The sequence below is a fragment of the Eublepharis macularius genome, chromosome 17, assembly GCF_028583425.1.
Source record: "Eublepharis macularius isolate TG4126 chromosome 17, MPM_Emac_v1.0, whole genome shotgun sequence".
Taxonomy (NCBI): domain Eukaryota; kingdom Metazoa; phylum Chordata; class Lepidosauria; order Squamata; family Eublepharidae; genus Eublepharis; species Eublepharis macularius.
This window is the reverse complement of record NC_072806.1, coordinates 20,257,236-20,327,388: the sequence shown is the minus strand read 5'-3', so window position 1 is coordinate 20,327,388 and position 70,153 is coordinate 20,257,236. Positions and strand designations below refer to the sequence as shown.

Genomic DNA, 70,153 nt, shown 5'->3' with positions numbered 1-70,153 from the left:
CAGAGTTCTGGCCAGCAGAATCTGAACACTATCATGTATGAAGTGAGTAAAGCCGACTTGGAGGGCCTTCCCGTTGCCCGCTGCGTCCTTCTCTCGTCAGCCTGCGCATGCCTTCCTTGCACAAGAGTTTCCCGCTGCCAGTCTTCTCTGTCTGTCCAGATCCCATGTGATAGCTATGTGCCTGCTTCGCCACACCCAGAACACCAAGTGGCTTTTATGCACTTGCAAGTGGGGTGGCTGGACAGTGTCGCGATGGTTGACGGTTGGTCAACTCTTGATTCACAACAGCATGTGAGCAGAAATATTGGAAAGTATAGTTAAACTAGAGCATTTGAAAGCTCCACTGAAAGTTACTGAAGGTTTCAGGGGTTGTTTTGCCCCAGCTCCTTTTTAATTTAATTTGTCGCTACTTATTCTTAAAATGCTCCCATTCTCAAGTAAAATAGCTTGGTCTGAAACCCAGGGCCAGCTGTTTTCCTTTTGTGGTCCCAAAGGGCTAGCATACATTTTTCACTGCTGTCTTGATCTCATTGATCCTTTTAAACAGTTCCATCATGTTCTACTTTTTACTGCGCAGTCCTGAGCATGTTAATTCTTGAGGAAGCCCCACTGAGTCCAACAGAATATAGTAGTGCCTAAGGGTGCTTAGGATTGCATCCTTCTCAGCCCAAAAGCCAACACCCAAAACCCTTTGTATAAAAACTGGAGATTCTCTGCCCCTGTGATAATGTTGTAATCTAGCATGTCATTTTGAAATGCTTGGATTCTCCCCTGGAGGAAAACATCACTAATACAGCCCGTGCCCCCATGGTGTTTGATATTTACTTTTAACTGTGTTCTTCTCTGGCCTTACATCTTTATTTTTCTGTCCTTCTAGACACTAAAGTACATATCTAAAACTCCATGTAAATTCCAGAGTCCTGAGATTGTAACAGATTTTCTCATAGCACTGAAAAACCACAAGTTAACAAAGTAAGTATGAATAGTATTATTATTGTGCGTGCTAATACAATCAAAGATTTAAGTTGTTGGGCGGAAACTCTGGCTATTGGGACAGTAGAAGCATCAGAAAAAGGCTTTAGCACACGCTGCCGGCTAGTGTGGGAACATTAAAATGCATTAAGTTCAAAATGAGAATTCTAAGTCATTCTGCAATGATGGCTGAAACTGTAAGGTCATATGAACTCAAAGTAAGACTAGTTGATGCAAAGATACACATGGGTGTCAGATCGAAGTATATAGATGAATGTCCTGGACGGTTTTCCCATGTTCCCCTCCATCGCTACAACTCTTTCTGAGCCCAGGAAAGATCACTTCCAGAGTTGTAGGATCCATGTAGAGGAATCACTCTGAGCGCTGATGGTCTGGAGCGAAAAGAGACAGGTGTATGAAATATCTACTCCTTGTCTCTCTTCACTTGAGCCCTCCCAACCCACACGGTTGCTCCTTCGTGCAGGTCCTGCGACCTGGGACTGATCCCTGCAGGGGTCTGAAGGAGCCACAGCGATGGAGAGGTACACAGGAAAGCTGCACCTTCTGCACACAGAGTGGTAGGACGTTGCCTGCTAACTTCCAAGTGAGCCCAAACGCAAATTGATCATTTTGGTTGGCAGAAAAAGTAATCCTTCAGTGACAAAGAGGGCATTGTGGAAAGCACTTTTGTGAAGTAGTCTGAGTTAGGACCGTGATCTGTTAATAGGCGGTGCCAAAGGGCTGCAGTAAGGGACATTGTCCTTTTGTGTGACCCGTTATCATGAGTTACACACATGAAGCTGCCTTATACTAAATCAGACCCTTCATCCATCACGGTTAGGATTGTCTCTCCAGCTCTCTCAGGGTCTTTTACATCACCTCCCACCTGGTCCTTTTAACCGAAGATGCTGGGAATTGAACCTGGGACTTGTGCCTGCAAATCAGAGGCTCTACCACTAAGCCACAGCCCCTCCCCTCCAGGCATGCATGATAGGCCTAGGTCAAAGGGAGGGGGCAGGTTTGTTCTAGAGTGGAAACGATATCTGTGAAAGCCCATCCCTGGTGAGACGGAAAGCAACCGGAAGATGTAAAAGATTGGAAGGCAGTTGGAGTATAAGTCTTAGAAATAGGGGCACCTAGTTGCATTGTTCACATCAATTGGCTTCCTCCATGCAAAGGTCTTTCTTAGACCTGCTGCCTTAGATCATTTGAACTGGGGATCCTGGGTGGGGGTGCATTTTAACTCTTGGACCTCACATAGACAAAGCAGGTGCTCCATAACTGAGCCATAGCCCTTCTGCATCCTGTGAATTAGTATATGCAGATTTCCAGCTGCTGTTGGACGTGATGATCTGCACACAGGGTTCACCCCAGCAATCTGAATGCATTTGAAAGGAGTAGACCTATTCATGGAAGGTGATGCCTGCTGATGAATTTATATTGTACTTTTGAATGTTCTTTGTAAGGTTCTTTTTACCCTATTGTAAAACAACTCTTTAAAGTTTGACAAGTAATATTGTCCTCATAATGCATAAGGCAGAGTAGGTGGCTCGCCGGAGGCTACCTTGAATCCAAGGAGATAAGGTGGGATATAAATATTTTAAATAAACACAGATTTGGAATAATCCATGGTTCAGTATCCTGGCCTTTATACTTAACCATGATAGGAGGAATGGAACTTCCATGTTTGGAGGCGTAGGTACAAATAGGACAAGATTTTCATCATGCACTGCTTCCATGGTTGTCTTACTGGTCACCTTCAGAATATTGAACTAGGTGGGCTTTGGGTCTGCTCTGGCACAGCAATTTTTTCATAGCTATGCGAGTTACCTCTTTTCCTGCTGGCGTGGGGGCAGGAAGAGCCTCACCCTTAACAGGCACAAGATCTGGAGTCATCTCCCTCCTTTATTCAAAACAAACTTTTATAAAGACTGTTCAGTAACGCAAACTGCAGCTCCCCTCCCAACATTACAGAGCCTTAGATCACCACACTTCACCCTTATATTCCACAATTGGCAGGCAGTAATCCCATATTAACAACTATTCTCCTTCTCTTTGAGCTCAAGAGCATCTGAGAGTTGAAGTAAGCCATAAGTGGAAAACATGTATCTGGGATCTTGGATTGCTGTTTCTCTTTTGTAGGGCAATTTTTAGGGGGAAAAGGATCCTTAAATCACCGCTCATCTGATTCCCCACCCAACCTTGATCCAGCAAACATGGATGGAGGAATGGTGGAAGGAAAGCAGTATGAGTGGGGGCCAAAGTTCAGCGCGCACACCCTTATTGCTTCTCCTCTGCAAGCGCTCTGCTTGCTTTGCAGTGGCAGAGCGGCAACTGAAGCCGTTAGGTCTGTGTTTGCCTCTGAATGCTTAGCTCTAATTCTGTTTGTGTGATGGAAAGGAGAGTCTGAGATTCCAGACAGTAGAATGAGAAGACAACTTGAACTGGCATTCTAGGTGCTGAACCGGTCCACCAGTTGGTGATCTGTAATCAGTCCCCCAATGATCAATTGAAATGGAAGGGCAATAAGCTCAGAGCAGCATGTTTCACACAGACAAACCACCTTTTAGACTTTCCCCTTGAATGGGATTATGTGTTGTCTACTTCTCTACGCCACGTAGCAAAGTTCTCCTCTATCTGGGGATAGTTGGAAATGATTGCTGGGAAGCCATTTGCCCTTGTGAACTGATCTCTGGGGTTAGTATAAGCCATGGGGACTTTTTTTCTGGGCCTGCTGTGTCAAAATAACCAGAAGGTGATGTCTGGAAAGTTGACAGAATTCTGCTTGTAATCCGTTAACGGATTTTCCTTTGGGAACTTGCAGCAGAAGATTTGACTGGCTTCCCTCATTCTTCCACGAGGCGCCAAAGCTAAGTCTTTTCCCGTAAAGCACGGGAGTGCATTGTCCGATAATACAATCTGCAGGGGCCTTGTTTTCAGAGCAGCAATGAAACTTGTCAGAAGTGATCAGTCCCCAGATACGGATGAGTGAGTTTGCTTTGCAGTCACTTTTCCATCTTGTTATCTTTTATCAGATCTTCCTGTTTTAAATACTTTTCTCAATAGCTTTGCAGGCCCTAAAACTGTTCTATTTGCATTGGGAGGATCCAATAGAAAGAAACAATCAACAGAAGGCACTTCTAACAAATACAGAATATAAAAATTAAGAAATTGCAGTCTGTTGGCCTGAGCCTACATTCCTGTTTAGCAGGCCTTGCTGATAGCGCCCTCTGGTGGGCTAGTTAAAAAGGCAGCAGGAAGGGCTTGTGCCTTCTTGGTGGTAGCCCCCTCTTTGTGGAATGCCCTTCAGGAGGAGTTATGGAAACCTCCTTCTTCCTAGCTTTCTGTAGGATATGCAAGCTTATCTTATTTCTTTGGGCTTGCAAGTAATTAACTGATACCTGTGTTAGATCTTGTGATTGATCTAACTGATTTTAACAATTTTCATTACTGATTATAAGGGTGGGATATGATTTTTAAATAAATGAATGCTGCCTGCAAATGTGAAAATACTTTTTCTCAAATTGCAAAACCCAAGAAGCTTTATTAAAGGTATTGTACCTTCAGTAATAAATTGAAAAAAATTATGTAGCAATACGTAATATTTTCAGGCAATTTAGAAGGAATGGCAGACCCAGGAATTGCACCAGGGTTGGAGGACTCTTCCTTGAAGCAGGGATGCTGCAGAGGCCCCTTCTGTACAAACCTCCTTTTTAAAAGATTTTTTAAGATGTAGTTATAGAAAATGTCACGCCATAAAATTGCCAGGAATCTGTCATACAAAAAGATAAAAGAATCAAAGCGAAATACTAGCTGACATTTTAATAGCATTCACGTTGTTCCGGAACTGCAGAAGCTATAAGAAGCTATGAAACCAGCTCAGTACAACAACTTCTGCCTGTTAAGTTCTTTCCCAGTAAAAAAAATCAACCTTGTTTAATACTTAGGCACTTTTCCTTTGAGTAGGGAGGCTGTGGCTCAGTGGTACATCATCTGCTTGGTATGCAAAAGGGTCCCAGGTTCAATCCCCACCATCTCTAGTTAAAAGGATCAAGCAGCAGGTGATGTGAAAGACCTGAGACCCTGGAGAGCTGCTGGCAGTCTGAGTAGACAATACTGACCTTGATGGACCGATCGTCTAACTTGGCACAAAGCAACTTCATATGTTCTTTTCTAGCAGGTAATTTGAGTGAAGTAGTGGGAGGCCTCTTGTTTGCTTTACCATCTTCAGATCAATAACACTATTTCCCAAGTAATACAAAGCAATTAAGGTATCAATCAGTTAAACAGCCACTTGACTTCCCGTCTCCTTCCCTTCCTACTAATCTACTGGCAAGTAGATTAGGAAATGTTCCTCCCTTCTACTTCGTTCTCTGTCTAGTACAGTTTTATCCCACCCTTCCTCCAAGCTGCTCAGAGTAGCATTCATAGTTCACCTTTCTCAGTAAGATACATGTCTAAATTCTTGGGGATGGTAGGGATGGTTTCCCCCCCATGTAAAACGAGTTAAAGCCCTGAAATTCCTCAAAACAACAAAAAGACACAGAACTGCATGTGATGATACGCTGTGGACAGCAGAGGGAGCTGCTAGCACGCATCTTTTGCTGGTAGGTTTCCAGCAGGGACATCTCATTGCTCCCTGAGCAATAAGATAAAATGTGGACAGCCTACTGGCCTAATCTAGCCGGAAGTTCATTCCGATGGGGCTTATGCAAGAGAACTCCCTGATGGGCTGTGTGCTTGGTTGGTCATCGGTATGAAAGAAATAGGCCAAGTTACCACATAACAGTTGTTAACCTTTGCAGACTTGCCTCTGTTCTCTCTCGTGCCCATAATATCTTCAAAACCAGCACAGTTTGCCATAACAAGAATGATAACACAATTGCAAGGACAAGTAGCAGAAAGAAAAAAAAAAGAGCTGTTGAGGGTGGTTATAGAACACATTTTATGAGTGTTGCAACACATCCATGGCAGTCACACCGATCCAGTATTATCGGCCAGTGCTACAGCCTCAGTGTTAAATGGACTGGACCTTCCCTATGGCGCCACACTGTTTGCTGCATATACTCCCCCCCCCCCCCCAGATGAGCAAGATTTAAGTCCAGTAGCTCCTTAAAGACCAACCAGCTTTTCAGGGTATGAGCTTTTGCGAGTCCCTGGAAATCTTGTGGTTCTTTAAGGTGCTACTGGACTCAAATCTTCCTCTTTTACTGCAGACCAACACGGCTACCTACCTGAATCCCACCCCCTCCGAGATAATCATTTTGCTCCAGCTCTTGTCTCTTAGACAGCAACTTATTAGTGCATATGTGTGAAGGCCATTTGTTCCGTTCACTGCTACTTTGAATTGTTTGAAGTTTTAGGGAGTTGATTTTGAATGTTATGCCCATTTAACAAGCTGCCTTGCCATGGGGTTGCGTTGGCATTTTGATGTGGAACCAGAAGGGGAAGGGGAGCAATCTTTTAAAGAAGTACAGTAAAAACGAACAGATGATTGTACATACAACTGAGGTGCAAAATAGCCACGGTATTTTCTTGTTGGTCACACGCCCACCTCCCCCGTTGCTCCTATTTGAATCTTAATGTTTCACCCAAGCATGCGCTCCCTGCATCCCTGACTGAGTACTGCCACAAGAGCATGGAAGTGCCCTGGGGAACAGGAAGAGCATTTTCCCACTGTGGGAATACCTTGCAAGAAGCAGCTGTAGCCGATCAATTGAATCCCCTACAATGATGACACAGAGCCAAGCTACAAGTGACGCCTGACACAGGTTGGACACTTGTCAGCTTCCCTCAAGTTTTGATGGGAAATGTAGGCATCCTGGTCTTGCAGCTGTAATGGATACCCAAGCTGTAAAACCAGGACGCCTACATTTCCCATCAAAACTTGAGGGAAGCTGACAAGGGTCCAACCTGTGTCAGGCGTCAGTTGTAGCTTGGCTCTTATTTTTGTCTTTTGAAACCCAGTCAACCTTTTAAGGGTCTCTGCATTTTTTGTAAAATAGCAAGTTCGGACAACTCGGCAATAGATATCCTGTATCAAAATGTATGGAAGGAGGAATGTAGAGGCATTCGAGGCGTTTGGTCCTGACCGTCTGTGGCAAAGAGGCAGCAAATGTCTGCTAGAAAGGAATCTTAACCAATGTTCTGTAACGGAATCATTCCACTCTTCCCTCCCAATTGCTGTGAATGTGATTCCTGGACAGCTTTTTAACCTAATGATAATTAGCATTTAGATAGGGGTTTTGAGTGTTGAGAGTTTTGCATGCTTTATCTAAGCAGTCCTGATGATCGGGCGAGATAAGCTGGTGCTGCTGCTGCTGTGGTGTGGGCTGAGTCTAACTGTTGCGGTGTCAGATCCTCTGCCAGGAAAGGTGTGCAGGTTGGGTGCCGAAAATCCAAAAATGAATTTTTAAACGCTGGCTCCGAAGAACTTGAAATATGTTTTCAAGTTCTGCGAGGGCACTAGATTAAGCGAGTTGTGGAGGGCAGCCTGTGGACAAAGAATCCTCAATGAAGGAGGCATAGTTGTTGGTCAGTGTGCCCGAGCCAAGATTTGTAAGGGAAACTGGATAGTCTTAAAACTCGCAAGCCACAAAATGCATGCTGGGTTATGGCTGCGGTGCGATGTAATCTCTCTGAGTGCCTGAAAGTTCTTGTCTGTTACCGTCCCATGCCAAGCTGCTTGGGGTGACATGTAGCCGAGGCTTTGGCCTCTAGACAAGCAAGGAAGTGTTCAAACGTGGACCGCTTTTCTGACCAGAATCCCCAAATTATATGGTGTGCTTGTTCTTTTCTTTTGCACAGAGCAGAAAAGTTACAGCTTCTCAACCACAGGCCTGTGACTGCAGTTGAGATCCAGCTGGTAAGTTACAAAGTTCTCAAGCGTCCGAAGCCTTCTGTAAAATCACCTTGAACCTTCGGTAGCAGTTGGAATACTCTGTTTCTTCTCGTCTTCCTAACATTCACTTTAGATGCCGTTGGGTACCTTTTTGTTCCCCCTGGCTGAGGCAGTTTCCCTTCAGTGGCTTTTGCCCTTGGCCGGCTTTGCCCTCACTGCCATTTGATGTGACTGGCTGTAGCAAGCCCCGTGATTTTTGACAATGCTGCAGCAACAGCACCTATCTAACAACGGCGTCAGGCAGCAGATAACGCAACCCATTTGAATGAAATGGCAGCGAGGTCCAGTGCAGTGAAAAAGTAGTTCTCCAGGGAAGAAAAGGCTACCAGCACCAATAACAATGTGAGCTTGTTTATAGTTGTCTCCTATATTTCAACCAAAATTAGTTCCTGAAGTGACTCACGAGAATAGAAAAACAATACCAAGTAAAACCTGGTAGCAATTTGGATTGGGTTTTTGGATTGGCAGAGGATTCTTAGTTGGCTGGGCTAGGCGCAGTGCGGGGCGGCCTGGCTCTTTTTGATAGCCTCATTACTAGTTACTAGAAGCTGGAGAGAGGGTGGCTGTCAGTGGCGGCTGGATTCAGGCTGGAGGCTGGGATGTTTGGCTGCTTTTTGCCCTCCCTCTGATGGCCTCAGCAATGGCAGACGGAGTGTGGAGGTAGATATTTTCATAAAGAGTGTAAAAGCATTTCCCCCAAATGGATGGTGCTTTTGACCTGTGTAGAAATCTACCATTTTAATCTCCTGTTTTGGGGAGGGGCTGTGGCTCAGTGCTTTGTTTGTAGATGGTCCCACCAGCATCTCCAGTTAGCAATAATAATAACATTCAATTTATATACTGCCCTTCAGAACAACTTAACGCCCACTCAGAGTGGTTTACAAAGTATGTTATTATTAGCCCCACAACAATCACCCTGTGAGGTGGGTGGGGCTGAGAGAGCTCTGAGAGAGCTGTGACATACCCATGGTCACCCAGCTGGCTTCAAGTGGAAGAGTGGGGAATCAAACCTGGTTCTCCAGATTAGAGTCCCACCGCATGAGACCTTGAAGAGTGGCTGCCAGCCAGAGGAGGAAATGCTGATCTTAATGCATCGAAAGTCTGCTTGAGGCCCAGCATCCAGCCCTAACAGATGCTGCTGCCTCCGGGGTGGGGTGGGTGGGGTGGGGGGTGGGAGCTGCATAATAAAATGGGTATTGACCATTGTGCTGGTGAGAGTGCCTGCCTGAATGCCACGGTATCCCCTGAGCAAATAAAACCGTATTAGAGAGGGAAATGAATAGCCAAAGCAAACACTCCACCTGAGCATCTGCCGCTGCCGAAGCCATGGGAGTTGTCGGGTCATTGATTCCATGAGGAGGCAGTTTGACTCCGTCTGCCCTCCCCACCCGAGGAAGTCCATTAGACTGCTGCTGATAGTAGGCAAAGGGAAATATTGTAGGCGAGTTAATCCCAGCGGTCCCATCGTCTTGGCTTTGAAACCTCATTGTCCTCTTCCCATGCACAAAGCCAAGCCAACGGATTTGGAGCCAGAGCGGATGATTCAGCTTTGCAAAATGGAATTGGCTTCAGTTCACCCTCTCTAAAAACGGGAATGGCTTCAACTGCTGCCCTGCTTCTTTTCAAAGAGCCTGAGAGGTCAGAAATAAGAAATACACTATTGAGCCCGGATAATACTGTTTTTTAAAAATACTTATTTTCATTTTCAAATGGTTGCAATGCATCTTTGTGAAAGCAACCTGTGGGTTTGAAATTTGGTAACAGACATTTGTTCAGTGCTGCCCGTGTCCATGATGCCATTTAGTGATACAAAGGCAAAACCAAACAGGTCCCTGCCCCCACTGAGCTTACAGTCTATTCTTGACAATGGGAAAAACAGCGCCCTCTGTATAGGTGGTTTTTTATAGCCTGAATCGAACAGTGACCCACGTGTGCAAGGCTAATTCAGACCAAGATTCTCAACACATTTTGAGGAGTTCTTCTGGGTGGAAAAGCTGTTGAGAGTAAGAAAGATCTTGAAATTAATTGCTTCTGTAGCACCACATTTATCTTTTGAACAGAAGTATTGTGTTCGAAAGGCAGCAGTCTGAATTAGCTTTGCTTAGGCCCACTGAAATATATTGCTATTTTCTTTTTTACTACAATTTATTTCTTTAATCTGTTTCTCTTCTGCTGTCTCAGCTATTCTTGATTACTGAGGTGCCTCATTTTTAAGAAACAATTGAAAATGGAGTGATAAATCAGACTGGGACCCGTGAGACCCTAAAACCACCAGGAAAATCAGACGTGGTGCTTAAAACAGTGAATCAACAGAATGTGAAAAATTTTAAGGCGTTAACAGTGCTAAGCCGAATTACACCCTTCTAAAATCAATGGGCTTAGAGTGGTGTAACTCTTCTTAGGAGGGCCTGTGAAAAACTTTATTTGTTTGAAAAACACATAGCAAAAGCAAACTTATTGAAATGACTGGATAATACCAGACATGAAAATTCAAGGGACTTGGCACCAGGTGGCTAGATGAGAAGATGTTGTGCCATCGAGGTGCTACAGCTGAGAAGGACCTGTCCCTTGTAAGCACCCACCTTGCTTCAGAAGGAGCTGGAACCTTCAGCAGGGCCTCCAAGGTGGACCTCTGATGCTTAGGGGGCATGTATACTTCTGGTCTCTGCTCCAGGGAGCTTACAATCTGCCTGGGTGAGAGAACCGAAAAAGAGGCAGGTATTAGAAGGCACTAATTCTTTCTGTTCTGCAGATAGTAGAGGAAAGTGAAGAGAGGCTAACAGAAGAGCAAATCGAATCTCTGCTCCAGACCGTCACAAGCATCCTTCCGGGAGATCCGGAGCAAGAGGAACAGCGGCAGTCTGCCATGGCCGTGGAGGAAGAAGGAGATCGGGAATAGAGCGGCGTCTCCTTGACCAAAATGAGCATTCTTTCCCAAATCTAAGAACCAACTGCCTGTTTCACTTGCAGCAAGGATCTGGCAACCCCCCCCCCCCCTCCGCCGCCATGATAGACTTAAATACAAACCCCTGTTGAATTGTTCTTACGTCACCGCAGCAGGCGTTGTTTTCAACATACATTTTTAAAAATTTGCTCTCATGTCAGTATTTTGTGAGTGGTTTGGAAGGATGGATGTGCCTCAGGGGTCTGGGGAGTTTGCCGAAGGTGGTTCCGTGTTTCTCTTCCTTGTGTACTTCTCTGAGCAAGGCAAGTGCACAGCGAGTTCCTTGATTCATAACTGGTTTCTTGTTTTCTTCAGGAGCCCAAACTGTTGTGTGAAATACAACTTGAGGCGGTGTGCATCCAGTGGGCTGGTCCTCTTCCTGGTGAGCCAGTAATGGCCAGTTAGGTGAAATCAGTAAGACTTGATTTTTGCAAACAGGCCTTCTTCATCCTCATTCTCCAACTCTGTCTCCTCCTTTCACATGACTAGAGCTGGAGATCATTCACTGAAGTCGCCTTGGGAGTTCAGGAGGGCCAGGAGGATGTTCAGTTCACCAATAATAACATAACAACTGGAATTCTCCAGATCAAAACGTGGCAGTGGCCTGGCCGAGATAGCCTCAAAAGGTGATAATTCGTGGCAGAGAGGTCCATCCGTGGCTGTTGGCTGTGGTTGTTGAAGGGAAGGATCGGAAGTCTTTTTGAAGATCCTTCAGGCCATGCTTGTGAGATTCCCAGAGGCATCTGGTATACCTGCATCCTACTTTTCCAAGGCGCTAAGCTTAAGGTGGAATACAGATTCTCCCTTCCCCATTCACAATAGCCCAGTGAGTTAGGTTAGGCTGAGGGAAAGCGAGCAAGCCCAGGGCCGCCCAGAAAGCAGTTGTTTGAACCTATGTCTCCAACACTTCAATCACTGCTGGCTGTCGTCTGGCTGACAGCTCTGTGAATTCAGTGCTTGGACTTAGATGGTCCTCTTGTCTGATTTAGCAGGGGATTTAGCAGGGGTGGCTTGTTTAGTCCTAAATTTCCTTTACCGTGCAGCCTGTTCCCAGGCATGCTTACTCAGAAGAAAGACTTACTTTACTTGGTGGGGCTTATTTCCCAGAAAGTCTGCATAGGACTGCACCTTTCCTCCCTTTCGACCATCTGGTCTCTAGCACTCATGGTGTTGGGCCCAGGGTGAGGTCGTTGCCTTTTATCTCATTCTCCCGCGTCCCTCTTTCCCATAATTCTTGCCCCTCTTTCCCCCCAAGGGCACCAGGAGAGCTGGAGGTGGGAGATTATGGAGTGTAAGACACTGCTGGGGCATAATTGTCAGTTCAGCAGCCCCTTGATTAAGGCAAGAGGGGAGCCAGCCAAGCCTCTTTGTCTCTCAGCCTAGCCCAGTTTGCAGGTTTGTTGTGAGGCTAAAGTAGGAGGGTGAAAGTTCCCCATACTGATCTGAGCTTCTTGCAGAAAGGGTGCGACATTAATGTAAGGAATGCAAAGGGAGAGAAAGCTCTCGTATGTGCAGAGAGAACTGGTTTGATAACAGAAAACCGTGCAGTTTGTTCTTACGTGAGTTCTGGGTTGGGTCTGGGTGACATGAATGTGACCTGGAGAGAGTTCTTGTGCAGGGCCCTGTGGCCCAGCTCCTCCCTGCCTGGTCCCTGCTTTTGTTTCTTGGCAGACTTTTTGTTACAGGGTGGTTTGCCGTTGCCTTCCCCAGTCATCTACACTTTACCCCAGGAAACTGGGTACTCATTTTACCGACCTTGGAAGGATGGACGGCTGAGTCAACCTTGAGCCGGCTACCTGAACCCGGCTCTCGCCAGGATCGAACTCAGGTTGTGAGCAGAGCTTGGGCTGCAGCTTACCACTCTGCACCATGGGGCTCCTTTCCCTGCTTTCGTTGCTTGCTGTTTGCTCCTCTTTCCTTCCCAAGCCCCCTGCCTTCTTAGTTCCTTTAGCTGAGAGTTTTCTCAGTACCAGTTTGGATCTGCTCAACAAACATTGCAAGTCGAAACCAGAGCCCTGCCCCCCTCCTGCTTGCCTTACATCACTTTGGTCATCAAACTAGGAGCTCTCGGCTGCAGAAAGTGGGCAGTTCCTGTAAGAGGGCGTCCTGCCGTCTTTGCCAGGATGCCTCTGGCTGCTGGCAAACATCTACCCCCACCCCATGCCTGGGAACCCCACAGGTCCATACCAAAAGTTTGCTTTTCTTATTTGTAGAAGCCATACAAAGGAAAGGGGAGGCTTGGGAAAATAAGCAGAGCAGTGATGTAATGTGGGGGCGTGGTGTGTGTGTGTGTGTACATACTGCCCTGTTTGTGCAGGCCTCGGGGCTTTATTTTTGGAAGGCCCTTATCAGAGCTTCACAGATGATACGTGAGTCCTGAGGGTGACCGAGAGACCAATCCCAGAAGGGAAACAGCGCTCAGCTCCTTATCAGCAATTTGAAACTCAGCCTCTGCCAACCTCCTTGTCCCAGAATATTTTTCTGATGCTCTTTGTGGAGTGCAGGATTTGCACCAGGGAAACAGCAGCGTGCTGGACGGGCAAGAACCCCCGGTCTGCTGCGTGGAGCAGAAGATCGCCTGCCAGTGGGTTAGTGTAGTGAGACTATGATCAGGCCTGTGCAACATACCCGAAGGCTGGTTTTATGCAACCATTTTGGCTTCATCTGCCATTAGGAGAGAATAATCCTGGCCTGCATTACAGGACTGTTTTTAAAGGTTACAAGGCAGCATTGCACGCCTTGAATTCTGAAAGCATTCTAGAAATGTTTACTGTGGGAGGATGCCAGCCTTATACATTGAGCCCTTTACCTGGCAGCAAAGCAGCAACAACCTTCACAACCTTCACCAGGAGCGGTTGTGATGTTTTTTTGCGTTCAGATGTTACACCAATCATTTTTGGGAAAGGAGTCTCTCTTATTGAAGGATTCGCTTAATCTGCCGGTGGAATGCAAATGAATGACTCTGTGACAGCTCAAGGAAAAGGTTAAGAGGGCATGAACACACCTGTAGCACATTCTTATGGCTGGTAAGGCATGCTGATCTGAAATATGTTTGGAAGCGTGCCACTCTTAGCCCCTGGAGAGCTATTTTTACGAGATGTGCAAAGAGGAATGACCCATCCTCAGAGGGATTCTGCCCTGTGCTTCTGCATGAATTGCTGATCTGAGCATACTTCCCTGTTTGGAAGGGGGCAAGTCAACAGCAGTGACACATAGCGATGTAACAGGCAGCCTCCTCTTGGTGGTGGAGAGTGCCCTCAAGTCATAGCTGACTTCAGTGACCCCTGGCAGGGTTTTCATGGCAAGGGAATAACAGAAGTGGTTCGCCATTGCCTGCCACTGCAACCCTGATCTTTGTTGGAGGTCTCTCATCCAATTACTAACCAAGGCTGACCCTGCTTAGCTTCTGAGATCTGATGAGACCAGGCTGACCTGGGCTGTTGAGGTCAGGGCATACAGCACCCATTAGGCTTGATCAAATACTTCAGTCACACTCACTGAAGAGGTGAGTCTGTGTTTGGCCCTCCTTTGTTCTGGCAAAGTTGATTGCAGTGATGCATGACCAAAACGTAGGATCCAACGGACATGGAATGGACAGTCTCCTTCATAGATCAGGGCTTCGGGTTCATGGGAGACTCTCACTAATAATTGCTCTTAAGGAGCTGTTTTGGCAATTGCTGGCAGAATCCATAGGCTTTCCCCCTGCTCAAGTAGGCGTGTGTGTGCCCGTGCGCAGGTGCACACCCACTATGGAACACTCTCAGACCCTGGCTGTTTGTCTCCCTGCTGTTCCACTGGTGCAGCTGTGATAACATCAGGAGCCACATCTGTCACCAAGCCCTTCAAGAGCTGTCAATTAGAGCATTTCATTGGCTCAGCTGGGTTTCCTTTATTCTTGTTTTCCCAACTTTCTTGTTTATCTGCCCTTTGCTTTACAGATTTGTCTTTAGTGAGGAAGACCTCTGCAGTTTTGGGGGCCAGTCTTCATAACTGGGTGTTTGTAGGCCATGGGGAGGAGGGCGGGGGGCAATTTCACCATGTCCGAACGCCCACAGTGGTGCACCCTTTCATCTGTACCTGTTTTTTTGCTCTCTGACATGGATTGTAAAACTTGAATTTACCTAAAGAGCTTTGGGAGTTGTACTTTTATGTGGTCATCTAACTTGTTTCTAGAACTTAAACAAAAGCAAAGTTCTGGGGCACCTTACAGACCAACCTGTTTATGAGCCCACGGAAGCTGACACGACAATAAACAGGCTAGGTTTAAAGATGCCTCAAGATTTAATTTTTAAAATTTTTATTTTATTGATAAGATTAAAAGCCCAATAAAAAGGGCAGTGAAAAGAGAAAGGAAGGAAGAAGGAATAAAAAAGACAGAAAAGGAGAAAAAGAGAAGAACAAAAATTAAAGAAAAAAACCAGATAAATAATACATATTTCATTTTCCATTTTTCTCTACAATACATATCATATCTTTGCAAACATTATACTTCTAGTTCTGATACCTCCAAAATTTACCTTTTCAATACGTCCCCCTTCTATTTATTTTCCCCAAATTTATCTTCTTGAAAATTAAATCCACAAATCATTGGTTCATTTTTTCTTGTCTCATGCAGAAAGTCAATAAAGTGTTTCCACTTAACTAGAAAGGTAGACAGTGTTTTATCTCTGATCAGAGCTGTAAGTTTAGCCATCTCGGCTAAATCCATCATTTTGCTTTTTTGTGGGAACAGACTAACATGACTGTTCCATTGACATTTGTAGTGCTATAATGGGTCGTAGGCCTGACTTTCAGAAATGTTTGGAACTGGGTTGGAGTGTATTTATTTATTTAGATGATTTGTGTCTCTTTTCTAGATGTTCCCAAGCCAGTTTACAATGACAAAATGAAGGCTAACGATCCAATAAAAATCAAGTGAATGTTAAAACACACAAAGCTGCAAATAAACAGAATTCAGTAAAATACAGCAACGTCCAAGAAACGGAAAGTGCTCATAGTATAATTTAAAAGCAGTGAGTCAGAAAGCCATGTCAAAACAGCTCTCTAAGAAACTTCTGAAAGACCGTATTCTATCGTCAGTTGGTTTCAAAGGGAAAAAGCCAAATTTTCAATCGGCACTGGAAGGCCAGCAAGGAAAGGGGTGGAGAGCCAGTATGTCAAAGTATCTAAGAGCCAAGCTACAAGAGACAAATGACACTTGAACGGCAAGTGAACAGATTCACACGTATTCCTCCCTTGAGTGGAGCGCAAGTGGACAGGGAGAAATACACGTGAGACTGTTCACTCGCTGTTCAAGTGTCATTCGTCTCTTGTAGCTTGGCCCTCTATAGGCTTGGGGAGACCCGGGTTCGCTGTGGAGATTGCTGGTTAACCTCGAACCACTGAGTCCCTGCCTATCTCCTGATGAATTTCTGCCTGAACACATCCCCGAGCCCAAAGGGGAGCCCAAAGGTAAAGAGAATATATGGAACATAATTTCAAAGTGAGCATAATACATAAGATTGTATATCTTGTTTGAGGCTAATTCAGACATAATTTATATATATATATTTAAGTTTGGGTTAATTTGTAGGTTGCTAAAAGTTTGTTCAAACCCTAACTACCATGATTCTGCAGCTTCTAGGCACGTTTTCCTTTGGGAAACAAGATGATCTGCTGTTTTTGGTTGACCTTTTGCCAGAATGTGGCAGGTGCTTGCTCATGCAGCCTGCAACACACAAATATTATGGGTATATTCAGGGCTTTTTTCTGGGAAAAGAGGTGGTGGAACTCAGGGGGTTGCCCTAGGCGAAAATGGTCACATGGCTGGTGGCCCCGCCCCCTGATCTCCAGACAGAGGGGTACAGAGGGCAATCTAAACTCCCCTCTGTCTGGAGATCAGGGGGCGGGGCCACCAGCCATGTGACCATTTTCAAGAGGTTCCGGAACTCCGTTCCACCGCGTTCCAGCTGAAAAAAAGCCCTGGGTATATTACCATATACTTCTTAGACCAATCTAGTGTTTTGCTGCAAAACAGGAAATGACAAGCTTTAGAATATATCAACACGACGATAGCTTTAGAAAATGAGTAAATGTTCTCAAAAGTTCCAATGGTCAGCTCTTGGAAATGTAGACATTTGAGTCTTATTTAAATAGTCTTTGGGGAGCACCAGAAAATATTTTAAGAAGTAATTCACAAATTGATTGTCACCTTTTGTTTATTGATTGCTCTTTTTTATTTTGCAGTGATGCCGCAAGTTTTCTATTTTTTTTTTAACTTTATTTTTGTCTCAGGAAGCCAAATAAAATACCTCCATAGATCTCAGCCTTCTATTCTACTTCTCCTCTCAAATAAAGACTATAGAGATTTGGGGGGGGGGGGGGAAACCTAGCAATGGATTTCAGTGCATTGAGAATCAAGAGTAGGGAGGGGGGGCTACATGACCAGCTGTGCTGACAGTCCCAAGAAAAATACCCAGAGGGTTGTCTGTTTCTTCTTAAATGTCAAGGATTGTAAGGATTTACGTGGCTTGGCTTGTGGTTGACTGCATCCAAGTTGGCAATGCCTTAATCAGCCTGGAATTTGGGCAAGGAGTCAAATGCAGTCTCTGGTAAAGATCTGTCTTAATCCCTTTAAAAAGGAGATTACAGTTGCATCCTCTGCAGCCACCAGGAGAAACGGCAGGCAGGCAGAGATGGACAAATTGTCCCCCCCCCCACTTCTTAAATTGCTAAAGGCAGTTCAAAGACAGTTCACTGCTGGTGGGTGTTCGTGTTCATCCCGCTGTTGCCTCTGCCAAGCAGATTTGGAGTTTCTATTGGATTGTTTCAAAGCCTTTTTGGACCTGAGGTGACCATGGAACTAAAGAGAAAAAGGTGTGTGTGCATTGCACCACGGGAAGTGAAGTCATTTTCAGGTCCCCTTTCCTTACAAGCTCAGCCTCCCCAAATGCTCCGTCAATTTCACTTCCCCTTTGGGAGGTGAAATTAGCAAACCCTCTGAGGAGCAATCTCTGCCTGCTCTGTCTTTTAAACTATCTTCCTATAGAGAGGTGAAATTGACAGAGACTTTGGCTCTTTCTTTTTAAACTACGCTTCCTGGCTAATATTGTGTCTCCCTTCACTTGAGCGTCCTCAAGTAAGGTGTCTCGTGTAGAGAGACTTTCAAGGCTTCCCGATCAGCTTATCAGGCTGGTCCTTCACTCATTGTTTTCACCAGCATGCCTACTCATTTGTGATCCAGAAAGCCATCCTTTTTGCAGTTTCATCTTTTTTATTTTTGCATTACATTTGTTGAAAGATGAATAGGCACACTCACTCAAGCATTCTTTAAGGAATTTAAAATAAACCCATACATTTTTTGAGGGGGGGGACTAATAAAATAATCACCCCGTGGCTATTTTTGGGGGGAGACTCTTCTTAGAAATGCTTCTGTTGATCTTCATAAACTTTGCCTTTCAAGCTTCCCTAAAAATCGCTGGCTACAAAAAGCAGAGAGACTCACTTGGGTGTGCCTTTGCCAACTCCCACTTTCCAGTCAATGCTTGAACTGTGCCAGTGGAGTAGGGCGCCAGAAAAGGTGCCAGGGATTATGAGTACTCTCTGGGTTTCCTGTCTGCCCAGTGATCTGCGACATCGAAGAATCTTTTCTAGGTTTCTTCCTCTTAGAGTTTAATTTCGGAAAAGAAAGGTACAAGGACTGCAATCTGCCTGTACACCCAGAAGGGGCAGCTCAAATAGTCACAAAAAGGAGCCTTGCAGCCCTTTAAAGATGGCATGAGCTGAAACACAGTTCAATAGCCATTATTTCTTCCGTAGGAATCCTGGTAGCTTTACTCCTGGGATAGGGGACTAGGGGTGAAGAGAATTCTCAGCCCCCTTCCCGTTTTAATTTCCCAGGCTCCTGTGGGGGAAGCCGGGGTGATTACACTGGCCTAAAAGAAATATACATTTGCAATGGACAAAGCTCCTGAAGCGGGCAGACCGACAAAAGGCTTGTGCCCCACAGAAGGTTCCCTGTGAAATGAGTGCCAAGCTGAAGAAATTGCAAAGTTCAACAAGCAGCTCGCAGCTGCAGCCTTGAGCAGTTTTGCTGTGTGATCCAAGGAGGTCTCATTTGCAGAAACAGAGAAAAACTATCATTAGAGGGAAAGAATTCTGATCTAGCTACTGCCCCAAAAGCAGGGATGAGGGGGACACAGTCATATGTCAGCCGTGTCTTTAAGGGATCCTTGGGTGTACCTCTTGGGTCACAAACCTCATAGGAGCAGCTGTGGCTCAGCGCAGAGTCCCCGGCATATCCAATTAAAAGGATCCGGTAGGAAAGATCTTCGCTGAGAATACTGACCGTGACAGACCAAGGGTCTGAAGCAAAAGACCGCAGCTCCACGTGTTCATTTCCCTCCGTGGCCCCTGGTTAAATATTACTGCTCCAAGATTGGGTTACTGCCCCAGTTGGACCAGGCCCAGCTATGGCCTGCTTTTGTGGATAAAAGAAAAGCTCGGATACCCAAAAGCGTAGAAGGGATGGGAAAGTTCTAAAGGAGAGAGGAGAGTTGCAAGCTGCCTGCCAAGTGGAGGAGCGAGGGGGCGCAAAAATGGTATTCACAGCCTGCTCTTTCAAGTCCTATTATAAGAACAGCTGGTCTTAACCTGTTTGTGCTGATAGCAAAATGCTCTTGTGAGAACAATTACGGAACAAGGGCTTGTAATTGAGGACTGTCCAGAAAACAAACAAACAAAAAAGAGCAACTTGCTCTGCTCCTCTCCCTGTAACAGAGGTTTGATGTGTGGAAAGCAGCAGGTTTTATGGGGCATAAATTCCAGTGGGATCCCGGATTATTCTGTTATCCCAAAGTGAATCAGAGTCTTGCAATGCTTTAGAGACTCCTGAGAGCCAGCACGGCATAGTGGTTAAAGAGTTAGACTAGGATCCGGGATGCACAGATTCGAACCCCCACCCTGTCATGGAAGCTCGCTGGGTGACCTTGGCCCAGGTGCAATCGCCCTCAGCGTAACTTACCTCACCGGGTTACTGTGGCGAAGATAAAATTGGAGAAGAGTAGAACGTTGTTGCAAGCTGTTCTGGATTCCCTAATGGGGAAAAAATGAGATACATAAATAAATACCAGACTTATTGTAGCAGAAGGTTTGGGGGGACTGGAGCTCATTTCATCTCATATGCCTGAAGTATGTCCTCAGTTTTAGCATATATTCATGGGCTAGACATTCATATGCTGCAAACCTAGAGCTATACAGTTAAGTGTTTGGCCATATTGTGAATGTTTTAAATTAGGTTATCAAATCCAGAATAGTTGCATAATTATCATATTTTAATAATGTGGTGAATGTCCTGTATGTATAGGCATAGAAATGTCGCCAGCTGTACCTCTGGCAGGCCATATCCATTTGGCTCCCCTGCCTACAACTCCTCCTTCCACGTATTTGCCAACTGGGGGCACACTTCGTGCATCTGGCGAAATGGGCTGTGTGCCACATAAGCTGATGCTGTAATAAACCTTGGAGGCAACACAAGATTCTTTTTTAGCGCACGGGACTAATCGAAGACGCAGGCTGATTTTCTGTAGTTTAACCAGTTGTTACAGAAACAGCTGTGAGGGCTGGTTCGAAAGCTTCCAGTATCTTATTTATGTCTTGCTTTCCTCTCCATTGGGGACCTAATGTGACATACAACATTATTCTCCTCTCCTCCATTTTATCTTCATGACAAATCTGTGAGCTAGGCTAGGCAGAGAAAGGGTGACTGGCGCAAGGTCATCTAGCAGTCTTGCATGGCAGAGTGGGAATTTGAACCAAGCTTTCACCAATGCTAGTCCAACACGCTATCTATTCCACCCTACTGGCTCTGCCTGCAGCAGGCAGCTCCTTGTATGCTTATGCCCTCATTCAAAGGGATTTTTCCTGCAGCAGCTGAACTCACCTCCTCCCTCAGCAGTTCAAATGTTTGGACACATTCTGTGACTTCACAGCCGCTCAACCAGATGGGCAACCCTCTCCCCCTAAATGTCAGCCTATACATTTAATCGCTATTTCTGCACAAGACACCTAAAATTGCTTCCTTGTCTGATGTATAAGAAAGGGGGGAGGGGGGGCTGACCTCTGACCTTTCCATTTGGGCACTAAAGGATGGGCAACATCCTTGTTGAACTTGTGAAGCCAACATGCTCAGCTGTGCATTGCCTTCCTTTACTGGGATTTTTGTTGTATTTGTTCTCAGAAGAAATCAAAGAAAGGCTGTTAATAGGATGCATGTTGAATGCCATTAAAAAGCAATTAAGCACTAAAAATGATCTGAAAACAGATGGTTCAGTTGCTTGAAGCAAACAGTTGGGTAGAGCTGATACAGTACTTCCTTGCCGATTGTCAGTGAAGACAGCTGGCGTCAAATCCATTTTTTCCAGTCACTAAAACGGAAGCATCGTAGTTACTGCCCACTCTGTTTGCTCTCTTTGCAGCCCAAGTAGAATCCAAGTATTATGCATGTGTTTTGGAACATTTCTCTCTCTCCCTCTCTCTCATACACACACACACCCCACACACACACCGATTTTTCTTTACTTCTTTTGGGAGCCACAAGTTGAAAAGGTTTCACAAGTTCTGAAGATTCACGGAACTTGTCTTAGAATGCCATCCAGGCTTCATTTGAGACAGCTAAGTAGGATTCAGTCTTAAGAGACTGTTGGGAACATGGCCAAACATATTCACTGGTGTGCATCCCCCTGAGCAGTGGTTCTCAAACTGGGAGCCAGGACCGCAACCTGAGTTGTAGATCCAGAGGAGTTAGCCGTGTTAGTCTGTAGCTGCAAAATAGTAAAGAGTCCAGTAGCGCCTTTAAGACTAACCAACTTATTTGTAGCATAAGCTTTTGAGAAACACAACTCTCTTCGTCAGATGCAGCTAACGAAGAGAGCTGTGTTTCTCGAAAGCTCATGCTACAAATAAGTTGGTTAGTCTTAAAGGTGCTACTGGACTCTCCACTATTTAGCAACATGAATTGTGACTCTCTTGCAGATGGCAAGAGGAGGAAAAGGGCAAACGGGAAGTCAGGTAAGGTTGCTAAATCTGTCACAGGAAATTCCTGAAGATTTGGTGGCGGTGCTTGGGGAGCAGAGGGATTTTAGGGAGGATGTGATGTCTCCCTTCCTTTGCTCTGTGGACCCACCCATCACCCCAGAGAAAGAGCCTGCAAGTCCTTATGTGCAAAGGGAGTGATCCTCACACAAAGACTCGAATGAAGCTGATGAGCTGACTAAGCCAAGCGCTACCTCCATATGACATATGAAGCTGCTTTATTCTAACAACAACAATAATAACAACCAGGTCCTTATATACCACCCTTCTGGACAGATTAGTGCCCACTCAGAGTAGTAAACAAAGTCAGTGTTATTATTATCCCCACAATACAGCTGGGGAGCTGGGGCTGAGAGGAGTGGCTTACCCAAAGCTACCTGCTGAGCTCATGGCAGTGGCGGGATTCGAACTAGCAGAATGCTGATTCACAATCTAACCACTTGACCATTATGCTACTGTAACGCTCACATTGGTCTATCAAGAGAGGTTTCCACACTGCAACAATTTTCCATATTCCAAAGTAAGGAATGGACGGCAATGCAGTCCATTGCCTCTGTGACTGCAGAGGCAATGGAGTGTCCACATGGTAGTTCCCGCTGCTCCTTCTTCCCTGGCTGCCTGTGGCCAGCCGCCATACCTTTCTTACTACCAGTGAGATTCAGGGTCTTTTAACATATCACTACAGCCTTAAGTTACAGCAATTACAGATGTTATTTATTTACTTCAGTTATACTCTACCCTTTTCCCTGGTGGGGACTCAAAGTGGTATATATCATTCTCCTTTCCAACATTTTATCTACACAACAGCCCTGTGGGGTAGGTTAGGTTGAGAGTATGTGACTAGCCCAAGGTCATCCAGCAAGCACGGTGGGGATTTGAACCCGGCTCTCCCAGATTCTAGTCTGACACTCTACCCTTACAGCACACTGAATCTCCAGTTTAACTGACATATTGCTATAGGTGAAAATGGTTTCAGCGAGGTTGCTATGTTGGTCTGCAGTAGAACAGCAGGATTTGAGTCCAGTGGCACCTTAGAGACTAACAAGATTTTCAATATATTGAAAAAAGGGAGCTTTGACTCTCGAAAGCTCATATTCTGAAACTCAGCGTAAAATAGGTTATTCTCCTATCACTGCAGAGGATGCCTACAGAGCAGTCTTGCTTGTTCTTTAGTTTACATAGTTCTTAAGTTTGACCTGGACGGCCTTTGTTTTTGCTGCCTCTGCTCCCTTGTTTGGCATTCACCCTTGTGCCTCTTTTAATTTTGCCTGTTTGCATCTGCAGGAAAACAAACCTCTGTTTGCTTTTGGGAGCAGCCAAATGCCCTTTGCCTTCTGAGTTGTGTTTGTGTGCCATTTTGCACAACAAATGATTTCCAAGGAAGAGCTGAAATCCTAACCCACCAATCTTGCCGAGCCTGCAGACACTTCTGGGATTTTCAGAAAGGGTCGTGGGGGTCCTAAGCCTTCTTGTTAATATATTTTTTAAAAATAATGTTTCAGTTAAATGAAAAGGTAGGGGGAGCAGGCGTGGAAGAATTAATTGTTTCTAGTGGGCCCAGAAATTGTTCAGGTAATAGTGTAATGGCTTGAACATAATACTTTATTTATTTATTTACTTACTTACACCCCCGCCTTTCCCCCCAAAGCAGCTTCCACTTTTCTCCTATCTTCCATTTTTATCCTCACAACAACCAGGGCTCATTTCGAGGGGGAACACGCAGGAACGCAGTTCCAGCAGTTCCCCAAAGAGGTCACATGTCAGGTAGCCCTGCCCACCTGACTCTTGGCCATTTTGGGCCCGTTTTAGCCTGGATTGTGGCCGAAACGGCCTGGATTGGATCTCTGACGGGTGGTGGATCACTCTCCCACTCTGCAACGGCCCGATCCTGACCATTTTGGGCCCCTTTTCAGCCATTTTCAGCCCCTTTTTGCCATTTTGGGCCCAATTTCAACCCTGAATGGCCAGGATTGGGTCCAAAACAGCCAGGACAGGTGATGTCAGGGGGTGTGGCATATGCAAATCAGTTATGCTAATGGCACACGTCTGGTGATGTCAAGGGGTGTGGCATATGCTAATGAGTTATGCTATTGAGTTCCTCCAGCTCTTTTTCTATGAAATGATCCCTGACAACAACCCTGTGAGGTAGGTTAGGCTGAGAGTGTGTTACTGGCCCAAGGTCCTCCAGTGAGCGTTTGTGGCAGAGTGGGGATATGAACCTAGCTCTCCCAGATCCTTGTCTGACACACCTATACCACACAGGCTGAATTTCCAGTCGAAATAGATGTGCACCAGCAAGACTCTGTGGGATTCGGATAGAGGAATCCATCCGAGGCCAGTACTGGAGTGTCTACAACTCCGTACGTGTGGATTTACTTCCAGCCCATGTGTGTGTTCTGGATTTGGTAGGTGCTAAGAGGGAGAGTTGGGTTCCCTTGGTTAAGACTGGGGAAATCCTCCTCTTCTTCTTTCCTTGTCTCTTCCTGTTTTCCTCATATTTTCCCTTCTCTCAGGAAGAAGTCCTCTTCCCCCCTCTTTCCTCTCTCTTGGTGGCAGAGCTGTGGTTGCAGTGAAGGAGTTCCAAAAGTAGGCACCACCCCTCATGAAGACAAATAGAGCCAAGCCAAGAATTCAGTTGCCCACAGCTCTTTTTTCTGTGATCACTATAGGGTTGCCAGCCTCCAGATAGTGGCTGGAGATTTCCCAGAATCACAACTGGTCTCCAGGCCACAGAGATCAGTTCACCTGGAGAAAATGGCTACTTTGGGGGGTGGGCTCGATGGAATTATGCCATGCCAAGGTCCTTTCCCTCCCCAAACCCCACTTTCTCCAGGTTTCTCCAGGTTTCACCCTCCAAATCTCCAGGAATTTCCCAACTTGGAGCTGGCAACCCTAGGTCACTGCCCAAACTTTATGGCAGGTGACCGTAGCTTGGCCCTACTCCCTGCCAATCTCGTCACCGCCTGAGCAACCTGTCCATCTCCCCATTGCCTTGAGGACACTTTGAAGCCAGCTGAAGAGCTGGTGTGGGGTGAGGGTGAAGGCCCGAGAAACTCAGGAAAGAAAGAAGGGCAGAGAAAGAGATAGGAAAGAAAGTGAAGGAGGAGAAAAGGAGGGAGTATGAACAGTGAAAGGGAGGCCAAAGAGAAGAAGGGTATGGGAAATGGATAAGGGAGTGTGGAAGGAGACAAGAAACAGGGTAAAAAGGAGGCACTAAGAGAGACATTGGTGGATGCTATGATGCCCAAGCATGCCACATTGAGAACTGCTGCTCTTAGTGAATCTCAGTTTTTTAAAAAAAAAATTGTGGTGATTAGTCACACAATCACTGATGTAGTAGTTAGAATGTTTAATTAGGATTGGGAGAGACCTGGGTTCAAATCCACAGTGTGCCATGAAAGCGCCCTGGGTGACCTTGTAGGCAGTCACTCTCAGCCTACCTCGCTGAATTGTTGTGAGGATAAAATGAAGAAGAGCCACGTACCTCTCCCCTGAGATCCTTGGAACAATTAGAGAAGATAACTAAGATGAAGAACCTTTTCTTAGCTCAGTGCTGCGGCTGCTGGACCCAGCTGGGTTTATGGTGTGACTTTGGATCAAGAACTTGGTTGGGAATGGGATCAATATCTAGTGCTGGATTCCAGTGGGAGCAGGACCTCTTCTTTTCTGGTATTGCCTTAATGGCTGCATGATGGGCAGAAATCCCAGCAGGGAAAGCTTCCCTTTTTCATGCTTACGCCTAGAAATTTCTGTTAAGCTGGTGTTAAAGGCACAGGAATTATCAAAAGATTACAACTGTCTTGTTGTATATCTAAAACTATGGGATTCGTTTGGGATGGGAAAGTGCTGCACACATGTACATGCGCGCACACACACATATACACATACACTTTATCCCACAACCTACAGCAATCAATTTCCTTTCTCAACTGAGTCAGAGGTCATGGCTGAATGGAAGCGCCAGTTAAAAGGATTCAAGTTAAAAGGATCAATTTGAGCGTGATGCAAAAAGTCTCAGCCAGCAACCCTAGTGAATCCCTGTGCCTCTGAGCATATGTCCAGTCTGTTTTGTTTGCTGCTTTGCAAACATGCAGCGTGGTTCTGTTTGCTTTGAGTAAATGGTATTCTTTTGCTCTTGTGTTTAGGATGAATTGCCGGATCATGTACCTGGCTCATGCTGCTCCCACACCCAAATCTCATAATTGACTTTTAAAGATCTGGAATCACTTATCTGTAAACTTCTGATCTTGCTACCGGTCAAAGTAGACAACAGTGACCTGGGTAGACTAACGATTGACTAAGGATAAGGCAGCCTGCATGGGTTCAATTTGAATCCGTCTGTTAATGGATCCTTGTAATCTTCCAAATCCAGACATTTGGCCAGGTGGCTTACTGTGCAATTGCTGAGGGAGCCCGTTGCCCAAGGGCAAACATATTTATCTCAAGAACTGTGTGATCTGTTTGTAGGTATCTTTGGCATGTTCATGTTAAACTTGCTTTCATCGCGCACCCAGCTCTGTGCTGTGACATGTTCCAGAATTAATCCATTTCCTCTCTTTGTTAACTTTAACCAGCTGCTTGCTTGAGTTTTCTCTCAGGACCCAGTTGGGTTCTTCATCCTCCCCCCTCAAAAGCAGATGTCTCAGATGTGTGGGAAGGAGGGGAGGGGGTCTGACTCAAACCCCAGGGGTGGGAGTGGGAAAATGCATATGTTCAAAGGCATCCTCCTCTTTGGTCCACCAGCATATTTAGGAAAGATAATCTATCCATTTTAATCCCCCTGCTCCTCCCAAGAGCCTCTGTTTAATTGCCAGAACAACCTTGTGGGTTGGGACAGGTGGAGAGAGATTTAATAGTCTAAAAGTCACCCAATTATCCTCCTGGCAGAGCTGAGATTTGAACACAAATCTTCCAGGGTCCTAGTTTAATACAAGTTCCAGAAAATGTTTTACGTAGTATACACATGAAATTGCCTTACAATGAATGAGGCTCTTGGTCCATCCAGGTTGGTATTTTTTACTTTGATTGGCAGCTGTTCTGTCAGAAGTCTTTTGCATCACCTACTATCCGATAGTTTTTACTGGAGAGCCCAGGGATTGAACATGGTGGGACCTTCTACATGCCACACAGATGCTCTGTCACCACAGAATATGAATGCAGCCAGGGTTCAGCCAGAGTTCTGGCCTTGCATGCAGGAAATCTTTGGTTAAAAGGATCAGGTTAAGTGTGATACAAAAGTTGTCTTCCTGAAACCCCTGCCTCTGAGCATGATCAAAATGCAGTTTGCTCACTGCTATGCATGGCTTTACATTCAGCATTGTTTCTATTTGCTCTTGGTAAGTGATATTCTTCTGCTCATTTATTTATGATTTATATTCCGCCCTCCCCACATTTCCAGCAGGCTCAGGGCAAATTACAGATACATAGAGGTTAAAATATATAAAACAATTATTATAAATTAGCAACCATAAAACATCCAGATTTACACATTTTAAAATACATATAAACATCAATATAGCAGCACAAAGTCCAACTGACCAAACCCAAATCATCTCCAGAGCATCTTCGCAGTAAAAGATTTTTAAGCAGGGGTATTGGCGGTGGGGAGGGCCTAATCCACCATTAACTGTCCAGGGGGGCTCCGCCTAGCACTACCCATACGCCTGGCGGAACAGCTCTGTCTTGCAGGCCCAGCGAAAAGATAACAAATCTTGCCGGGCCTTGGTCTCATTAGACAGAATGTTCCACCAGGCTGGGGCCAGGACCGAGAAGGCCCTGGCCCTGGTCAATGCCAGGCAGGCCTCCCTGGGGCCAGGGACCTTTAGCATGTATTTAGGATGAATTGCCCATGTACCACGCAGGTGCTCCAACCAGAGAATCCAGACAATCTCCCAAATAATCTTTTAACCCCCCCCCCCCCAAATCTGGAATCATTTATCGCTAAATTTTGAAACTTAGGGGGGGGAGGAATCAGATTAAAATCCACATTGTAAAAGAATGATATGGAATAGGACAAATGAATGCAGCTATAATGATAAGGCTACCATCTGCGCATGCTCCAATCCCACTTTAGTCAGCAGAAACATTCCAATAAACTTGCAGCGTAGCGTACAAATGACAAAATTGGAATTACAAAGTAACTTGCTGGAATTTACAAAATAGTTTGCATTTATTTAAAAAAAACAAAACCTTTCCAGCCACAGAGTGTAGCTTTGAAAGCAAACTTGATGGTTCCTGTTTGTTTTGTTTCTAAAAGAAATGAAATAACGAGTACCCAGGCGTTGAAAACCGACTTTATGCCTGAATGCCTAATTTAAGCGACAACCTCCTGTAAATGCAGATGCATTCATTTTTTATTCTAGGCCCGTCTTCTCGGCTGCTCTGCTCCATCTAGTCATTCTTGACCTCTTGGGAGGGGTGGAGGGGCCCTTTGCCTGTCCTGGAAAGATCCCGCAGGGTTGCCAGCAAACTGAACCGAGCTGAAATAGCGCAGGCACCTCCAAAGAGGCCACTCGACTCAGCATGGACACGACTCAGAAATAAAGCTTCTTATTGGCACGTGGAGGGTCACAGGTTCCCAACCCTGGCATTGCCAGGCAAAAGGATCTGGTGGCAGGTGATGTAAAAGGCGGCCTGAGACCTTGGAGAGGCCGTCAGAACAGGCACTGTCTTTAAGGCAGTGCACATTTCCCAGCTTCTAGTCCAACAGTTTACCGCTGCGCCACACAGGCTTTTTGGTTATTACAGCTCGTGCTCTTAAATACGAAAATGCCCGTATACGGACTCCCAATATTTGTTTAAATAGCCTGCTCCTGGACTATTTTAATGATTTTTTAAAAAATTATTATTGATTTTATGTTTTTGTGATTTTAATGTATTTTTTAATGTTTAGCTGCCCTGAGCCCATCTGTGGGGAGGGCAGGGTATAAATCGAATAAAATAAATAAATAATAAATAATAAACATGTGATCATCATAACAGTGCTTAGATTAGAGGTGCTTTATCAGATCTCAGAAGCTAAGCAGGGTCGGCCTTGCTTAATAATTGGATGGGAGGCCTCCAGGGTTGCAGAGGCAGGCAATGGCAAACCACCTCGGTTAGTATCTTGCCATGAAAACCCTACCAGGGGTCGCCGTAAGTCAACTATGACTTGAGGGCAGGATTTCGTTTTTCATAAATAATATGGGCAAAATGGAAGGTTGAAAGAAAGCTCCCCCTAAAGTAAAAGCACAAACGAGGTCCATAAAGGCAGCCCCCGTGTTTCAGAGTTATAGCTTCACGTGCAAACATTTTCATTTTTTTGGCTGCAGTAATTTTTGTTCTTAGTTTCTGTGCAATGAAGTGGAAAAATGCACTGCAATTCTAGGCACCTTTACTCTGGAAAAAGCACCATTGAATGGAATGTGCGCAATTCCCAACAAAGGAGCGCAGGATTCTGCAGGCAGTCCTAATGACTATTTCTCCTGCTTAGACATAGGATTGCCACCTCCAGGTTGGGAGATTCCTGGAGATTTTGGGATGGAGCCTGGAGAGGGCAAGATTTGGTGGTATAAAGCAATAAAGTCCACCCTCCAAAGCAGTAAATGTCTCCAGTGGACTGATCTTTGTGGCCTGGAGATCATTTGTAAATCCAGAAGTGCTCCAGGCCCCACCTGGAGGTTGGCAACCCGGACGTTTTGACAAAAATGCTCGTAACCCATTTAACCAAGGCTGCAGTTCTCTGCACTTTGGGGGAGAACAAGCCCCAGCCGTAAGTTCCTTCTGCCTAAACACGCACAAGGGTTGCCCTGCACATCATCCGAATATTAATTATAATTTTAAATATCGAGCTTAATTCCCCATCAGGAATATGGAAGCGTCCTATGCTTGCAACTCCCCCCTCCTTCCCAGTGCAGCTGTTTCCCTGGGCGCGCACCCCATCCTTCCAGGTGTTCCCTTCCAGCTGGGCGGCCGGCTCCAGATGTGCGCCTCTGGAGAGGGAGAACCCGCCCCCCCTCTGCCAATCAGACCGGCTGGGCCAATGGGGCGCCGCGACACATCGGCCAATCAAAGCGTCTTTGTGATTTCCATGGCAGCGCCTGTGCGGACAGAGCGGACTAGGAGCCTGGCGAAGCTGAGCCGGGGATGGGGATGTGGCCGGTCGGCAATGGGGCCCGCGTGGAGGCCCCCAGCAGGTGAGCAGGGCCCGCTTGCAGCCCACAGCCCCCTTCCCCGCATTGGGATAGATCCCAGCAGCCCGCAGCAGCCAGATCCTTCATCTTTCTTCTCTTCCCAAATCGTCAAATCAGGAGGGGGAAAAAAGGCAACCCAATTGCAGTGCAGTCCTGTGCAATATTTGGGATCTGGCCCCAGTGATCAGGGAGGGTGCCAGTTTGTTGCCAGTCTGCCCTGGATTGCAATGCACGTGTGCGTGGATGAGTCTGTAACGCGCGTGCTGCTTTCCATAAACCGTGAGTTCTGCAAAACAAAAAGGGGGAGAGTGTTGGAGCTCAGCTCCCCAGAGCTTGCAAAGAATTCTTCCCGTTCTAGGGGGAACATGTCAAAGCAGGAAATGGTGGATGATGAAAGGCTCGTAATTAATTCCTAACAGTTTTTCCCCCCAAATTAAGTAAGGCTGGGATCCTCCCCTCGGTGTTTTTCATTAGCTACAAGGAATTGTGTTTGCACGGTTTTTTCAAAAATGCATGTCCTTGCTAGCCATAGAAGGGATAGAGATGCTTGGGGTGACTTCAGTGGGTTTAGACTGGAGTAACTCTGCGTAGGATAAAGTCCAGGAGCACCTTTAAGACTAACCAACTTTATTGAGGCATAAGATTTCGAGAACCAGATGCATCTGACGAAGAGAGCTGTGGTTCTCGAAAGCTTATGCCTCAATAAAGTTGGTTAGTTTTAAAGGTGCTCCTGGATTTTTTACTATTTTGCAACTGCAGACTAACATGGCCAACTCCTCTGGTTCTGCATAGGATTGCAGTGTTAGTTGATCTTTGGTTGTTGTGCTGACTGACCAGTTTGGGAAATTTGGTATCTTTTCGTAATTGTGAGGCTTCTTATTTGTCTTAATGCTTAGGCTGTATTTGCTTTTTTAAAATATTGTTAACTGCATTGAATGCTTTGGTGGAGAGGTGATCTACAAATATTTTAAATAAATGTATATTTAAGAAAAATCCAAAAAGGATCTAAGGATAAAAAGCTTCCAGTGCTGTGCTGAGTGCTTTTTTCATTTTTTAAAAAAGGCCGCAAGAACTCTACTGACAAGGAACCTCTGTCAGAGAGCTTTGCCTTGTGAACAGTGGACTTTGTGTTGGGGTGGGAGGATTGTGTGCACAGGTTTTGTGTGTCTGTCTCTGTAGAACAGATTTATGCTCCCTTGCTGGGGTGTAGCAGTGAAAACATTGAAGACTTGAATTATTGTCTAGGTGTACATCCTTTTTTTCCTGATCACCCAGCAAAGGAGGAGAATGAATTTTTGGTCACAGCCAGGAGAAATCTGGTCCAGTGGCAATTTTAACCCTTCCCATCCCTAGTATCCTTTGCTGTCTGCTTGGTGCCCCCCTATGGACTGCACATACTTCAAAGATCATAAGCAAAGACTTACTGGATCAGTCCAAAGAACCATCCAGTCCAGAGTCCTACTTCACAGTGTGACCAGCTAGATTGCCCCAGCCTACAAGCCACACATGGAGGTCAGTGTCTCTTCCCTCCCCAAAACTGGCATTCAGAGGCACAACTGCCACTGCTCATGGAAGTTCCATTAATGGTTGTAGATTGACCTTTTCTCGTCCCTGGATCTGTTTACTCCCTTTTTAAAACCATTGAAACTTCTGGCTATCATCACATCTTGGGATGGTGAATTCAATGATAATCATGTGTTGTGTGGTGAAGAAACAATCCTAAATGCCTTCAGTTGCCCTTGGTGACCATCACTGATTAACCGCCTCGTGTTCTCTGCCAAGCTTCTGGCTATCAATACATCTTGGTGTAGGGAGTTCAATGATAATCATGTATTGAATGAAGAAACAATCCTAAATGCCTTCGGTTGCCCTCGGTGACCATTACTGATTAACCCCCTCATGTTCTCTGCCAAGCCAAGTAAATACTAGTCGCTGAGATTATCACATCCGTGTCAAATTGTAGCATGGTTTCTTTCCAGAAATTCTTCAGTGCCTCCTGAATATTTGAGGATCCCCTTGCTTCTGTAGTTTTCTCCCCTTGATGTCGCTGAGAACTTCTACCGTATAGTATAGTGGTTAGAGTGTTGGTCTCATACCAGAGAGACCTGGATTTAAATTCCTCTCACTCACCCATGAAGTTGACTGGATGATTTTGGAAGCCTCAGCTTCACCTCCCTGCCTCCCAGGGTTGTTGTGAAAATTAAGTGGAGGAGGGGAGAAGCATGTCGGCCGCTCTGAGTTCTTTGGAAGAAGGGCAGGGTAAAAATCTAATAGGCATATCCTGTATGCCAGTGTCCTTAATCCACCCTTAGATTGCTGGATACGTCCATGGAATCCTTTGCTGCAGTTTATCCATCTTCCTTGGTCTCGGCAACTGGGAGTCTGGGAGTTTTGCAGAGACTTAAAGGGAATGTAAAATTAAACCAGAATCCTGTAGCTCCTTCGTTCGTTTTTAAGGTGCACCTGGATTCCTCTTTGTTTTTCCTACCACAGACCACCACGGCTACCCCTGTGGAATGAAAAGAAATGTACGTATTGGACTTATCTATTTGAACCTGGATAAACTGTCATGGCGTCTCCTAAAGAATTGTGGGAACTGTAGTTTGAGATGGCAGCTGAGGATTCCTCCCCCCCCCCCGCCCAAACAGTGGTGAACTACAATTCCCCGGAGAGGGCGGGAGGGGAAGAGGATGTCTGTTAAAACCCGTTTAAGCTTGTTATGGAAGGATGCCCAGAACAATTTGCGGCCTGTGGGAATCCTCAGGCAGTGCTTGATGAATCTCTCCCATTTAAAAAAAAATTGGCCCATGGTCTAAATTGTTTATTCAAATATAGGGTGGAAGGTGATGAAATGAACTTTTTTTTTTTGATGGTAGGAGTTAATTCTCAACATGTATTGTATGATGAGCAATGGATGGCTTTCGGTTCTGGTTCTGAATAGAGAAGTTCTTCTTAATCCATTGAAACTGTTCTCTGAGAGCTGTTGCTTGCTGCAGAATGAATTGAAACCCTCTAGTCTGTTATAATGAAATTCACCTGGATGGTAAAATAATACCATGTTTGAGAACTGGGCAGGTTGCAGTTGTGGGGGAAGACACATAACTTTCAGAAGGTTTCAGCAACACAGCGCAGTCCCGCACAGAGTTACTCTAGTCTAAACCTATTTATTTGTCTAGTTAAAACATTTGTATGCCATCTTTCTATCCAAACGGCTTCCCTAAGGTGGCGAACATTAAAACATGTAAAACACCATTGTGAACCATTTAAATGGAGAATGTTTAAAATAGTATAAAATAATTCAAACAAAAAACACACGTGACGTCAAGAACGAGGAAGCCCAACCATGCCTTGCTTTAGGTGTCCTCGCCAAATGAGACTAGACGAGTGGCGACGACCTGAAAAGGGCTTTCTCAGTCCTGGCGCTGAAACTTTGGAACTCTTCTAGGGAGATTCGGCTGCCTCCCTCTGTCCTCGTCTTTTGCCAATGGGTGAAATTTTTTTTGTCTCAATTGGCATACTCTAGTAAACTCTTATTGGCTTTGCTTGTTTGTTGTTTATTGTTATTATGGTCCTTAGACCATAAACACATATTTGAAACATTACATATTTTAGATTAAAAGTTTTAAAACAGTTTAAAATCAGATTTGCATGTAGATATCATAAGATTTTCTTATCCTAAATATCGCCATACAAAATCTGGCTACTTGATACGTGATCTTTGCATCTTTATCAGATAAAAGAAACTCCAGTTTAGCTTTTTTGGAGAGGTCCAGATTTCCCTGTAACAGTGGAATATCTTATTGGCCTACCTCTCTGGTTGTTTGTGTGAGCTTGTTTATGCCTGTACATTCTATTGCATTTATGTAAGCATTGATATATAAACGCAGTTGTTGTTGTTGTTGTTGTTGTTGTTATTAAAATGTGATTTTTATGTTTTATTTAACTGTCCTTCGCTGCCTTGGGGACCCTAGATGGAAAGGTGGCATATACATGTTTTTAAACAAATAAAAAAATGTTAATTATAAAAACAACAATTAAATCAACCGGTAGAAAAAATATTTTTTAAAAGGGCAAGATTCAACTGCTGTTGAACCCAGAGGGTTATTAATGGGCTGGGATATATTTTGGGGTTCTGCTCCCCCACTTGATGCCAGTCTATGCCAGAAATGAACTGTTGCCCAATTTTGTTGCACAGTTCTATACAACCCAAATCTTTTTGCCTTAATAACCGTCTAGCTATATTTTTACACTGTGAAGATACTTACTCTGCTGCTGTAGGGGGAAAAAATGGAAATCCAGGAGCCATACAGTGAAATGGTTTCTATTTTTTAAAATTAGTTTCTTGGCTAGGAATTTGTCTTTCCAGTGGGGGCGTGTACTTGAGGTTCTTCCTCCTGAGTTTGGTACAACTTTGTTGACACAGTTATTGAGTGGAATAGAGATTGTCAAGGGATGCTGGATAGAAAAATACTGGGTTAAAAAACCTGGGCTAGCTCCAGAATATTCAAGTTTCTCCTGTGGCAAAAAGAGTTTTATAACACAGAAATAAATAGTAAAATGTGGTCTTAACTTTGTAGCTTCCAGCAAAACAGCTGTGTGTTTCTTAGCTGTTGCTCAGGGCGTAGGTAAGGGTGCGTAGTCTCAGCAACAGGAATTAAAATGCCTTGAGGGTACTCCACGTTCTGCTGAAAGGAAAATTGGGTGTGTGTAAAAGGTATGCCAATCAAGACAAATCTGCATATTTTCAGCTCTGTACAACTAAGTTTGTTTCACTTAGTTGTAGAGAGAGGTGAGGTAACTAGCACATGGATGCCCTGCCAGTACAAATCTTTATTGCAGTTTCTGAGCTGTTATAGGGCTTGTTTTCATGGGCACCAGAACTAGAAACTTGTTTTAACATGAGGTAAATCTCAGTTCTAGAAAGGCAATGAATGGTTTAGTTTACAATAAAGAATTCCAGCGTGATTGTAGTTCTGTTATATTTTATAAACAGCCTATTGGTAACAAAAATTACCCTAGTCGTATATAATCTAGTGTCTTCATGATATGCCTAAGGTTTTGCTATTTTTCCCTGTTGCCTGAAAGAAGAACTAAAAAGCTTGCCCGTCAGCTTAACTGGATATTCATTTAAAATGTTTATGTGCTGTGCCTCCACAATATTTTCCTAAATAAAATACAGCGAGAGAATGTAAACACCAAAAACAAATAGCAGGCGGCAATAAAAAATTGTACTAAATATTAACTGCTGCATTGAACAACATCAAAAATAATTAAAATAGCAGGTGAAAATATGCCAAAAAGCAGTGGAATAGTAACCCCTAGAGACCCATAACAATGTTTAAACAAAACAGCCTGCAATCTGATAGTTCCCCATCAAACAAACAAGCCCAGCCTTTGTCCTGGAAGGGCATTAATTTTGATGCCCAGGGAAAGTGTTCCATAGATGGAGCACCAAAATAGAGGCGATCTCTCATTCCCATCTCAGCTCTGAAGAGGGGGTGCACAAAATAGGGCCTGAGTCCTGACTAGTGATTATTACTGGCATCAGATACGTAGTTGCATCAGTTTCACTTCATGGAGTTGGGCCCTCCCTGAGTGGACAGCTTCTCAAATAACCCTTGGCCTGTCCCTTATCCCAGAGGGAAAGCCATTTCATGCTTGTCAACAAAACTCCCCAAGAACCTTGTGCTTTAAAGACTAGTAAACTTACAGTGCCATGCTAAGTCAGGTCTACTCAGAATCCTAATTGGGTCTGTTCAATGGGACTTACTTCCAGGAAGGTGTTCTTAGGATGCCAAAATTGTCATTTAAAAAAAAAATCTCTGTGTTAGTTATATTTTGGTCCACTGGTGGCCTAAAAATTAAAGGGGAAGGGAGGGAGCTGAACATTTATAGGTTAGAAACATTACCGTGCTTAGTGCCCTTGAAAGGTTCGCCCTAGGTGACCAAGCAAAATTATCTTTCTGAGTAAGCCTTGGTCTTTAAGATTCAGGGAGATAAAAATGTCTCTCTTTTGCGACAGCTTGACTGTGTTTTCTCCTTCGTTCTTGTTCTGTTGCTTGTCCTCTTGCTCTGGTGCTCTGAGGAAGATTGCTTCTGACCATCCAACTGATAGCTTTTAATTGACTTCTACTCTGTCATGTGTCTAATACGGGGGTCCCAGACTTGGTTGGGACTGTGGGTACTTGTGGAATTTTGAAAACCTTGAGTGGGTGCCACCACCAAATGGCAGCTTTGTGGGCTGAATTCAATCAACAGATACTAGGAGGTTCTAAGCTAAGTGCCCAGTGATGGAAATAGCATTTCTGTATGGATACTCCCAGCAGAAAGAACTCGTGGAAGCACCTGCTGTTCCAAAAAGATGGAGGAAAGCCAGGATTAGCTCATTGCTTTGGGAAAGAAGGAAGTGTGCACCAGACAGCACATGTGGCGGGTACTACGTTGGGGACCACTGGTCCAGTCTATACAGCCATCACAGTGAGTGGCTATCACTGGATCTTCTGACAGCAAATAGCATGAGTTTAATTATGCACCTCTTTTCCTGAAAGTTTAGAATCTACCAAACTATTGTTCCAATTTTGTTGCTTTGGCTTAGCCTCAGATATTTAAAAATAAAACTGTGCAACTGCAGATATAAACGGCTTTTGTCACAGAGAGACTGTGTGTTAAAAAAAAATCATAGATGCCTCTCTAATGAATGAACAGCATTGCAGAGGCACAGTGCACAACAGGGTAAGAAACTGGCAACAGAGAAAATCTATTAAAGCAATTTCTGGGCGATTTGGAAACCAGTTAATGCATTTTGTGCATTGGGGCAAATTAGAGAACAAATCCAGCTGCACCGCTCGAGCAACAGAATAGTTAATGACACATACAAAATCAGAGTTGGCAGAGAATATGTTTTTAATTTCTCCCCACACCATTGCAAATGGAATAAATTATATTGGGAAGGGGCTGAGCCCCCCCCCCCCCGTATCTCTGCACCCCAGACAAGCACCTGGGGAGTACTACAGCTAAGGAGATCCCTATAATGGCTATAATCGTGCCTGCACAACAGATTTTATTGCTATGACATCATGTAAAGGATAAAATACGGATTAGCATTTATACAGAACTTGCAGTGTTTCAAGTGCCTTGCGTGCGTTACCTTGTGATCCTTACACCAGCTCTGCAGGGGAGGCCAGTATAATTAACTCTCATATTACCCCTGGGCTAGAAGTCAGGAGCAAGTGGCGTGCCTTGTGAGGTCATGCCAGAGGTGAGATTTGAACCAGCGACCTCCCAGATAGCGAAGTGGGAGTTGCGGCAACTAGACCCAGCCTTTAAATGGCAGCACAGACACAGAATGCCGGATGTACAGATCTGTCTAGCAGGAGATACTCTTTCAGATTTATAGGCGGTAGCAGTTACTACCCAGAGAGAAGCTGGAAGTACGGGAAAGGGGCGGCATCCCTGTGTGGAGACCATAATGTTCATGGGACTTTTCTGAGCTCCTGGAACCCAAGGGAACAGGGCTTACAATCCCACTCCTCCCAGATCACGAGTTCTGCTCTTCGCTCTTCTGTTCAGAAGATTAAAAAATAGAGGCTGTGGGTCTGTTAATGAGTGCTAGCTGAGTGGAACCTCCATGTATGGAGGCAACATACCTTCGCCTACCCAGGGACAAACATCAGGGCAAGTAAAAGGCTTGGTTATTTTTTCCCTTCCACCTGAGGAAGTGTTTTGGGAAGATCAAATGCTTGCACTGTGCTTAAAATCCAATAGCGACCGCATTGCTTTTGTGGGCTGCCTGTGGACATCCATAGGGATCCAGCTGTCTGATGCTGGAAGTGCAAATCAGGACTAGGCGGGCCTTTTGACCCAGCATTGTAACGTTTATGTTTGCTTTAAAATTCAGTTGAGATTCTTTCTCTAAACAGTATAAACAATTACAGCTCTGGGTTGAGACATCCATTCCCCTGAGGACAGATTGGCGGTGTTTTCCCTGTTGGAGTGTGTGTGTGTGAGAGAGAGAGAGATTTCATTTCATTGTTGACCTCCATTTTTGGAAATTGGTCTTTTGGCCTGATGCCTGCCAATTGACTCCACTTCGTGCAAAGTGTGTGGTCAGGCGGCGTGAGCACTGCGCTAACAGAATAGCAAAGATAATGAACTGTGAGTGGGGAGCCCTGCATTTTATAGCGAACAATGGCCAGTCTTGCCTTGAGCAGCGTCATTCTGCTGCAGTGTGCGTGTCTTTAGGAGTGTTATCTTGCGATTGTACCCTTGCTTTGCTGGATGATGGAGGCCTGAGAAACGATGATTCACTCTTAGGGAACAGCTCTCAAGTCACCTGTGTTGCTAAACAACCCCTGCCCACAAGCTTTGTGTCACACTCTATCCAGGCACGCACACCTTCTGATGCCCGATAGGAAAGGAAATGGAATTTGACCTACACCCATCAATACATTTCCAAGTATATCTGGCATCAGAGAAGCTGCAGTGAAGCTACTGTGTTAAAGTTGGGTCTCATCCCGACTTTTTAGGTAAGTTCATCTGAGGGCTGTCGGGACAGTTGTGAAGCAGCCCAGGAAATTAGATAATTCATTGTATTTTGATAGTGTAGGTAGATTCAGCCTTTACATTTTTAATTTGTGGTTGTTGCCAGTAAGTCGGAGACCTGGCTAGGGGTGCCGTGTCCTCTGGCAATACTCCAGATAAAGAACACTGCATTGGCATGCTCTATTTTGTCTTGGTTCTAGCCCTAAACCACAACAGAATATAATGTTTTAGCTGAAAATGAAGGGTTGGTTATTGGAATTTTGCTTTACTTTTTTTACTCTACTGATATGCATTGTCTTGCAGTTGTAGGTTTTGTTCTCACTTTGGTCTTTTGGTTAACATCATTTTGGGTTGTCGCTATCATTTTGAAAACGTCCATTTAGAGATGGCAGAATGTTTTGTAACTTGTTGCGGAGGGCTGTTTCTTTTCCCAGTCCTTACTCTTACGGCATTGCTCTGCTTGGCAGGCAGAACTGTTAGCGTGTCAGATTCTGTACCGATTCTTTGTTTGATCTCTCATGGATCGTGTGTGAAGAGGCTGGGATAACTGGGTGTTTTGAGATCTGTTAGGACCTTTAAACAGAAGAACTCGTGAGAGATCCGGAGCACCCACACGATGCCAGACAACTGCCTCAAGGAAAGCTGACTAACTGGGCACAGAGGTGGAAGCTCTAGCTTCTTGGATGTAGATTTGACAACCATTGTGTAAAATAAGCAAAAGAAATTGAATTAAAATAAGGAGGAAAGCTTTCTGATTGCTGAATTCTTAATACCTTTAGCACAGTATAAGAAGACATGCCTGGGTAAGACATCTGCTCCAGCTTCTAGTTTCTAGAAGCTGCCTACCAAGTGCATCCCAGGAAGCCCATAAGCAGGGCAGGAAGGCAACAGCCCACCCTTGCTGTTTGCCTCTAGCAGCTGGTGTCCAGAGGTGCACTGCCTCTGAATAAGGAGGCTCCATTTAGCTAACATGGCATCCTGATTGCCTGCCGCCTCCTTCCTATGCCCCCCATGACAAATGAGCATCTAAATGTGAGTCTGGATTTGGGTGGTGAGTCTCTTAATGGGTCATTATCTTTGCCTGGTTCAAATCAAAGCCATGTGATTAGTACAGCCACAGCTCATGTTGTCAGTGGTTTCCGAATGCTCGAACTTGGGGTAGTGGTTATGGTATGTCATGGATCTGGGAGGCCTGGTTCAATTCCCACTCTGCAATGAAGCTCTCTTGGTGACCTTGGGCCAGTCATGCAGATTTGAGCTAGCCTACCTCACAGGGTCATTGTGAAGATAACAAGGAAGAGGGGTGAATGATGTATACCACGCTGAACTCTTTAGAGGAAAGACAGAATAAGTACTAAATAAGTACATAAATTGTAATAATATGGTATTGATCAGCTTGTGGTGGAGACTGCCCTCAAGTCATAACTGACTTACGGTGACCCCTGGTGGAGTTTTCAAGTCAAGAGACTTACAGAGGTGGTTTGCGTTGCCTGCCTCTGCAACCCTGGTCTTCATTAGAGGTCTCCCATCCAATTAACTAACCAAGGCCAACCCTGCTTAGCTTCTGAGATCTGATGAGATCTGGTTCACCTGGGATATCCAGGTCAGGGTATTGACCAGCCTAAGAATCCTGTCATTTCAATGCCTGGCTGTTTTGTTACTTCGGGGCAGATAAGCTAATTTGTAATAGCTCAGATGTGACTTAATTTTCTTCCCTCTCCTCCAACAGGTCTGGATCTTCCTGGACCAGGAGATTTATGGCATGAAGCACCCAAGCCGATACGGACAGGGTGATTTGTTTTTTGGCTTGTGAGACAGTAACTTAACCAAAAAATGATTGGAAAACTCAAGCAAAATTTGTTGCTGGCATGTTTGGTCATCAGCTCAGTGACTGTCTTCTATTTGGGGCAACATGCGATGGAATGCCATCATCGTATCGAGGAACGAAGCCAGCCGGCTCAGCTGGAGCATTTGAGGGCCACGTCCCAATCTGGCCTTACTTCGAAAGAAAACGCTACCTTTGCTTATCACAAAGACATGCCTTTAATATTTATTGGTGGGGTGCCCCGAAGCGGCACCACCTTGATGCGGGCGATGCTGGACGCCCATCCGGACATCCGCTGTGGAGAAGAAACCAGGGTGATCCCTCGGATCCTGGCAGTCAAACAGATGTGGGCTCGGTCGAGCAAGGAGAAGATCCGGCTTGATGAAGCAGGTGTCACGGATGAGGTTTTAGACTCGGCCATGCAGGCCTTCTTGCTGGAAATTATTGTAAAGCACGGGGAGCCGGCTCCTTACCTGTGTAACAAAGATCCTTTTGCTCTCAAGTCCTTAACTTATCTCGCTCGAATTTTCCCCAATGCCAAATTCATTTTGATGATACGAGACGGCCGAGCTTCCGTCCACTCCATGATCTCTAGGAAGGTCACCATTGCTGGGTTTGACCTCAACAGTTACAGAGACTGCTTGACTAAGTGGAATCGGGCTATCGAGACCATGTACAACCAGTGTGTGGAGGCTGGATTGGACCGCTGCATGATGGTTTATTATGAACAGCTTGTCTTGCACCCAGAGCGGTGGATGAGAACTCTGTTGAAGTTCCTCCACATCCCATGGAATTCAGCTGTTTTGCATCATGAAGAGATGATCGGGAAAGCTGGTGGTGTGTCTCTTTCCAAGTGAGTAGACGTCTTGTGTGTGTGTGTGTGTCGTCTGCACCGAAAGGGAATTCGTAAGCTGTCCTCATGATAGTCAGTATGGTGCAATGGATTGACATCCCCAATTAGTCAGCTAGAGGAACTCCCAAACAGCAAGCAATTAAGAAATTTAAGCCTCCTCTAATGAATCCAAATTAATTGAGGAGGCTGCCTTCTGCATCTCTGTATGCACACAGCTCTGGCCTTTTCGTTCTTTCTAGTAGCCTCCATTACAGTTGGCTAATTCTACTGCATCTCCATATTGGTAGGGGTTAGGTTGCTCAGTCATGTCCAATGCTGAGGTAATGGAATTACCTGTCCTAAATTGTGGCCTGTTGTGTCTCTCCATGAGTTGGTGTTAGGTGAATCATGCAGAAACTCAAAAGATGGACTGTTTTGTGGGCTGTTCTTCCTCTTTTGGTGTAGGAGTGAAGAGTACCTTCAGTTTTAATCCAGAAAAAAGTGTGTGTGTGTGTAGTTTCAGAAATGCTGCTTTAGTGTTTAAAAATTGTATGTTATCACAAATTTTGGAATACGATTTATCATAATCACTTATAAAAGCCCCCCATTCTCATATCATGTTGCTTCGGCTAATTAATTTTTGATTAAAACTTGCATTGATAGATCTATTAGAGAGAGAGAGAGAGAGAGATCCAAATAACTGCTAGCTTTTGCTAGGTTAGAGACCAATCTGAATAGCTGCTGGCTGTGTGATGGAGAGATCTGTTCCTTTTTAAAAAGGTGGCGTATCTGTTGCTCTTTTGCCCCACCACATCATACGACTGGAGATTTTTTCCTTCCGCATCAAGCATGGTCTAATCTAACAGACGGTGCAATCTTAAATAGAGTTAAACTCTTCTTAGGATTGCATTATGAGTCTGCCCCTTCTGTTCCCTTTTTCTCTTCTTCCTGCTGTTTTTTTTTGGGGGGGGGTGGACACTTAATATCCAACCCGGAGAAGAGTTCAGTTAAACTCCAAAGCTGCTTTTTTTTGTTCCTACTTGGTAACTTGGTTCCAATCGTGGCGATTCTGGTTCAGTCACGGCTCTGCTCCAGACTTGCCTGTCTCCTGAAAGGGTTGATAGCCTTTCGCTGACTTCAGCGGTTCTGTATGCCAGCTGTGCTACGTGAGGCAATGGGACAAGATCCAAGCAGGAAGACGGGGCCTGCTCCTTTTCCTCCTCCTCATTCCATTGGGTTGATTGCTCGCTCTCTTACGACCCTGTTAAAAGCAAAACTTTTTAAAAACTCAGGATGCTTACAAGGAAATCTGCCAGTGTTTGGGTTTGAGAAATGGAGCCGATCTCAATGGCCTTGGCGAATGCATATCCTCGGTTATCGTTCTGTTGCATAACAACACTGTGGTCTGTGAAGTACTTTGGGTCAAGAGCTTTCTCTTTCTTCTTCCCTTCTCTATCTCCTTGCAACGGTTTGGTTATAACCTAACCTGACAGCATCCAAAGGGAGGTTGTTAGCAAGGCTTGGCAAGGGGTGCAGAGAAGCACGAGACTGTCTGTGGCTCAAAGTCACTGCCAGCGTGGCTGTCGGGAGGGAAGCGTTGGAGCATGGGGCCAAGCCATAACTAGAGTTTGAGGCACTGTAGTGTTTGCCCCCTCCTTAACTGGAAACAGCTGTCTGCCTGCCGCAGCCCACAAAAAATGTCGTTCCCCCAGTGAGGCTTTGGCCCAGGTTTCTTACTGTCAGCAGAGCCCACGGTTTTGAACAATATAGGGAAGAATGTTCCATGTGGGTTTTCTCTGCAGCTTTTTTTTCATGAAAAAGACCCCCTTTTTGCAGCAGAGAGGCAGAGAAGGCTTTTGAGAAGCTGAGCTTCTGCAATCTGGCTTGCCCTTTCTGCAGGAGATTCAAGGTGGAGTATGTGTGTACGGGATGTTAATCCACATTTCCTCTTGCAACAACCCTGCAAAGTAGGCCAGGCTTGACTGTGACTACATAGCTTGACTATGTGATGCAAGGAATTATGTAAACAACTCCTGGGATTTGTTTTTCTTGAGCAATCAGATTTATCACTAATTGGCCTACCAGGAGGTACGCATTTATTTATTTACAAATTTATATATCCTGCCTTTCTGCCGAATAAGAACTGCCAAGGTGGCTAACAGTTTGAACAAAAAAACACATTATAAAAACCAACATTAAAATAGAACAGCAGTCGAAATGTTAAGTGTGGTCTGCATGTTTTATTTCATTTATTTTTAGCTCTGCAGTATTTTGATAAACCCTACAGTATTTAGCTCAGCCATTATTTTGATGAACCCTACAGAATCAGATATGTTTCTTGTTTAAGCAGCACTCACTGGTTCCATACAGATAAATTCACTTGGGCGGGGGGGGGGGGAGTCCTTTACAAAGATTTTTTTCTATTATGGTTTGTATTCAGCTTTTTATTGTTTTCTTAACAGGTCAGTAATAGTACTATAGCTTTCCGCAGCAGCATAGCAGCTGTGAAGAATGGTTGTTAAAAAAATAAAAAGTCAGTTCAAATGGGCTTAGAACGCTCCCCTGGTGGGAAGAAGGGCTCCTTCCTCCCCCCTCCCTCTTCAATCCATTTTCCTACTCCGAAACAAGCCTGGGGGGTTATTTCCCTATTTTTCCTACTCCATGTATAGTATTCTTTCTCTCCCCGTGGCCATATTCCAAGTCCAACTGGGCTATCTTTTATTTTTAAAAAGACATTCCCCACAGCTGTTGTGTTGTGCAGGGAACCTAAGCTGTGTCCAAGGTACCCAACTCTTTAAAAATACGCACATCTAGTTCCCCAGTAACCCACTTAGATCTAGAAGTGAGCACACAGAAGAATTTTGAAGAAGGATAGCAGTAAAAATAGAAGGAATGAGACTCGGTGAAATCCTAGGCAGAGTTTCTCCAGATTTCAGTGGGCTTAGACTGGAGTAACTCTGCTTAGGATTTCATTGAGTGTGATGTAATTTTCTGCTGTTTCATTTTCATGTAGTCCCAGAAAAGTTCCCCATCTGCTCTTGAATGTCTTCTCAATTTCTTGATGACCAAATATCTCTTTCTTTTGCAGCAAGATCAAGGTGGTCTTCCATCTCTGTCTCTATACTAGGTAATAGGGTTTCAGCAGCAACTGCCGTTTTCTGTTAAGATTTTAATTCAGTTTTCTGTTTCTTTTTTTCCAGAGTTGAAAGATCCACAGACCAAGTCATCAAGCCGGTCAACGTGGAAGCCTTGTCGAAGTGGGTGGGGAAGATCCCATCTGATGTTCTTCAGGACATGCCTGTCATTGCACCAATGCTAGGAAAACTCGGCTACGATCCCTATGCCAACCCACCCAATTATGGGAAACCAGATCAGAAAGTTCTTGAAAACACCAGAAGGGTAAAAAAAAAAGAGAGCTCCTTAGTATAATAATAATAATATTAATAACCAGCGGTCATTTCGTAGAAAAAGAGCAGCAGGAACTCATTAGCATAAATCATTAGCATATGCCACACCTCTTGATCGGACCGAAATGGATGGGATTCGGCTGCTGCCAGACAGGGGAGTGTTCCCCCACCCGGCAGTGGCCTGATCAGGGCCGTTTTGGCCCCAAACCAGGCCGAAACGGGCCCCAAATGGTTCAAAATGGCCATTTTGGACACATTTTGGCCAGGACTGGACCCAAAATGGCCCAGATCGGGGTGGTGCCGGGCAGGGGAGGGATCCCCTGCCAGGCACTGACCCAATCCTGGTGGTTTTGGCCCTGACCCCAGCCGAAACGGGCCCCAAATTGCCAAAACAGCACAGACCAAGCCAAGGGTGGGGGAGGGTTCCCCCATCCGGCACCGACCCAGCCGTTCTGGCTCCGATCCCAGCGGAAATGGGCCCCAAATGGCCGTTTTGGACCCGTTTGGGCCTGTATCAGGGCCAAAACGGCCAGGACTGGGTCAGTACTGGTCGTTTCGGCCCACCCATTTGGCCCGCCCAGTACCGACTCGATCCGGGCTGTTTCAGCCCTGATCCGGGCTGTTTCAGCCCCAATCGAGGCCTAAATGGCCCAAAATGTCCAAAAGTCAGGTGGGCCACCTGACCGTTGGAACTGCCAGAACGGTGTTCTGGCGCGTTCCCCCTGGAAATCAGACGTTAATAACATTCAATTTATATACCGCCCCTCAGGATGACTTAACACCCACTCAGAGTGGTTTACAAAGTATGTCATTACGCCAAAGTATGTCGTTATTATCGACAACAATCACCCTATGAGGTGGGTGGGGCTGAGAGAACTCCTAGAAGCTGTGACTGACCCAAGGTCACCCAGCTGGCTTCAAGTGGAGGGGTGGGGAAATCAAACCCGGTTCTCCAGATTAGAGTCCCACCACTCTTAACCACTACACCAAACTGACTCTTGTTTGGACATTTAGATTAGTTTGGACATTTAGATGCTTTATTTATTTCAAGCTGTCTGGTGTATGTGGCACTCTCCAGAGCACCATAACCAAGATAGATCTCTGTTCTAGGGGCATACAGCCTGACTGTTGCCAGTGGGAAACACAAAACAGCAGGTGTGAGCTAAGAATTTGAAAAAGGGTTAAGATGATTGCAGAGCACCTCATTTGCCAGGAATGGTGCGGGGAGTGATTTCTCTTACAGAAACGTCCCAACAGGATCCCAGATACAATGGAATCTATGTGCCAGATCCCAGATAATACAAGCTGGCCTTGTTCCAGAGTGGATGAGAATCTTGCACTGTCTTCCCATAATTAAGTTACGCTGAGTCTGTGATCAGGCTTAAACTGTAAGAAGATATTCGCTGGATCAGACCAAAGTTTCCCCTAGTTCTTTATGGGAATCCTAGCAAGCTTTACGCATTCAACTTAAAAGGGGCCAGCAGACCACTTTAAGAGCCTTCCCCTCTGAGATGAGCACTGTCTGTTCAGAAAGACCCATTTCGCTCCACAGAACCATCAACTGTGGGGAGATGCCTCTGTCCCCCTTGCTGGAAAGTGGCTCTCGTCCAGATTCCAATTGCCTAAGACTGCAGGCATGACGAGAAGATCACTATATTGGTCTGAATCTGTTTTTCCACTGCCTTGGAGATCATTAGATTGAAAGTGTATATACCTCTTTGAAAAAACACCACTTGTGCACCCTTGTTTTACAACACACTGGGAATTATAGGTTGATAGGTTTAAATATTTATACCCTGCTTTTCCTAATGGAAAGCCAAAACAGCTTTACAACATCTCTCTCTCTCCTTTCCTCACAACAGCCCTGCAAGGTAGGATAGGGAGAGCTAGTGGGTTGGTCAGTCGGCAAGCCTCCATGGCAGAATGTGGGTCTGACTGCAGTTCTCTCAGATGCTAGTCTGACACTCCAACCACGCCATGCTGGCTGTCTTGGTATAGACTAGATTATTCATAAAAATGAACACACAATGTTGGCAGATTTCTAGCCAAGACATGTCCTATGATGCAGGCAGCTGTTTCTGAAAAGTTGCTGCCTGCAGATGCAAAGGTGATACCTCTGGAGATCTTCGGAAGAGCCTCAGCTCCAGTTTGGTGGAGGAAAGCCAGAATTGACTCTTCACTTTGGGGAAGACATACTTTGGGGGGGAAATGAAGTGGGTGCCATGGAGCCCGTAGGTGCCACATTGGAGATCATTGCCCTACACAGGCTGGGTAGAATATAGATAAAAACATCACGCTTCAGCTTCAGTAGAAACAGGCTCTTGATGCGGCGCTCACATTGTACAACTTCTGTCCTCATTGAAGTGTTCTGTCGTCCTCATTGTTTAAATTCAGTTGGAGAGCAAAGACGTAAAAATAAATTCTGAAAGTTTTTTTCCAGTTTTGAATGATTGTGACAGGGTTTTATGTTCCCATACCCCCCAAGATGGTCCTTGTCTTGGTGGCGAAGCCTCCCAAAGTGGTCTCAGGGACCAGCTTGATGTGTGACCATTTTGCTGTTGATACTTCTTTTCTCTCCCCCTACCCTAAATCTGTTCAAAATTTGTAAGTTACCTTGAGTGTTTTATATTGAAAAGCATCTGAAAAATAGAGGGAATAAATATGTCAACCTCACTTCTGTCTACAGTCTTGCTTTTCTTCCTCTCTCCCACCTTCAGGTTTATAAAGGAGAATTCCAACTTCCTGACTTCCTTAAAGAAATGCCACAGGTAAGAGTGGAATGCTTATACTCTGGCTGTGTTACAGTCATTTTGGTAATTGCCAGTCACTTCTGTGATGCAACTGACACATTCCTAGGGAGGATGCTAATGTTGTCAGGTGCACCTAAATTCCTGCCAATCCAGGTATGTGATCTGGATTTGAAGCTCCCAACAGTTTTTGAAACTTGATTCTCAGAGGCATCAAAGCCTAATTTGGATGATGGTGTGCAGAGAGGGAGGGGTTAAGCCCAGGGCTTTTTTTCTGAGAAAAGAGGTGGTGGAACTCAGTGGGTTGGCAGAAAGTAGTGCCCCTGATACCACATACACGTGCGCAAAGTGTGTGCACACTCCCAGGATTGTACAGTGATGTCACTTTGGGTCAGCTGGAACAAGGGGGGAGTTTTTTAAAGTTTAAATTGCCCTTGGCGAAAATGGTTACATGGCTTGTGGCCCCACCCCCTGATCTCCACATAGAGGGGAGTTTAGATTGCCCTCTGTGCCAGTGGCGTGGAGGGCAATCTAAACTCCCCTCTGTCTGGAGATCAGGGGGCGGGGCCACCAGCCATGTGACCATTTTCAAGAGGTGCCGGAACTCCGTTCCACCGCGTTCCAGCTGAAAAAAAGCCCTGGTTAAGCCTCCCTTTCCCAGCACCATTTTCCATGGGGCAAATAGCAGCTCCATGGACTTGGTTGAGGTTGGAAAAATAGCATTGTGGGGAGGCTGAAAACCCTCTTCCTGCCTCAGCCTTGAACTAAATTAGTCCCTGATGCACCTGAGAATCAGTTTTCAAAAATTGCTCTGTAACATCAACATGGTGGGGCCAAAGATTTGTTAAAGAAGGACACTTCCAGTGTTGGGGGAAATCCATGTTGTAAGCGCTCCCACTTTATGGCTCCACAGATGTTTGTGTGAGAAGAGACTTATTGTGGGGGAGAGCATCTCCCATGCCACTGCAAACATGGAAGTATTTGACCTTGAAGGATATTACTTCAAGAAAAAAAAAACTCCACATGATCCCATTGAAGAGTTGCTTTTGTGCACACTGAGAAATGGTTTTTTTTGTTGCAGCCCAAGAGGAGAGTAGAAAGGAGGTCCCGTGTCAAGATAAAATGGAGGAGCTCCTCAAGTAGAGTAGCTTGTCTGGTGTCTGTCACACTTTTCCCACACAAACCCCTTTTGGCTGCAGGCACCTGAGCTCCTTCTTACAACCTCTTTTGTGTGTGTGTCCGTCCATGCACTCTCTTAACATGTGGAGGGTCAGCGTCTTTTCCTGTTCTTTTTCTTTTAAAAATGCTTTGGGAAGCCTGGGTTTGTGGCTTGGCTGGTTGCGCTGAGCTAACCTGAGCCTGCAACAGTCCTGTATCTGTTCAGCTTGGTGCACTGCTGCCCGTGTCGTATTGCTTGGCTCCAAAGTTTGTGCACACACAGTTCATGCGGATCAAGACGTGCTTTCGACGCCTTGTGTTTCCGGGAGAGTTGTCAGCCAGTTGAATTGGATGTAGTTGATTGGCTGTCTGGTTGATAAAAATGCAAAGTGAGATGGATTTTTAAAATCTGATCCAGTGTGAAAATTCTTACCATTTTTTAAAAAACAGATGGGGCAATGGGCTTCTCCCTTGCCATTTTTTGAGGTCCTCTATCCCCCAGAAGCCTCATTTCATGGTGATCAGAGGGAGGGTGGAGGCAGGAATGTTCTATTCAGCTGATGGAAATTTAGTTTGGATCCAACCCATCAGATAGCCAATTTCTCTGAAGAGAGGGGGACAGAACCTCCATGGTCAGAGGCAGTGTACTTATGATGACGAGAGGAAAATAGAGGAAAGTCATGTAAACTTTACACCTTGCTTGATGGCTACCCAGAGCTATCTGGCTGACCTTAGATAGAAACAGAATAGTGGTTTAGGTAGACCACAGATGAGACTCAGCAAGACAATTCTTAATTCTAGTAAATGAGCTTGCATTATTATCAAAACCTCAACATCGTTTTAGAGATGTTCAAGGGAGTTTGAGAAAACTTGCAGTTAAGCAATCCAAGTTTGGGAAGCCAAGGCCGTTTTCTTTTTAAAAACATTCACCCTTATAGGAGCTGTACCTGAACCATTCTCTCTAGCTAAATTGGGGGGCGGGGGGGGGGGCGGGAATGAATTCTTTATTGAAATTAATTAAAACTCATACCCACTGATCAATCAGTGAAAATTTTGTTTGGTAGATTTATTGATCAAACCTTACAGCCCCAATTTATGTCACCTGCCCTGATTCAAGAACTTGGATATTTTAAAAAGATGGCCTTTGGGGGCAAATATTGGGAGAAAGGATGGACATGGGTAGGTGTGTGCAAAGATAGAGGCCGGGGAGTAATGGTCTTGGGGGTGGTGACAAGTGCTGCCCACCAACCAGCAGAAGTTCTACGTAGCACTTGGTTGGGGTCTGTTGCTTTTCCAGGTGCTGCCCACGCATTTATCTACAGCTAAGAGTACTAGAAACCCTCTTTTGATTGAAAATGTGAGAACTGAAATGTGAGGGCTGAAATGTTGAATTTTAGCTCAGTGTGTCTCATACTAAGCCTCTGTTCGCAACTTCCCCTTCTGTTTCGAAATGGAAAGGAACTTATTTTATGGACAGTGAGTTTTATGTTTTGAAAAAAGCATTTTTTTTGTTCCCTATTGTAGAGTGATGCTGTGAAATAGAAGAGATGGTGAGAATTTACATACACATATGGTAAGAACATGAAACGTCCCATCTTTCATCGTGTGTGCTTTGTTACTATGCTATATTAATGGTAGCTTCGAGGGGTGTGCACTTGCTTGTACTCCTTTCGATTGAACATTTCTTCTGAACATTTCTGCAAACTATTATCTGGCTGAATCCGCAAAAGATAATCCTTCTCTCTTGCCAGTAGGAATGTGGTCAAAAGGTACCTTTTGTTTTGGCCAGAGTCCAGTTGGACTTTGTTCAACCTCATGAGCACCAGACCAAGATATATTTTAATCTGCAAATTACTGAAATTGCGACATTTCAGCAAAGTGCTGAAATTGCTTTGACACCATCAAATTTCACGACTGAAATAAACTGGAATTGTGCGATCTGCTTGGAAGTTCAAGCATGATGCAATGAATGAGAGTTGCCTCAGGACACCCTCACTCCTGCGCATAAATGCAAAAGCAGACACAATGGTAGTAGTGTCAACAAGGATTAGGAATTTGAAAGCTGGGATTCTCTGGGGTAGGTGGTGCCAGTCCGGTGTTTCTCTTGGGACAAGCACCTTTGGGAGGGCTGCCACAGCTCTGTGGTAGAGCATCAGTACATAGAAGATTTCAGGTTAGATTGCTGGCACCTCCTCTTGAATGGAGCTTGCGCAGGGCTGTTGGGGAGGCTCTCTCAGTTGCTTGGAAGAAAGGCTTCAAATAAATTTTTCTGCTTGGAATCTTGGTAAGTGGTCAGATGAGATGATACCAGATCAATGTACCGAATTAATGGATTAACTTGGTCTGAGGTGCCTGTACCAAGAGGCAAGGTGGATGTGGGGTTCTTTTAAAGGAAAAAAAATGGGAAACAAACAGATGAGACCCATGAGGCAAACTCCTTGTGTGCGCACAGCTCATGTGGATGAAGACATGCTTTCAGTGCCTTGTGTTTCCAGGACAGTTGCCAACCTGTTGAATTGGATGTAGTTGATCAGATGTTTGGTTGATCAAAATGCAATATGAGATGGATTTTTAAAAAATCTGATCCAGTTCTGTCTCAGGCATCAGATCACATGCAGGACGAGTCAGCCCCCGACCCCCATTTTCATAAATCACGATTCCTAAGTTACCACCACATCAGTAGCACAAAAATGTGTAAGCGCTGATTGCTCTGTTTCTCTTTCTGTTTAGCTCTTTTACCTTCTGGCTACTCTTGAATGGTACTTACCTTTTTCTCCCTTCTTTGTTTGGTTAGGATTCTTGGCTGCTTTATTGAAGCAAAGAGCTGTAGTGAGATCTGTGAAGAACATGGTGGGCTTCTTGCATCACCCGGAATACTTTCCTGTTCCATACTGTGGTCTTCTTTAAAAAAAAAAAACTTTTTGTTGAGCACTTGTAAATCCCTGCTGCTCAGTCCTTGCACCACTTCCTCCAGAGAAGCCACATTGATCCCTGGAGATATTTTGACTGATTGCTTCCAGGACCCAGGAAGGAACAACGATCCAGTAACAAATTCCTCCTGAACAAACCCCATCGAAGCAAGCAAGGGAACCTGATGTGGCACAGCTCCTATGCTTCTCGCCCAGGAGATGTTGCTGGAGGATTATGCTCAAAGTACATTTCTTCATAACCTGAAGTTGGAAATCCAGCACAGTTTTCCCCCTCAAACTCACCACTGTTTTTTTTTTTAAACAACAGAACAGATAATATTCTGGCTGTGCTAGGGATAACTGTTCTGCCCCTCTTTCCTGTTGTTAAATTTTCAACACTGATTTGAGATTTCAAATGTACAAATTTTCACAAAGGTTTATCTGCTCCTGCTGCAAGATATTTGACCCTTACCCACAGATCCGAACATGTAGTTACATTGCTTGCGTGTGAGGTTATCTGGGTGCACCCTTGCCAAGCCCATGCTTAGCAGTTATCACCAGATGAAGGAAGAAGGGAAGCCTGGTCTGTTTTTTAATGGATGTTTTGCTTCTCCTTGGCTTCTTTATGGCAGCGTTGTTTTGAGAAGCATTCGTCCTCTATTCATCCTACTATTGTGCTTTCCACCACTTTGATTTGGTATGATCTTTTGGGAGAGAGAGCTTGTGGAAAGGAAGATGAAAGCTTGTCCAGGTTACGGGTACCATTTTCCTCATCTTGGTCTCTGTCATCGCTATTTCCCTGCCACACTAGAGGGCCTTTTTTAAAAAAAATTGAAAATTAATTAGATTACTACAGCACTGTAACCATCTATTACATCAATGTACTAGTTTCAATCTTCCTCTTTTGTTAAAAAAAGCAAGTCCCTAGCCCCTTTCATTCCGGAGGCATAAGGGGAAAGGTACAAGTGAAACATTTTACGTTATATCTCCGCAATTGAATGTGCTAGGGACTTAAAAAAAGAAGAAGTTGGGAACTAGTACACTGCTATAACATTCTAATGATCTATTGCAACAATCCAGCTATTTCCAATTTTTTTAAAAGGCCAAAAAAGCCCTCTGCTGCCAGAGAGGAAAATAGCAGCCGTAGAAGGCTTAGGCAAGGAAAGTGTGGGGAAAACCTCCATGTGGATGCTCCATTGCCACTGCCAGTGCAGCAGCATCAAGAGCTGTGCAGAGAATCCTCGCCAGGTGGAAGCAGCCGTGGATTCCACCAGTAGTAGATATTAGCAGCAGTGATTGTGCATTGGACAAGTGAGGGGATGCAGGTATGGACTGGATCCAGCAAAGACCTGTAGTGGTATAGCACTGAGTGCTTGGGTCTTGCATTTTGCAGCATCTTTTCTCATTCATGGCTCATTCAGCAGATTAACATGTTTATTGTTTTTCCTAACTGGAGTGATTTTTTGAAAATGTTACGGAGCAGGATATTTGTGCCTGTTCTCCTCCCCCGCCTTTTATTGATGTGTGAAAATGTCCTGGCTCTTAATTATTTAAAGATAAAAGAGGAATGATTTTTGAGATGATGAGAAATGACTTGTTATGTTTACAATCTGACAACCTTTTGTATTTTATTTTTCAAAATAAAGGCTTTAAATGTGAATGCTTTTTAGTTTGAATGACGGGCCCAGTGAAGGAAAGGAGTCGGGAATGTGGCGCGGCTAGGATTGTTTGATGAAAACTTCAAAATGTTACCTGAAATAGAGGGTGATGATCAATATGGGAAGGGGAAGTGTAGCTGGTTTCAGATTTTGGGGTGACTCCCACAGTGCTAGCTTCTGGGACATGGCAGATGCCCTACCCTGCTGAGATCCTCTGTGACATATCCCTGTACTTGAATCTCTCTGGATTATTGGGCTTTTAGATCTTCCTCTGGCTATAGGGATGTATTGTCATAGTTATGCTGAGCTTAGAAAAACTGCACCTATATTCCCTCTTTTGCACATCTATTAAGAGTTCCAGAAATTCTAATATTGAAAGTTCATGATACAGGGCACTGTTGTCAAGCACTGCTTGTCTACTTTGGAATTATTTGTTGCTTCCTCTTTAGTATGCCAATGTTTAGATTAAATCCCTGCTCAGCCATGAGGCTTTTGTGCCAGGTAGGTATGATTCCAGTAGCACCTTAAAGACCAACAAAGTCAAAGCTCCCTTCCTCTGATACTTGACAAAGGGAGCTTTGACTCTCAAAAGCTTATACCCTGGAAATCTTGTTGGTCTTTAAGGTGCTCCTGGACTCAAATCTTGCCTTTCTACTACAGACCAACATGGCTACCCTCTTGTAACTATTGTGTACCTGGAACCATCTTCTGGCCCAATCCTCACAAGGTGGCTGTAGAATGGAATGGCATGTAGGCTCCGTTTTAGCTGTGTGACAGGCAGGGTACATACGACCAGTTAAGAGAAATGCAACTTCTGTTTCTTTTCACTCCACCATTGTTTTGTGGGTTTTTTCCCAGTCCGGTTACATACCCACACAGAAATTGTGAAGAAAGTGTGGAGAAATTATCTCCAAATTAAGTGTGCAGCCTCTACACTCCAGACAGGAAGGTGTGATTTAGAATATCTCATTTCTGATTATTTGACATACCATTTTGTGCAACGTATAACTAAGTTAACACACTTCAACAAGATGGGCATTTGTTTCAATGATTTTGAAAGGGGGACTCAATTCATGGTGGAAGAAAGCTCCAGCATTGGCTATTCGCTATGATAAATAAATGGAGCCTCTAGGTTCAGGGACAGTATACCTCTAAATACCACTTGCTGGAGGCTAAGAAGAAAAAAAAACCCTTGTGCCCTGGCTTGCAGGCTTCCCAAAGGCATCTGGATGGCTACTGTGGTAAGCAGATGAATTGATCTTTTGATCTGGTCCAGCAGGAATCTTCTGTTCTTCAAATATTCCATGTGTTCAACTGCTAAAGTCTAAAAAGGGAACAGAATGCCAAAGAGTGCACTGGGAAAACAAAGCACAGGGCTACCTCTAGTGTCAGGATGAAGTACTGTTTTGTAAATGTTTAGATTGCATTAATTTTATTTAAAATCTGCATATGTTTTCTGGTCACTTCTCGGCATAATCGGGTAGGGGGGAGGGAATGGCTGGGCAATACAAATAAGAAATGGGCCTTGTGTTTCTGTAATGGCTTCTGAGCTGATCGTGCACTTGCCTACCCTTCTCTCCAGCTTTAGTTTTGTACCATAAAAGATGTTGGACTGTGTGGATACGCAACCTGACTGGAGAAAACACATGAAATGATTGATGGAACAGCAGCTGCACCTCTCTTAACGGATCCTGAGTGTGACAACTGAAGCTGAGCCTCCATGCTCAGAAGCAATCTATCTTTGAGGAGAGGGAATAGGGAAGAGCCTACTACATGACAAGCAGCAGCTGAGTAACACTTAGCAATGTTTTGTTTGTCCGTTGTATGTAGTATTCAGAAGCATATTCCTTATAAATATGGAGATTCTGTTTAGCCATCACAGGTAATAGCTGTTAATAATAGACTTTGTCTTCATAAGACAGAGGAGCTCCTCCCAAAGGCCCACCGTTGGCTCAGAAAGAGGGGGGGAAATATCGCTGTCTCTATGGCTCCCTTTTAAAAGCATCTGATCTAGTGACCACCATCACATCTCATGGCAGTGAATTCCTTATTTTAATTACGTGTTTCATAGGAACATTAAAAAATACAAATCGAGTCACAACTAAGGCTCAAACTTGGGTACATAATGTGTGGACTAATTGCTTAATCACAGAGCAAGATTCAGGTCCAGTAGCACCGTAAGAACCAACTAGATTTCCAGGGAATGAGTTTTCAAAAGTCAAAGCTCTCTTCGTCAGATACATGTGGGGGAAAAGGTTAGGAATCTCTCCAGGATCTCTCATGGGGGGGGGCGAATTTGACAGTTGTTTCTGCACAACCACTAAATATCCAGGATGCCCTGGCTGCAGCTACTGCTTGTTAGAGTTGCCCTCAGATTTTATGTCTGGTCTGCCTACTAAGCCACGCAAATTTGACAAGTAAAGCTTTTCCCCATCATGGAATCTCCATGCTGGGAAAAGCTTCCCTTAGAGAATTTCTGCCTAGTTTTTAAAGTTATTTTTAAAGGCGGGGTAAGAGAGGGAAGAACAAAAGTACTCTGTCTGCAAACAAAACGAAGAAGTTGGTTGTCCCCCATCACTAGAAAAGATCCAGGCCCCACTAACATCAGCTGCACCCCGTTGCCAAGGAGACTAGCAAAACCGTTGGCCTACGCAGCTCTCCGCTTCGTGCCCCTCACGAGCCACACCCACTCTTTAGAGCGCGCGAGCTATCCGGTTGACATAGAGACAGCGGTATTTTTCCCCTCCCTCTTTCTGAGCCAACGGTGGGCCTTTGGGAGGAGCGTTCCTCAGGCAGGCCCCGCCCACCGTCTCGCTCAATCTCACCCCGCGCCTGCCGCGTTTGGTTCCCATAGAGACAGAGGAGTTCTTTTGGAGCCAAGATGGCGACCCGCCGAAAGCAAGAGCTTACTGCTTCTGCCCCCCTCCCTTTCGCTTCAGCTCCCGAAAGTACCCGGATGGAGGGTCGGCGGGGGAGTCGCGCGCGTGCGCGCGAGAGGCAGGACGGTTGTCGCCGCGGGTGGGGGAAGGGCGTCACTGACTGCGCCTGAGGCAGCCTGGCCGTGAGGGACGAACGACGGAGAGGAGGAGGAGCGCTGCCGTTCTTCCTGAGGCGGAGGCTCGGGGTGGAAAAGAACTAGAGCAGGTAAGGGCGAAGGCGAGCCTGAAGACAGGCCGCATCAGCGAGCTGGGCCGCGCCCTCAATGTCGGCCGTTGCGTTGTGTGGCTCTTCTTGAAGCCCCTCCTCTCCTGAGGGGGAAAGCCCTTGCCTTATTAGCATAGGGCCGAAGCGGGCTTCGGTTCTTCCCCTTTTGGGGTGTGGCCCGTGCTTCATTAGCATACAGTGGAGTGTGTATCCTTCCCATTCGGGGGTGAGGCATGGAGTGAAGCTCCACCCCTTTAGGGCGTGGCTAGTGCCACAGTACCAGAGGTGGACAGATAAGCTCCTCCCCATGCAGCTCCTGCCCCTTTGAGTTTGGGGCTTCTGCCCGTTGCTCAGTGGGGAGAAGGAGTGAGGGGAGGAGCTTTGCCCCAATTGCTGGGGAGGAGAGCTGCCCCCATTCCCACTTCCCATGCAAAAAGGTATTGCTGTATCTTCCTATGGGGAGATCAAGATCTTTCCCTTAATTTTCAGACTGGGTCCTCCTGTGCCCTGTTGTCAGTAGTGCTAGGAAAGTAGGAAGGCAGTAGGAAAAGAGGACTATCCAAAATGAGATGGTTTGCCTAAGTAAAGGGATAGGGACAATAGGCTTTACCACTATGTACTGTCTGCTGCTGTGAGTATGATCCTGATGGATAGTTTCTATGTGGTTTAATGTGTCGGCCTCAGAATTGCTTTTCATCTGTTTTAGCATTTCTTTGACACTGTATTGGATTTGTGCTAGTTTTAATGTTTGCAAATTTGTATTTGTATTCGGATGTTTATTGAAATGTCTTTGACATTGACGATACTGACCCACGCTGTGTAATCTGCCTTGAGTCTCTCACTGACTATAAAAAACATAAATAAATAGACTAAATAAAGGAACCCACAGCCTCCTGTTTGCAAGATCTGAGCAAGGCTGTTAATTATAGGATGTTGTGGAGGCGTTTCATTCATAGGGTTACCATAAGTCGGAAGTGGCTTGATGGTCCATAGCACGCACATATGCCCCATTGGTTGGGTGGGGGAGGCAAAATCAGGCTGTGGCCCCTCTCTTTCCCTTAAATCTAATTAGCTCAGTGCTGGGTAGAGGGTGACTGATCCTCTTTGGCAACAGAGAGGGGGTGCTGCCTCTTGGAATGAGGATATAAAGTTGAGGCCTGTTATTTTTCTCTGAGGGAGGCCCAAGTTTTTCTCACTGGTCCAGAATAATAGGAACAGGCTATGGATCATTATTTCTCTCTGCCCAACTGACCTAGGTTTGAGGGGAGAGATATTTTGCCCATTCGATGGCAGCCTGTGACCCATTGCATGTGTGTGATGAGAAACAGGGTGGCCTTTGTCTTACAGGTGGGAACAAATATCTTTCCTTGGAGCTAGCCAAACTCTTGCTCCAGCTTCTTCTGAATGGAGCATGTGCCCTGCAGAAAGGAGCCAGGTGAGAAGTTGCAAATCCTTTGGCAAAGTGACAGGATCACTACATAGGCTTTTATTGATCTGTTGCAAGTTTTGTGGCTCACTTGCAACTTAGGTATACATCTGATGTCCAGCTTACTTGTGGGGTACAACAGGGATGCTGGCCAGTTGCTATAGCGGCTCACGCTTGATGTGATTTCCAGCCTGTGTCTTTGCCGATGTAGCTGTTCCTTGCCTCAGGCTTCTTTCTGTTCATCATTTGTGTGGAGACACACCTGCGCCCAGGCTCCTCTGGGTAAGGGTGGTGGTGTTGTGATCCTTGCTCAGCTCTCCGTGGACAGAGCAGCAGAATTATGTCCCTTATGGCTGGAGGAAGAGGTGGCCCCAATGGCAGTTGCCTAGCACCAGAACACCCCCTGGATGTATTTTGAGTCTGCTGTCAGCAAGTTGTTTGTGCTGATTTATTTAGAATCTCAGGACGAATGATGGATTGTTTCTGCCATATGCTGATCCATCTTTTAAGCAAATCGTTGATTTATGGCTCAACTTGTCTCACAGATTGTGGGTGGGTAGCTGCAGAAAGAAGTCCCTGTTTTCTCTTTTGAGATTCTTGGGCTGTAGCTTCATGAGTCGTGGCATGGGTATCTCAAGTTAAGCAAAAAGGAGATGCCTCTTGGGGCTTTCCAAATTGGATTGTAGCAGGTGTTAGAGCTGATGAAGACAGCCCCACTGGCTAGTGGGCAGGCAGGCAGGGCTACTATGAGCTGAAGTGGGGAAATACAGAGGCGGTGCTCATCTGGAAGCATCTAGAAATGAATCGACAAAATAAATTGAGCCTCTGCAGAACACTGGGGCTGGAAAAATATTTTAAATTCGTGCGCTACTACTGTTGCATTTTTAAGCATCTCCAGGAGCCAGGGAGATTTTGCATGCTGCTGGAATCTTTATTTTAGAAGACCAGAGAGCGTCAGAAGAAGCGTCAATGTTTTTGCCTAACACTGTCCAGCAGCTTAGAAAAGTAGTGAGGGATGTTTTTGGGACAGTTCTCTTTCCCAAGCAATTGGAAAGAAGACTGTCTGTTTGTTCTGCCTAATCACTGCAAATTAGAAGGATCCCTCCAGTGAAGCACTTCTAGTGTTTTGGGGTGCGTGTGTATCACTGTCCTTATAGAATTAAGGAAATCTAGAAGGATGGGGCTTATTTAGTTAAGCAGTGAGTTAGAATAACTATGAGGCAAAGTGCTGGCTAAAGACTCCAAAGGAAGTAATCTCTTTGGAAGCTATTTGTAAATTGGGAGAAGTTGTGTCATTGTAATGAGATCAGTTAGATGAGGCAAAGTGATCTAATGCTCACTTTGTTTTGTTATGGCAAGACAAACAAATGTGCTGAACTCAGACAAGACCTAGGATGAACAGTTTGGGGTCCAAATGTAAGGAACAAGATAGAAATGTGCCCAAAATGTGCAGTGAGGCTTATTCTGATTGGTCAGAAGCAGACATGAGGGTAGATGGGAAATAATGGTCATCAAGAGAATTTATGAATGTGAATATGGTGCAGCAGTTTACAAAATTATATTATTTGTCCTATTAGGTTAGATGGATTACGTTAGGGACAGTTCTCAAAGCTGTGTGGATAAAATATTTTGTGTGCATTGTTATACAATAGCTGGAGCTTCTGTTGCTTATAGGCAACTCTGAGTCTGTCTTTGTGTTCTGCATTTGCATGACACTTAGTGGCAGCATGGTGATTTGCTTTATTTACTTTACTGGTAGTCCATCTTTCTCTCTGAGACTTCAGGAAGACTACAGAATTGGAAACCAGCACAATAAAAACATGACAATGCATATAATAAATAGTACAATAAAAAACCTGCCTAAGATTTCCCTATCAAATCTGTTCTGAACTATACAGAGCCAGATTGGCTGGTTTCTGTATTTTCCATCCAGAGCACTGGGGGCTGGAAGTTAATGTTTTGCAACAGAAGCTGACTCCCTTATGAGAGCTGCTTTCACTTTTATGGGGCCCTCATGTTTGCAGGTAGTCTTAAACCCCATAGAGGTCTCAATATCAAAGTGGGGCAATCTCTTGTTTACTCCCTGAAAACATCTCCCCCTGCCACCTTTCCTTGCAAACATTTTTTGTGTCCTTGATTAAAACTTGATGTGCTTGCTGGGAACCAGATCAAAGAGGTTTGGGGGCTTTGTGCTGCCACTTGGCCACCCGCATTTGAGAGGGAGGGGCCCTGGCTCAGTGGGGGAGCATCTGCTTGGCATGATGCAGAGGGTCCCAAGTCCAGTCCGTGGTATGTGATTTGGTACTCGGGAGAGCTGCTGCCAATCTGAATAGACAATACTGACCTTGATGGACCAACTGTCTGACTTCGTATAAGGCAGCTTAATGTTTTCGTATATGTATGTGAGTGAAATGGAGGTGGTTGGAGGGAATCCTACTAAAACCAGACTTATTTTCATTTTAAATATTTAGGAAGACACCTTATTGTGTAGCTGGCTCTTGGCAAGGCTGATGCTATGCTCTGCGTGCTGAAATGTCTCAGGGTGACCAAGAAATGAAATGATTGGAAATATCGGCTCGAGCAACTTCTGCATGCACATCTATACCCAGGTTAAACAAATCTTATACTTCGATCTCCTTCTCCTCCTTTTCTGATTGTAGCAACTGTCTAGCAATAGTGGCTGTTTAAATCTGATTTTGAATGCATGATGCCTGTGTAGCTAGTAGTTTTGTCCCACAAGAACAGTTCCCATTAGTCTTAAACAAACTATTTAAATAGTGTTGATAATGCTTGCTGAGGTCTGTGAATAGCTACAGAGTGGCAAAAAGGTACTTCGATTTGTCTGTTTTGAAACAAGTTAGACTGCAATGTGGCATTAGGAACGCCTAAGCAGGGCAGTGGCCAAGGTCCAACTGACCAGTCAGTGATCAGCTTTTATGACAGCCTGGGGAATTGTCAAATGGCTGTTCAGCAGCAGGTGTGTCTCTCCCCACTCCTAGCAGGCGGTATTTTAGCTAGCAAATGACAGCCTTGCAGCTGAAAGCAGGTTGAGCCAGTCAGGCAGCCAACGAAAACTGGCTGTGTGAGGGACTCGCTGGCTGTGAAATCTGACAGGGAGATTTCTTAGTGCTGCCGTGCAAAATAGGATCCCTTCCAGCTTGCGTTCCTCAGTAATGACAGATATAATAACAGTCCTGCTCGTGACTCACTTCCTGAGAATAGCAATGATACATAAACAATTGATGCGAGCGAGCCAAGCACCTCTGTCAACCTGCTGCCCCACAATGGCCTGCTTTCAGTAAGGGAAGGTACCCAGATGACCATGGGCTGTCTCTCTACCTCAGCAGTGCCACGGCTGCTTGCCCAGCAGACCCGGTTACAAGAGTCAGAGGGATGGTTGTAGTCACAGGGCAGAACAAAGCAAGCGGACGCCCGGGCGATGCCATGTCGACCTCGGATGCAGAAGATGATTTCCAAGAGCCGGCCACCCCGACGGCTACCCAGGCAGAGCATTCCCTGTCCCTTCTTCCGCAGCAGGTCAGTGATTCTTTTTTAGAACCCATCGAGCCTTTCCTATTGCTGCCTTGTGGATCAACTGAAAAATGCCCTGGAAATTATTTCACCTGATCGCTTGCGAGGGGCTGCCCCGTGTCTACAAAGCTCCTTGTTACCAGATTCTTTTTCATGCAATACAAGACATCTATTCTGCTTGACTTGTGGGGACCAGGAAGAATGCATACATTAATTTTTTCCCTTACATTTTGGCGCCTTGATGTTTATTTTTTATGTTACCTGTTGCAATCTGAAGGATGGGGTGGGTTAGAAGTCCAAATAATCAGTACCTAAAATAAGGTATCTAACTTTTATCTCATGTTATGCTTCATATTTTTGAGGCTTCTGGTAATAAAGGTTTTTCAAGCATCAGGCGCACGCTGTAGCTAGTTGTATACTTGAACTATCTAATACGAAGTGACAGGCTCCCATTCAGATGATGAGAGCAGTAAAAATGAGCGACGCATAGGCAAGGTATGGGTCTATACCTACTCAGGGGACTTCGCAGTTATATTAACCAAAAGAAAAAACTAAAGAGACCCTTAACTGAGCATGCGTCAGAATGGGGGAATGTTGAAAGCAGTTGAATATCACCCAAAGGAAAAAGAAAGAAAGAGGAGAAATATATTTACTCAAGCTCCTGTGAGCTTAGATAATTTTAGAGAGGGAAAATTTGAGAGGAGTGGTGGGACTTCCGAATTTCGCCCTGCTCCTGTAATTCTTCACGGGGTCCCAACTTGTTTATTTGAATATTTAGAACATGGGGTGGAGTGACAAAGCATTCTAGACTTGTATACATTATGTTCAAGTGAGCCTGTTTCCTTTCACTTCCAATGTATTGTGGCCTTCCAGGTAGCAGAGACAGGAAGCTAATTGAGGCCCAGGTGGGCTGTGTTTAGTTTGGACACAGGCTGTACAGGCCTGGTGTCTTTTGTTGACTAAACATTCCTAAAGTCTGTAGCTCTGACAGCTCTTGGAGACAGAGAAGCTGAGCAGCTGACCACCTGCAATTGATCTCTTGACCGCTCTAACTCTACCTGCGTATCTTTCCCTGTCTCCTCCTCCTCTCTGTCTTGGCCCCTTGCCTGTTTCACAAGGTCATCTACTGCTGAGTCAGTTTTGAAGAGTGATAAGTGGTTATTCTTTCCAGTTCCCTGAAGTGGTTCCCCTGAATGTTGGAGGCATGCATTTCACAACCAGGCTGTCAACACTGAGACGCTATGAAGACACCATGCTGTCAGCCATGTTTAGCGGCAGGCATTATATCCCAACAGATGCTGAAGGCAGATATTTTATCGACCGAGATGGAACATACTTTGGGTATGTCTCTGCTGTGTTTATATATGAAGCATACATGAACAAGATATTATTTTGCATGTTGGAGGTAGAGTGAGTTCTTTGCCCCTGTGCCCTTCCACTGAGGATCTAGGAGACCCAAGTTTGAATCCTAACTCTATCAGGGAAGCTTGCTGGGTGACCTTGAGTTTTTTGCAAACACTCAGCCTAACATACATCACAGGTGGTTGTGAGGATAAAATGGACAATGTTTTAAGTTGTAATGCTGTGGTTTGGGGCCCCTCTTTGAGGAGAAAAGAGGGGATATAAAGTAAATAAATTCTTTGGGGACAATAGGCACACACACTGTCATAGAATCCCAGCCAGTAGCAGCTGGACAACTGTAGTCAAGACTGCCAGGACATCTTTGTGAAAGTGTTTGGGAAAGCAAGCTTTTATTTGACCTTTTTGAGCTTTCTGATGCTGCCAACCAGCTTTGCTGTGCATGTTTTCAACTGAGGTGCTTGTCCAAAATGTCAGGATACAATGTAGTGAATCAAATCAAATTTTGTTGATATGTTCATGTAGCATTGGAGGAGTCAAGCCTCCCACAAGGCAGCATGAGCAACTACCAGAGGCAGTGGATTTTGAGTGCCAGTGAGGGCAACAGGGTGGGAGACAAATCTGATGTGCGGGGCACAATCCACTTTATTAGAGCACCATAGTTCTCACTAATTTCAGTGGAGCTTGCACATGGGAATGTTTTAGTGGATTGTGCCCCATATTAGTAGGTGAAGCGGGGTGCCATTTGATTTTTTTTCACTTTGCGCTTTGACTTTGATCACAAGAAAGAATCAGGAGGCAAGTAGCAGGTGCTCTTTGTTTATGCAGCATGTGGCCACTAATAGGATTGATTACTCAAAATGACTCGGCTGCCTTTGGCCTTGGAAACAGGATCTTCAAGGGTGCCTCATCAGCTTTAAGCACTCACCTTCCTGTTGGAATAAATGTGTACCGCCATCGTCTTGCCAAGTCAGCTATCTGACTAGACCTTGGCTTGTCTGTTCTTTTTAGCTCTCATTTTAAAGCAGAAAGGGATAGAAGCTCTGAAGCAAACATTAAAACAATCCTGTTCTCTTGAGAGACTTCCCATTAGGGCTGGCCCAAGATGCTTTGCTCCCATAGGTGGCTGCAGCAGATTCTATGAGTACCTCCCAGTATCCTTTGCAGATTGCACTTGTCTGATACATTTGCACCTCTGAACATAGCAAGATCCCGATCCAGTGGCACCTTAAAGACCAACTAGATTTCCAAGTTTTGAGAGTCAAAGCTCTCATATGAAGGGAGCTTCAACTCTTGAAAGCTCATACCTTGGAAATCTAGTTGGTCTTCTTCAGCTGTAGACAAATACAGTTACTCATCTGAAATTATCTGAACATAACATGGCTGAAGAAGCTGCGTGGGTTGCCTGAGCAATTGAGCCAGCTCTTTTCCACTTCACTGGGGGATGTTTCATCAGAGGTTACATTTGAACCTTTGACATGTTTTCACCTGATTAAAGAAATTGCACTTTGACTGATTGTGTGTGTTTCAGTTAATTGATGAAACTTGCACATCAGTAAAAACAGTGCTTCCCAAACAAAAATTGAAGATTCTACATGGGTCACTATGTTAGTTTGCAGCAAAAAGTGAAGCTGAAGAAGTGAGCTGTGACTCATGGAAACTTACGCAGGAATAAAGTTAGTCTTCCAGGTGCCACTGGATGCTTGTTTTATTCCAGAAAAAAAAAGTGTACCTCCTTTGTTTTGTTTAGATGATGCACAGCTGTGTCATAGCAGGCACAATCTTGCAAGGTGAAGTGGAAGAGTGGAGAACCAAGCATGCCACCTTGAGCCCTTCAGAGGAAGGGCAGGATGAAAATGTAACAGGGGCATTCCATCCTGGGTGAGAGAGCAGGGGAAAAGCTTCTTCTAAGGTGTTTTTTCCGAACTGCAGCTTTTATAAAAGCATTTAAAATATGTGTATTTCTGATATTTATAAAAAAAAATTACTTCCTCATTAATTGGGGACACCTTTTTTGTTGAACAAAATTGATATGTTTAAATGGTTTACTTAACATTACAGATTTATTAACACTACAGTCCCAAGCAAATTGTCTGAAACTGTTGAAGTTGGTGGGCTTCTAAGGGTGTAACTCTGTTCAGGATTGCTCTGAAGATGTGTGGAAGACTGATATCCTGCCAGCCCCTAAGGCGGCTTACAGAATACATAAGCTATAAAAATCAAAAGTTGTTTGTTTATATAACTTTTTTGCCCCTTTCCACCCAATTTAGGGCTCCCAAAGCAGCGAACAGAATCATTAAAACAACCTTTTAAAAACATATATTATGAAAACAGCGATTAAACACACAAACAATTACACAGATAAATAGGAAGGAGGGATCATAATTAAGTAGTTATGATCACAACAAAGGTTATTTGACACCACGGACATTGGCTAGCATCTCTTTATCTGTTTTATTTACTTCATTTATGACTTGCCTTTCTCATTCGAGGCTCAGTGTGGATTACAAAACAGAAAAAAGTTCAATCAGACAGCACAAGACATTCTGTTATAATGCTATAGGACTAGGATTGCAGAAATGAGGGAACAGTGCAAACAGAAAACTGTTCTAAGGCACGACCTATTGAAACATGTCCAACAATAGGCAACTCCCTCTCCTAGCACAAATCCAATCAGAAACCTAAACAGAAGGAAAAACATTTACCTGGTGTCTAAAGCCACAAAGGCCAGGTAGAAAGGTGTGAAGAGGGAGTCCCATAGATGAAGTGCTGCTGCAGGAGGCTATTCCTGGTGACTGGCTCTGAGGGCAGAGGGACACACAAACAGTGGATTCTGCAAAAGAGCATTTCTGTTGGGCTGGCTAACTTAAGAGAAAGATCTAATGTGCCTTTTTACACATTGAAGTACCTTGCATGATGTGCCATGAAAGAAGAAAGAATGTAGCAATGATGTAACTGCCTACCACCTCCCCTTTTTTTGTTTTTAGAGACGTGCTTAACTTTCTGCGGTCTGGTGACTTGCCTCCACGAGAAAGAGTGAGGTCAGTTTACAAGGAAGCTCAGTATTATTCTCTAGGACCATTGCTAGACAGCCTAGAAGAGCTCCAGCCCCTTAAAGGAGAGAAAGTCCGGCAGGCTTTCTTGGGCTTAATGCCCTATTACAAAGGTAAATCAAGAGCAGCGTGGCGTGGTTGTCTCACGGCAGGTCACATGTGGTACATGATTGGATTTTAAAATTGGGAGTGGACTTCAAGATGGAAAGAATTTTTCTAAAAAAAAATTTATTCAAATTCTCCCCAGAAGAATGGATTGTAATGGAAAGCGTATTCAGTCACTGTGCACCGTACTTTAGTGTAGCATATTTTCTTGCAGATTGAGAACAGATGACGCTGCCTTATATTGAGTCAGACTTTTGGTCCAGGTAGTCTTGTTTGCTTTGACTGGCAGCTGTTCTTTAGGGCTTGAGTAGAGAAAGGTGTTCCTCAGCACCTGAGATTCTTTAACTTGAGATGCTGTCAGGGATTGAAGCTGGATCCTTCTATTGCTGAGCTGTTGTCCCTCCACTAAGCGAGTCATCAAATGATTAATTGCCTCAAAAGGCACAAAATGACATGCTTCACATAACAGTAAGAGGAAAAATTGAAGCCCTCTGGTAGCTAAACATGTTTTTAAAAATATCCATGCCACTTCTATGCTTGTGTGTTACCCTGCAGCTTGGAGGCCAGTGTGAAAAATTTCACACGCTCTCCCCCCGTAACCTGGGACACAGGTAGTGGGGAAGCTCACTTTCATAAGCCCCATTAAAACAAATTGGCGCTCCAGAAGAGCTACTACTATTAGCAGAATTCAGACACTGTGACCCGATGATAGAACCTTTTGCTTTGTGTGTAGAAGATCCCAGGCTCAGTTCCTGGAGTCTTTAGTCTTGGCAAAGGCTTTGCCATATCACGATCTTTTAAGAAGTTGAAGATGTTGAAGTGCTGTATTGTAAGATTTGTGATTTTATTGTTATGCTTGTGTTTTTATTTTTGTTGTAACCCGCCCTGAGCCTGCTTGTGGGTTAGGGTTAGGGTTATAAATTAAATACTACTACTACTACTAATAATAATCGTAGCTGCTGCTAGTCAGAAGAGATATTGCTAAGCTGGGTGGCTCAAAGGCCTAACTTGATGTTAAACAACTTCATATGATTAAATTGGCTGCTATACCTTGGGGGTGGGCTCAGTACTAAAGCATGTGTTTTACGTGCAGGGAGGTCCCAGGGTTCAGTCCCTGACTAACCAGGTGCTGGGAAAGACCTTGGAGAGCCACTGCCAGTCAGAGTAGACAAACTAAATGTGCTGACAGTCTGACGGTATGAGGCAGATTTATTAGGGAAAGGTCTGTAGCTCAGGTGCATTGAGAAGATTCCAGTTGAATCCCCAGCATCTCCAGATAATGGACTGCAAGCAGGTCCTGGAAAAAAACCTTTCTCTTCTGAGAGATTGGAGAGCTGTTGCCATTCAGAGGGGATAGCATTGAGCAGGATGGGCCAAAAGTATAATTTGGCATAAGGCAGCTTCTTACATTCTATTGTGAATAATTTGTTCAGTCTTGCCAAAGGCATTCTGCATTTTTCAAATCTTGCTTCACTTTGTTCTGCAGAGCACTTGGAACGGATCGTTGAGATTGCAAAACTGAGAGCCATTCAGAGAAAGGCCCGGTTTGCCAAGCTGAAGATCTGCGTCTTCAAGGAAGAAATGCCCATCACGCCCTACGAATGCCCACTGTTCAACTCTCTGCGCTTCGAGAGGAGCGAGGGTGAGGCCAAACTCTTTGAACACCACTGCGAAGTTGATGTGTCTTTTGGACCTTGGGAAGCTGTAGCGGATGTCTACGATCTCCTCCATTGCATTGTGACGGACCTCTCTAGCCGGGGCATCACCGTTGACCACCAGTGCATTGGGGTGTGTGATAAACATCTTATCAACCATTACTACTGCAAACGTCCCATCTACGAATTTAAGATTACGTGGTGGTAGGCTGTTTGCCAGAAAGCAAGAGAGCCTGTTTAGAATCTTCCTGGTCTTACATACCCTGCAACCATGGACGGCAATGCTATTCTGTGTCAGAAATTACCTTATGAGGGAATATACCCTCCATTTCTTGCAGTGCAGCTGATGGGAACCTCAGACTCTTGGCTTTGAAAAGGAAAAAAATGCATTGGGAAGGAAGCATGCCAGTGAAGGTATTGGATACAATCACAGCTGTAGAATACCGTGATGTGGTTGTATAGAAGTTTTGAAGGACTCCTTTGCACATCTGTCCTCCCATCCCAACTTCCAACCTTTACTCATCTGTAGAGCTGGCTGATAGCAGAACCGCAGCAAGCCGTGCTTTTGCACAAGCCTTCCGAGTGTTTGTTTTCCCCCACCATAGAAATTAGTGGCTTTTACTTAGTCACGTGGTATCAGAAGTATGCAGCAAGCACTTTACCTCACTTAGCTATCACTCCTGCCAACATGACTTTGTCATCATGATTTCACCAAGCAGAGGACTGAAATGCATTCCAAAGATGTCACGATTCAGAAATAACTTTAAAAAATGAATCTGTGTTGGTTCTGAATACAAAACACTGAATTTTTAGTGTGGGGTTCTTTTTTTAATTATTTCTTTAATGAAATAATTAACCTGTATTTGTTAATTATTTTCTATGCTGAAACCTAACTTATTTCCATTTCTCTGACCAAACTGGGCAATTTTTTTGGTTTGTTTTTTGGATGCCTCATAGTGAGTGCATTGAAGCTCAGTAGATGATGTTCTTTAACGAGAGAGAGCTGTTTATTTTAAGAATTGTTTCTAAGTGAAACTTTAATGACTGGTAATGCCTGGATAAAAACTCTATAAGGGTAGGTCATTTTGCAGAGACTGATTTAAGGCCTTAGAATGGGTTCTGGGTGAAAAATCTTTATGAAAAGGGCTGCTTGATCTTACCAGGCTGCAGTAAAAGCAGCCTAGCCTCTCTCTGGTTCCCTGCAAGAGAAAAATCGTCCCCCCCTCCCCCCCCGCTTTGCTACCTGTTGATTATGTCTGCAAAAAATCCCAAAAGGCCAAGAGGGAATCCTGAATTTAGTTTGCTCTCAAGCCACATCAACCATATTAACCATCTTCATCAGGCTTCCCTCCCTTCCCATCATGCTTTTTTGGTTGCTCTTGGTAAATGTTAACATTCAGCTCCCAAGTCCTAGCTGATATGCTTCCTTTGCACATACATGTTTTGAGTGGGACACCAGCAAGGCCGCAGGCCGCATGAGGGCTACAGGTCACCAAGTAGTCTGCCGCACCCCATGATTTGACTGCCAAGAACATCATGCAAACTGCCCTGTAGTCGGTTCAGCTGCATTGGCCGGGGGTGGGGTTGGGGGTGGGGAGCCAAGTAATTGGTGCTGCAACAGCCCTGAAGTTCTGACTTGCTTACACAGTCCTGAGAGCTGACCAAAAGACCTCTTTGTATTCGTGACTGATTAAATCTCATGCGTCAGGAGTGGAGCACATTAATGACAGGGTTTTTGGATGCAGCTGCAGCTTGTAGTTACATTAAAAGAATGTAGCTTTGTTCTTGAGAGAAGACCTAATTCTTTAGTTTGTGAATTTTAGCTATTTCCTTGTTTTGGTACAAATAAGCTGTCGTTTATTTATTTATGCAGAGAAAGAAATTAGTAAAAAATATTCCAAACCTGGATTTGGAAAATGATTTCATTATGACTGTTATTTAAAGATTTGGGGTGGGGGAGGGGAAATTACCATATGATCCAGATTTCTCTATGCATTACCTTTAATGCCTTTGAAAACAACTGAGATATGTAAATAGAAGGCAGAAGTTGTATGTTGTGTTCAAATAGGTTGTTGGAACTGGTGGACCAAGCTAGTACAAAATGTTTGTTTTCCCCACGTATAATTTGTATTTTGTATTAAAATGTGTCATGTGTCAGTATTGTGCAATAAATTATCTCTATATGATCACCTAACTCAAATCTGTCTTATTACAGGGTGCTAAGAGCAGGGCTGAAAATTTTGATCTAATGCTCCAACTGCACTTGCTAGATGAAATCAAGCATGGGCAGAGGGAGGGGCTGTCATTTTCCTTGATGGGACCACTGGGAAACCTGTAGAAGCAGGGCATAATCACTACTTTTAAAGGAGAGAGGCTCTCTGAGCATGAGCAGGCTGTATTCTTCACTACAGAATAAGGCCTGTACATTCCAGTGCCTTTGGTGTTAGGGTTAGGGTGCTTCTGGGCACTTTAAATTTGATGTATTTAATTAATATTCCATGACATCTATAGGTACTGTATACAAATTACCGAAAAACTTGAGCTGTTAAGTTTCCACCATAAGCAACTAGATGCTGAAAGGAAGAGGGTTCTAAGGAATTTTTACTGAGATTTTTCAACATACCACTACAGTTCTCTCTGAAATGGAAGGGGAAGCCCGCAAGAATATATGTGAGGAATTGTACAGAACACCTTCCGTGTTCCAAATGAGAAGAATCTGCTGCATTTTTGCTAAAGCTTATTATG

General features: G+C 44.7%; 3 protein-coding genes across 7 annotated transcripts in view; all 3 read left to right on the top strand.

Moving 5' to 3' along the window:
- The window catches only part of CRCP (CGRP receptor component), a 20,184-nt gene extending 9,218 nt beyond the window's left edge, over window positions 1-10,966 (top strand). For all 3 annotated transcript variants that reach the window (XM_055001701.1, XM_055001699.1, XM_055001700.1), the window contains 4 exons: window positions 1-42; window positions 878-972; window positions 7,780-7,837; window positions 10,626-10,966. The exon at window positions 1-42 is cut by the window's left edge and continues 57 nt beyond it. In XM_055001701.1, coding sequence (XP_054857676.1) covers window positions 34-42; window positions 878-972; window positions 7,780-7,837; window positions 10,626-10,772 — 309 coding nt within the window. In that variant the 5' untranslated portion in view covers window positions 1-33 and the 3' untranslated portion in view covers window positions 10,773-10,966. The remainder of the gene's footprint in view (window positions 43-877; window positions 973-7,779; window positions 7,838-10,625) is intronic.
- Window positions 10,967-29,977: 19,011 nt separating this feature from the next.
- On the top strand, window positions 29,978-53,137 carry TPST1 (tyrosylprotein sulfotransferase 1). 2 transcript variants are annotated; one of them, XM_055002059.1, is made up of 7 exons: window positions 29,978-30,061; window positions 40,329-41,277; window positions 44,457-44,655; window positions 47,381-47,431; window positions 48,492-48,549; window positions 50,093-50,141; window positions 51,363-53,137. In XM_055002059.1, exons 2-6 carry the CDS (start codon window positions 40,433-40,435, stop codon window positions 50,095-50,097), a joined length of 1,158 nt encoding a protein of 385 aa, XP_054858034.1. In that variant the 5' UTR covers window positions 29,978-30,061; window positions 40,329-40,432; the 3' UTR covers window positions 50,098-50,141; window positions 51,363-53,137. The 2 variants fall into 2 exon arrangements, with proteins under 2 accessions (XP_054858034.1, XP_054858035.1); XM_055002060.1 differs by lacking the exon at window positions 48,492-48,549.
- Window positions 53,138-56,083: 2,946 nt separating this feature from the next.
- KCTD7 (potassium channel tetramerization domain containing 7) lies at window positions 56,084-69,587 on the top strand. Of its 2 annotated transcripts, none has more exons than XM_055001385.1 (6): window positions 56,084-56,279; window positions 60,177-60,314; window positions 61,053-61,242; window positions 62,408-62,577; window positions 65,583-65,761; window positions 67,240-69,587. In XM_055001385.1, exons 3-6 carry the CDS (start codon window positions 61,099-61,101, stop codon window positions 67,614-67,616), a joined length of 870 nt encoding a protein of 289 aa, XP_054857360.1. In that variant the 5' UTR covers window positions 56,084-56,279; window positions 60,177-60,314; window positions 61,053-61,098; the 3' UTR covers window positions 67,617-69,587. The 2 variants fall into 2 exon arrangements, with proteins under 2 accessions (XP_054857360.1, XP_054857359.1); XM_055001384.1 differs by having other exon boundaries at window positions 61,050-61,242.
- Window positions 69,588-70,153: the final 566 nt, after the last annotated feature.

What these genes read in the sequence shown, in the direction of transcription:
- TPST1 (XM_055002059.1), top strand. Translation starts at nt 40,433, where the DNA reads ATGATTGGAAAACTCAAGCAAAATTTGTTGCTGGCATGTTTGGTCATC. An exon ending in GGTGGTGTGTCTCTTTCCAA is followed by an intron (nt 41,278 to 44,456) that starts GTGAGTAGACGT and finishes CTTTTTTTCCAG; the next exon opens with AGTTGAAAGATCCACAGACC. An exon ending in TTCTTGAAAACACCAGAAGG is followed by an intron (nt 44,656 to 47,380) that starts GTAAAAAAAAAA and finishes TCCCACCTTCAG; the next exon opens with GTTTATAAAGGAGAATTCCA.
- KCTD7 (XM_055001385.1), top strand. Translation starts at nt 61,099, where the DNA reads ATGGTTGTAGTCACAGGGCAGAACAAAGCAAGCGGACGCCCGGGCGAT. An exon ending in TGTCCCTTCTTCCGCAGCAG is followed by an intron (nt 61,243 to 62,407) that starts GTCAGTGATTCT and finishes TATTCTTTCCAG; the next exon opens with TTCCCTGAAGTGGTTCCCCT. An exon ending in CGAGATGGAACATACTTTGG is followed by an intron (nt 62,578 to 65,582) that starts GTATGTCTCTGC and finishes TTTTGTTTTTAG; the next exon opens with AGACGTGCTTAACTTTCTGC.